The following is a 63,545-nucleotide window of genomic DNA, read 5'->3' on the forward strand; positions in this document are numbered from 1 at the left end:
TAACAGGATTCTATTCTCTGCTGCCATTCCTATTTTGGGATGTAATTAATTACAAACATAGGTGCTCCATTGAACTTCCATGGAGGCAGCTTAAGAAATAAAATATGACCAGCAGAATAGGACCGTGCAATTATAATCTTCATCTCAAAGCACTCTGAGGACGAAGATAAGTGATTTTTGTCTCAGGAACATTTGAAAAGTTACCCAGAAGTCATATATAGCTTTCCACTTTAAGTAATTCTAATGTAAATAATTTGAATAAGTAAATGGTATTCAGAACATACCATTATGTGATTTTAAAAAATATAAGACAGTATTATATAAGGACATAGGTGTAAGTGAGATATGAAAAATAATGCACAAAAGCATGTGTAAATACCAAGCTGAGGTTAAGGGTTACTTCCAGGCAGCTAGAAAATGCCACAGGACAGGTATGTGGGGGTGGCTGGCTCCATCTACAGGTTCTTTACCAAGATAGCTATAATATCCGAAACATACAGATCAAAAACGAATGGTGAATCTTAGACTGTAACAGTCCAAAGTGGTGCCTGTTTTATTACTCTCAATATTTTCTCCATACTTGATAAATGTGGTCAAATGTTTCAAAAGGTAAGTGATTTTTCTATTCATGGTTTTGGGATGAGAGACTACCTCATTGCTTGGAGAGCCAACAAATTGTCGCAAATCCTGCCTTGAACTTGTTATTGACGTGTTCTGACGTCACCTGTTTATCTTTGTTTCCGTGTCTCCATATGTTAGAAAACAATGAACCCTAAAGAAGTAACTATTCAGAATATGTGCTGCTTTAAAGTAAATGGTAAACTTACGATAATGGTAACTGCTAAGGACAAGTCCCAGAGCTTAGCCCTCACCGGTTATGCTAGTGCTGTGTGGGAGGGAGGGCTGGATTCCAGAGCCAACACATTGGTTCTGATTTAGCCTCTTGCAAAAGTAGTGGATGAGTGTAGGAAAATCAAAGAACTTCTATTGCACCTTTTTTCTTTACCTATGAGATCCTCTGTGTTATAATCTGTTTTTCTTTTTTTTTGTGTGCCAGAAATTTAACTCAGGACCTTGCGCTTGGCAGGCAAGCGCTGTGCTGTTGAGCTCTCTCCCCGGCCCTGGTCTGCTTTTGTTTTCCAGGATTTCTTGCTAACTTTGCTTAAGATGCTACTTAGTGTCATCATAAAAACAGCCCAGTAGTATCTTTGCGAATTTGGTTCTAATGTATTAAAAATAAATAATTTTAAGTGGTGTATGACATATATGTGGAAAGCACACAAACTCTGAATGTGTGATTTGATTCCATTTCCATGGTGTGCATAGTTATGTAGCCAGTGCTGGATTCAAGAAGTGAAGGGTTACTGGGATCTGAGGGTCCCCTGGTTACACCCCTGCACACAAGGCTTTCACACCTACCCTAACTTTCAACATTATGGGTTAACTTACCTGTATCGAAAACATACAAGTGAAATAGCTCTGTATGTGTCTGACTCTTTTGCGCATCAGTCTGTTGGAGAATCATCCATATGTTGTCTTAGTTGTAACTGCACTTACTATGTAACAGGGGCTGGCAACTTTATCCAGCACAAGAACATGAGTATCCTTGGCCTTGTGGTCCTGCGGTCGCAGCTTAACGGTTCATACTGCTGCAGCAGTGGGAGAACAGCCAGAGACCACACACAAACACCGTGCCCGGTGACTTCCTGAGAAGCTTTGTGTGCCAAGCACGGTGAGGAACAGGGCTGCTGTTTGTTGATATCAGTCTGACCTCCTCGTCACAATGCACCATAACTTATTTGTCCAGCTATTGTGGATGGACCTTGTTTCCAGCATTAATTATACGGTGCAGTCCTAATGAGAACAATGTGTACCTGTGTCAGAGAACACATTCATACAGCTCTACGTGCTCAGGTTCTAACCACTGTGTTACAGTATGTGCTTTCATTGACACTGTCAGAGAACTTACCGTGTTATGCTCTTGCCAGTCACTGTAGATTATCATTTGATTGACATCGTTAATAATACTTGGTTTCATCTATAATTTTAGTCACTATGGTGGGTATGTAATGATAGCACGTTATAGTTTTAATTTGCATTTTCTGATAACCAGTGACATTAACTACCTTTTTGTTTGTTGAGTATCTCTATTTTCTTTTCTGAGGAGCTAATTCAAATATTTTGCTCATTTTTCTATTGAGCTGTTTGCCCATTCTTATTGATTTTCAAGAGCTCTTCATGTTATCCTTTGACAAACACATGCATTGCAAATATCTTCTCCCATCCATATTTTTCTAAACTCTCCTAAATGTATCTTTGTGCCTTGACTTTAATATGATCCAATGTAGCCTTTATGGTTCACACTTTATATCCTGTTTAAGAACTTTTGCTTACCTTTTATGATGAAGAAGCATTTTATGTAGCTATTAGTTCAATTTCTAGATCTCCTTAATTTTGTTACTGAAAAAGTTACTCAGTGATCTACTACATTTTTCTGTCTCCACACCACGAAGTAAAAGTTACTTTGTAGGAAACCAATGATTGCGCATAAAGTATGAAGACACCTACTATAGTAGGTTTGCTTTTGCCTTTGTTATTTTCAGGAGAGAAAGGCATGAGTAGGCACTTAAAGTTCCTGTACAAAGACTGAAAAGTTGGCCCCTTAGTACCAACTGTCTTCATCGCTATACAAATCCAGCGAGGGTACATAGCATGATGAGTGTTCCTAGAACTTTAGCATAACACCAGGGGCAAAGAGAGTATTTGGAAAGATGCAAAAGGCCACTCAGAAATCCGTGAAGTGAAGTGGAGGTGACACAATATCTTCCACCCTCTCTTTCCCCTTCTGGTAGAAATACTAGATACGGTATTCATTTTTCACTGTAGACAGAAACATTATATTGTGTTATTCAACAAGGTTGCTAGATACAAGAAAAATTTACAAAATATCAACCACATTTCCACTTTTTAGCAGCAGCTAGAAAATGTATAAAACACAATATGTAACTATCATAGCCGTATGTGGAAATTATGAAACTATTAAAAATTCTTGAAGGATTAATTTAATGATGATGTATATTATTTTATAATGAAAAGATTCTGCAATACATTTGAAATTTCTCCTCCTATCATCCTATAAATTGAATACAGTGCCATTCAAAATTGTTGCAAGTTGTATTCAAAATGGAACCTGACAAGATTTTAAAATGGAAGAGCAAAAGATAATAGCTCAGAAAACTTACCATAGAAAAGAAAACCAAGGAGACTTGCCTTTCCATATTGTAAAATTTCAGTAATGAAAATGGTGCGAGGCTGAGATGGTCAGACGAATGGATGAGAGGAAAATAACTGAATCCCCCCCAAATCAGTGCTCACATATGTCAGTAAACAGCTGGGGACACTAGCGTTTTGAGAAACCTCGCTCCTGTCCCAAATCAATCTGAAATAGATGTAAGATTTGCAAGTAAATCTTGGAAGAAAATATTTGAGAATAACTTTTTCTTCTGTATTTATTAAATTAGGAACAAGAGCATAAACAATGGAGGAAAAAGGATTGATACCTTCACTGACATCCAAATCATCACAACTGGGGCTGGGGATTTACCTCAGCCGCACAGCTCCTGCCTAGCAAGTGCAAGGTCATGAGTTCGATTCCTAATACTGGAAGAAAAAAAAAAAGAGAGAAAACAAAAACAAAACAAAAATAAAATCATCACAATTATCTTCTATTCACTGAGAAATACAAGAAGGAAGGAGGCTGCTGTAACTCATGTACCTGACAACCATTTATAGCCAGAATAAAGAATTGCTCTATATCATTTATGAAGAATTTACTTTGAATTAAGAACAGGCAAAACTATAGCATGGTAACACATAGAGGAAGGAAGATGAAATGTGTAACAAACACAAATGTAGACGAATTGTTAAACTCACAGGTAATGAGGAAAGTAGAAGAGATACAACTTAACATAGGAAATTGGCAACCACTGAAATCCTGTAACTCCAAGCAGTGGCAAGATTTGAAGCCATAGGAATCTTTAAATTTAGCAGACTGGAGTATGATTTGGTGCAGTCACATTATTTTTCAACTAGGGAAGGTGAAGGTGGAAATATATTACTATAGAATAGTTCAACTCTGTGGTCAAGGTACAGGTACCAGAACATTCAGAACAACCTTAGGATTGCAGGAAAGTGCAAACCGTGAAATGCTCAACACAGAAATGAAGGAATAGGTGGTGGCAGAGTCACAGGATGGGTTACGAAGAGACAGAGTAAATTAATGCCCTCAAGCTATATGTGTTGACACAACATGGAGTGAAAATAGAGAAATTGAGGACCAGGGATATAGCGCGGTGTTGCAGCACCTGCCTAGCAAGTGCAAGGTCTTGAATTTGATTCCTGGTACACCATCTTCCTCCCAGAAAAGAAAATAGAGGAATTTGGAGGATGCTACAAATGATTTGGTTCTTAGAGCCAGAAGTAGGTAGATGTGCAGGACAGTCACAGTTGCTGTGGAATGTTAAGATCTGTCTCTGTGACATGTGCTCAGTTCATGTTGACTCCTCCCCAGTGGTGCACTGGCTTTCCCCCTGCTGCTTCCTTACCTTGCAAACGATCTGGCAACTTCAGAAATAATGCTTGGAACAGCAAGTTTTACATATGTCACATTGGTTGGCAAAAATTTAGAATATCACTCCTGATAATATTCGTAAGTTTGAAAGTATTCAAACACATATACAGACAGATATATACAGAGTCTGCCAAAGAATGTATATACATTTCAGGTAAAGAAAAATAATATTATGTTTTTTCAACAGATGATGCTACCCTCATCTGAGAGACTGCAGAGGATACCATATATCACAGAAAACCCACCACACTGCTGGCCCTTAGAGAAGAAATTAAAAACGCATGTGCGGCGATCTCAAAGACCAAGGTTACCCAAGCAGCAGCCGGCTGTACTAATAAATGTCTGGAAGCTGATGGCCACCATTCTGAGCACTTCTTGTAATTAGAGGCCAAAGATGACTTGTGTCAATCTCATGGTATCTCAGTAAGTTCAGTATTAAAATATTGATACAAGTTTTTTTCCTGAAATGTGTATACGTTTTTTGGAGGATTCTATATGTGTTTGCATATATATGGAGAAACACTATGAAGGAATGAGAATGGAAAATCCGGTAATTAATCTCAGGAAATCTGAGGGTGAGGGGCGGGGACAGAGTGTGAGAGAGCAAAGCGGCTGACCTGCTGGTGGGAGCAGGGCACCAGTTACACTGTGTGACTGCTGTGCCTTTCTAACGAATGGGTTAATTACACATCTGCATATGTGATACAGCAGAGGGAGAGCAGCTGACGTGCTAAAGCTATAGTCTGTAATGTCCTGAGTCGAAGCAAAAGTTTTCCTCATTTACTTCTTTTGTTATCAGTCAAGACCCAATGAAATGCCAAATCTTTTTCTTTCTTTCTTTCTTTCTTTCTTTCTTTCTTTCTTTCTTTCTTTCTTTCTTTCTTTCTTTCTTCTTTCTTTCTTTCTTTCTTTCTTTCTTTCTTTCTTTCTTTCTTTCTTTCTTTCTTTCTTTCTTACTATTCATCCATCTATCCAGCTGTCTATCCATTCATCAACCATCTAAATGTAAGAGATTGCTTAAAGTCTTTCACTGTGGTACACTAATATATTAGAAATTGATTGCAATTTAATTTAACTCTATACACTTATTTTTATGTGAAAAAATTTGCTGAAAATACGTGTCCTAAAGTTGTTATTTGCAGAATACCACAACATTGGAACATATTAATATAGAGTACTCAGAGAATGCTGATCTCGTGTTAGTACTGGGGACTTGACATGCACTTGTCTCAGAAATAGGTCAAATAGACAATGCATGAGCAAAGGTAAATGAAATTAACACAGGCAACACCTGTGAGATGGGGAAATCCTCAATAATTCTAAGCACTTGCAATCATGCAGATAAAATTCTCAAGTCACAGTATTATAGGTTCAGAAAGAATCAGGGATGTGGGTTCTTTGATAACATGGTCCCCCACCAAAGTCCCCTCAGATCAGAGGTGTCACATATTTCAAAAGCAACCCGGGGGACCCAGTTGTGAGTCCTAAGTTAACAGTGATTGACCTTTTTAAAAAAAACTATTGTTGTTCTCACTTCAGCAATATATATACCAAAAAATTATTATTATCATTGGGTGTGAGACAGAGGGCAGGGACATCTGACCTGGACTATTTACAGTTGAGGTTTTTCCTCTGTTGTGAAAAACTACGTTGGGTAGGGGAGATAAAATCTATTTTAACATTTTATTCTGAAAAGTGTGAGGAACATATTTGTTAATACCATAGTCATTTTGGTAAAGGACTTACGCAGTCATCAATAAGCTAAAAAAAAAGTAAGAAAAACAGCACAATAAAAAGACAGAAGTAATCAATAAATATAGAAACAACAAATAAATTAGAAAATTAAATGATATGAAACTTAATCCATAAAATAAAATACATTCAAAACAATGAACTGTACCTTAAAAGGACAACAAAATAGATTAGTATTGTTAAACAGCTAATCTTTTTCAAGTCTGTTCATAAAAGAGAAAATACACAAGTTCACAAACATAAAATGTAACTTAGGTTTGTAGATTTAAAGTATAACATTGAAGGGAATATCTGGTTTGTGCTTACATTGTTTGATCAATCTTGCATGCCTATATCTTGTAATCTGAGCAACTACTTTGAAGATAGTAAAACACAATATATTAACCATTGTTAATTTCCTATGAACTTGTTTGGAAATTCTGTATCATTGTTTTTACCTTTTTTCTTTAAAATAAAAAAATATATAAATATGAATCAAAATGAAATATAACATTTTGAACAACTTTCTATACAGTCATCACAGTGATAGGTGTATTGTCCTCTGACATTTATCAGTTGCTTGGTATATGTATTGTCATATAATTTTCAGCACTACTCCACATGACAGATTTTTATTATATCTTTTTCATCAAACCTCAAAGAAGTGATGTGATGTAGCTCAGGTGACAAAGTTGCAAAATACGGAAACAAATTGAGGCTAATTCCAAGAGCCCTTGCTTGCTTTGAAACAGTGTCTCCTAATGTGAATAGATTGTAAACTGATGGAAAAATAAGGCCTTTCCTAGCCGTGCTGACCCTTTTCATTTGGAGACTCACTGTCCTGTGGCCATAAGCGCTTGTGAATCAAGTCAATAGGTCCTGATACAAATCGATTCCTGGTCATTATACGTTCCCTTGGGGTGCTGCTCTGTGTTTTTCCTACAAATACTCTGTAGTGTATGGGGAGAGATTTATTTGTTTGTTTCTCAGTATAAGTTTAAAGGTCAAGATGATATTGAATATAAGATTCAGGCTTATTTTCCTTAAGCAGAAAGAAAGATTGGTTCAAATGAAGGTTTATTGACCCATTCCTTTTGCTTTTCTTAGTAATATACTGAAGGGAACCGAGATCATTACATTAATACGCCCTTGTCCTACACAAAAGCAGTCCAAATTAGAACTATCTGGGTTGAAATGAAATGAGTTTATTGTTTTTTGTCCTTTATGTTCTCCTAATATCAAAGTGCCAAAAGGACACCACTGATGAGAGCATATTAGGTACAGTCCTGCTTTATTTTTACTTTATGGGAGACTTCCAAGCTTTGTGCCTCCTCCTGCTCCTGTTTTAATAGAGAAAAGACAGTTTTAAGTACGAGCTCCGCCATGGCACCTTCCACTGATTTTCACATGTGGCTTAGGGAATGGGTTCTCATTCCTCCAGTTTCACGCACATTAACTGTGGCGGTGTCTACAATAACTCAGAAGTCACTCAGTGGCCGTTTTCCCCTCGCTCTGGAGGAGAAGGGAATGGTCTTAGCCGTTACTTACAAGTGGTTTGAGAGAGAGCAAAACACCAGTGATTTTTGTGGTTTTTGTGGTTGTTAAAGGGACTGATATTTTCTCTTTCGGCTGGAGAGACCTATCCATTTTCCACTTAGCAAAGGAGGAATATGTGCTTCACCCACCGCACTTCATGTCCCATCCTGTCAGAAATGCTGGGCAGTGGTCAGAGCTGCCCTCCTGCAGTCAGCACACAGAACCCTTCGTGAGATTCTCTGTTAAGGACATAGACGTTTCTGCCTCGTTGGCTTGCAGTTGAGTGTAATTCCACCGTGAGGAGTGTAGAGTCTGTTCCCTGAGAGAGTGGGGAACATGAGAGCCTGTGTGAGCGTCCATGGTCTTACCTAGGTAAGACTTGTCTTTCGCTTTATTTTTGCACTCTATTTATCAGTGTCCGGCAATTAGTATTTGCTCAATATGTATTTATTGAACACATGTATGAAAGTTCATGGAAAGATAATTGCATCATTATGTTGAAGACTTTAATATACCGTTATTATTTGGTGCACTTTTAAAAGCTGTAATAATTTGTGTCTTGGGTCGTTTGTTACTTTGCAAGCAGTTATCTCTCAGAACCCCCATGGTGTACTTTATAACCATGGAGATGCAAGGGCCAGAAATCTTTCAATTCTCAGATGCTGTTTGAACGCACAGGGTTCACAACACTGTAGTAAAATTCCCTTCAGCTCTCCAACATAAATAACATTTTTTTTCACAATGAAAGTTCTTTGGAAAAAAATTTATTTTGAAAATTTAAAACAGGAAGTGTTTTAAAATTACATGACTTAAAGTGCTAATTCCTATTTTTCATTGAGTTAATACATTGCCACAGTTCAAAAGTCAATAGTACTGAAATGTTAGAACAAAAACTAGCAATCGCTTGTGCCACCCCTGTCTTGTGCCCTCTGGATAACAGGTGTGATTGTTTGCTTTTGGTCAATTGGGTCTTTACTTTTACCACTCTTCTTCTACTTTAGAAATATCTAGAACATTTAAAGAGTTAGAAAGCCTCAGCCCCCCAAAATTCAAAGCCCAATCCAAAAATGGGCATCTGTGATGAATACACACTTCTCAGATGAAGAAATATTAATGGTGAATAAATATATGAAAAAATGGTCAGCATCATTAGTCATTCAAGAAATGCAAATTAAAACAACACTGAGATTTCATCTCATCCCAGAAAGAATGACTATCATTAAGAAATCAACCAATGACAGATACTGGACAGATTGTGGGGAAAAAGGAACTCTTCTCTACTGCTGATGGGAGTGTAGACTCGTAGAACCACTGTGGAAATCAGTGTGGAGATTCCTTACAAAACTAGGATTAGAAGTCCCACTTAACCTAGCTATTCCTCTTCTGGGTATTTTCCCACAAGAATTAAAAATATCATACCACAGTGATATATGTGCACCCATGTTTATAGCAGCACAATTATTCATAGCTAAATCTTGGAAACAACCTAAATGCCTGTCAACCTAGGAATGGATAAAAATATGTGGCATTTTTATACAGTGTAGTATTACTGAGCTATTAAAGAGATAAACTCGAGGCTTTTACAGGTAAATGTATACAACTAGAGACCATATTCATAGGAGAAATAAATTGGACCCACATATGTAAACATCTGTCTCCCTAGTGTAAAAACCTGAAAGAGTAAATTAAACCCAAAATGTACAATAGATATTATGAAAGGGAAAGAAATTGCTCAAAAGAAGGAACAACTGGGATGAAGAAAAGGAGAAAGAGGAAGAAGGATAGGGAAAATTATATATATATATATATATATATATATATATAGCTGGGATAACTGTACTGCTGCTGTCTAATGCTTTTTGGAAAGGCACAGTTAATGCCTAATTTTTTTTCTTTTTGACCAGTTTTGCATGGTTATATCTGGTAATCTGAGCAACTAATTTGAAGACAATGATATGCAATAAAAGAACTGTTGGTGAATTCCTACCATCTTGTCTAGTGAAACACTGTATTATATCTAATGTTTTTATTTTTCATTCTCTTTAATGGTTTGATCAATGTTGCATTCTTACATCTGGTAATCTGAGCAACTCGTTGAACATAACAATATGTAATATAATATAACAACCACTGTTAATTCTACTTTGTTCTGAAACCCTGTATCATTTTTATTGTTTTTGCTTTGTGATTTTGTCTATGTTGTTGGTATTTTGCTACTGTTCTTTTTAAAATTATTCTCTTTAAAATAAAAAATAAGAAATACACATAGAATTGTTGTTTACTGTTTTCTTTCTATGATGAAGATTTAAGTCTCACCCTCACAACTGTTCTCTTCCTGTGCTTAGGACTATATTACATTCTTAAATATAGCCACTATTTTACTGTTCATGGTCAAAGTAGTGGGGTCATGTTCCCTTTTGTTTTTCCTCCACTAAATATTTGCTTCAATTTGCTATACTTTCGTGTTCTCATTGTTTAAAAATACACAAAATTGGGGCATCAATGTATATACTTCTTAGGCCAACTGCCCATAACCATCTAAACAAAACTGAAGTCACCATGATTTCTTAGAAACCCCAAGTTAAACATAAATAAAGCAAATGTAAGCCTTTTATCCTGATCATCATGACTCAATGAAATTAAACCAATCAGTTATAGACAAATCAGCATACAGAGTTCGATTTGTTTTGAAAAAGAATATATAGCAGCCAGGCAGTCCGCGAAGAGCGGGGCATTCTTCCTCCTTTCTTTTGCAAATGGTGCCTGAACTGCGGCACAGCTAAGACTTCCTGCCTAGGTCTTCCTGCTTCCGGACTCTTGTCGGTACAAAGATCTCTTAAAATTCTCATTTGATCTGATTTCACTGTTGACAACATCAGTGACATGTTGGGATGCTGGCAAGGATCAGCTAAAAGCCTCCGGGCATGTTTTCAGGTGTAAAATGTACAAGATGCCTCCCTTCTTGCAAGGACTCCTTCCTAGGGTGCTCTGCCCCCTCTGGCCCCGGCCAGGGAGGGGCAGCGCTCTGCTTCCTGCCTCACCTCTGGCTCTTTGTTGGACACATTCTTGCTCTTTTCCTAGGTGTTTGTTCTTGGTTTACAACCTCATTTTCTGAAACAAATGCTCCAGTGAGTTCTTACAGCAAAGGGGCAAAGGAGGTAAAATTGTATGTCAGTGTTTTAGAAATGGTAGCCTTACTCTTGATGGATGGTCTGGCTGGGTATAGAACTGGGGCGTGTGACATCCTCTCAGTGCTTTTCTGCTCCTCTTGATGTCACTCAGAATTTTGATGTGTACTTTTCTGTGGTCTTATATTTTCTTTTTCTCCGAAGGCCTTTGATTTTCATCATTTTTTATTTCTGCATTTTAAAACTTCACAATGATGTACCTTACTTTGAATCCTTTTTTCTTTTAAGTCGGAGTGAGCACAAAGGGATTTCAATTTGAAAAGCCACATTATTCAGATTGGGATGCTTGTGGAATGTCAATTTTAGATAATTTCATTACTTCTATTTTCTCTGTTGTTTCTGGAAATCTTATATGCTTCTCCTCAAAATTTCCAGTGATTCTTTTTTTAAATCTATTTTCTGCTTTTGTTGTCTTGCTTTTTCCTTCTTAACGTCTCCTGGTATCACTCCTGTCTTCTTTCTTTCCTCCTCCGGGCCCTGTGCTCCTTTAGTTGTCCTTTATTCTGAAACTCTCTGATACCTTTATTGTCAGATTTTCTGTTGGAATTCACCTAAGCTTTCTGTTCTAAACTGCAATGTTTACCTGCTGTATGCTCCTCTACACAGCTGCAAATGCACTGAGAAGTTGGTAAGGTCCAGGTGAGACTCTCTTGAATGCTTGTATTCTCTAAATATAATTTTTTCTTTCTCTGAATCTTCTAATCCTCCACCCTCTTGGACCCACCCTGGCTCCTTTGCTGCCCCAGTGCAAAGGGGTAAAAGTAGGAGAGAAGTGAAAGAAGCAACACCAGTACTGTGACACTGAGACCTTCTCCACACTGGAAACCCTGAATGAAAGGAAAAGAGTGGGCCAAGGACTTCGAGAAATTTCTCTCCTTTTGGTTTGCAGTTTGTGAGCATATGGCCAGAGGCAATCTGTGCAGTTGGCTAAATCACTGTGCTAATGAAGCATTGCTCCCTGAATGAGTTATTTAGCTTCTAGCAGGAAAAGCTCTGTTTTCCTTTAACAGAGGCACTTCTGACATTACAAGCTGCTACCTATACCCTGGGCAGTGTGGTCAGTGCAAGCTGATGGTTCACACAAAGACTGGCTCAACCCTAGGACGCCAGGAGAAGTCCATGCCACCCAGGGTGGGTGGTTGGTATCTCCTCTGAGAAGACTGAATACAGACTCACGGGTCACTGAGAGGACCATCTGTGTCTGACCAGGACCACAGCCCCACCGGAGCACGGCTGGCCTAGGGCAGGCCTTTCTTGGTTCTGGTCCGAGGGTACCCCTTGAGTTTACCTGCAGCATGGACTTGCCACTGGACATGAGCGTCAGTAAAGTTTATCTTTTGTGACTGCTTTTGTGATGTGGCTTAAGTGCTCCCTAAATACTGCAATCTGAAAGTTCTTTCAAGCTTGAAGATATTGGATATAGCTCTAGTCTTTTTATTTGTACTTTACACAGAAATCTTTACAAAGTTTATGATTTTCTTAATTTCTTGTGTGTATCTAGAACAAGTAAAATTTTGTTAGAACAAGTAAAATTTTGTGCATTAAAACAAAGTAAGTGCAGACAAATACTAAGGTTTTGTTCTGAAAGGGAAAACAGATGCTTTCCTTAGCTATTTCACTTTTGCTTTGTTCTTGTTCTCTGTACAAAACCTGTCAAACAGCTGTTTCTTCTTTCCAGGTCTCATCACTGCCATGAAGACCCTGAGAAAGCACGGGGTCCCGAGTGTGATATTCGCAACACTTAGCAGTGGCTTCTGTCGAGCCCGTCCTTCCTTTCTCGAGTGTAAGCTGCTCATCCCCCGATTCTGGGAACTGGGGTCTGATTGCTGATGGTGATTCTGTTAGGAAGACAGGTTGGACTTGTAGAAGCAGGTTTGCTGAAGGTGGCAGAGTTTTTGTTCTGCCTCCTCCAGTTCTCGGGGAGGGTCTGTCCAGGGCCCAGCTGCCATTGCCACAAAAGGAATGGTGCTCATTTTCCAGGCTGTCTGACAGGGCTATTTAGGGACATCAGCAGAGTAAACTGATGTGGCCTGAATACACTAATGAAGAAGTCATTAGGATGAGTCCAGCCAGTAACAGGCAGTAATTCATCTGTGGTGAAGAGGGAGGAAATGTGTGGGTGTCATGCAAATGTGTCCTGGTAGCCGTGTCATTTGAGTAGCGGGTCTGTACCCTGGGCTCCATGCTGGCTCCATGACCTGTCTTCTCAACCTCATCTGCTGCCATCACACAAACCAGCACAGTCCTCCTGCCAAGCCACACACAGTGGAGGTCCAGGGCGCTGCTGATGACTGTCCTGCTCCTCTAGCTGCTGCCCACCCTTCAAAGCCCTCTCAGATGCCAGGTATTCACTAGTCTTCCCAGAACTCCTCCTCTTCCACCCACATGGGTGGGAACACGATGCAGCACAGGTTGTCTGTAATACTTTTGTGGGTCTTGGAACTTCCTCCCTTGCATAGGACTCATTCAAACTTCTCTGTTAGGTCATCTTCTTAAATAAGTTAATTGACAATAGAAAGCATTTACTCAAGTTAGCTCTGTACCAGGAACTGTGCCAACTTTTATACAATACTTGTCTTATCAAGTCCTTCCTTACAGAGATCTTGTGTGTGCGATATTGTCATTATCTCCACTTTACAGATGAATATACTGAGGTGAGTGATCTTACATAATTTGTTCAACCTCACCAAATAATTAAAGGGCAACTCCAAACCCAGGCCGCCGGTCTGCCCAGTCTCTCTCAGTCTAGCTGAGCTGCTATAACAAAATGTCATGGACTACTGCATGGCTCAGACACAAAAGAGTTTTTGTTCTCAGAGTTTTGGAGACTGGAAGATAAAGATGAGGATGGACAGCTGTGCTGTCCAGGGAGGACTGGCCTCCTGGGCCACAGGCGGTGCCTTTCTCTGTCTTCGTATTGGAGGGAAAGAGAGATCTCTGGCTCTTTTATGAAGAACTGAGGCCAGTCATGCTCCTTCTTTGTGACCCAGTCAAGTTCTGAGGGCTCTGCCTCTTGCGAATACAGCAGTGAGGATTAGGCTGCAACATATGGATCTTCAAGTTGGTTGCACTAATACCAAGTTGATGACATAGCCTTACATTTTATGCCCCACAGCCTTCACATACATAATGTTTTCCACTGAGAAATTATTTTGTCTAGGGGCTAAGCATCAATATCCTTGGACAGTCCCTAACGCAAGTAACGATTTAATAAAGGATTTGCCCTTTATGAAGGGGAAATTTATTGACTTCTTAGCTAGTTATAAAACAGTATTTTGCACCTTGAGAATAGATCTATTAAAATCATTTTACTGTCTTCTTTAAACCATCTTAAATTGTTTCATTAAATGATTTTTAAAGTACAGAATTGTATTTTATTTTCTGTTCTTGAATTATTCTATCTATCAATTGTTATGTGGCTTAATCCAGATACAACTGACTTGACTTTGCCTATAAACTTTAGTGTGTTTCCTCAAGACAATTTTACCATCATGTTGGTAACTTTTCCCTTTATTTTCTTGTCCTTAAACAGCTAGCTTCTGTGCTGGGGGTATTTCTGCATCAGGAAGTTATAATTCCTAATACAAATATATTCATTTGAAATGAAAGTAATTCTTTGTATTCACTAGACCAAATTATAGAACTATGCAAAATTTCAAAGAAACTTTGTTGAATTTTATTTCATGAAAATGCATAGGTCTTCACAGGGTCAAAGTGTTGAGGAAGAAATGAATAGGTGTTTAATTTGAGGACTGCCCCTAAAAGCTCTGTGTTGTGGCTTGTATCCAGATGTCCCCCTAAAGCCTTAAGCACTCATGGGTGGGGATTTTCAGAGGTGGCTGGATCTAGGGCATGTGAACGTATATTAAGGGTGTGTGATAACTAAATTCATCCACTGATTGGTTCAGCGTAGTTCTGGGTGTGGATGATGAGAAGGCCCACCCTGGGTGTGAGTGGCACCAACCAATTGGCTTAGTAGCCAGAATGGGATAAAAGGGAAAAGGAGGCTCACTGCTGCTCCTGTTTCCTCTTTTTGCTTCCCCTGCCATGGACTGTTTCTGCTCTCTGACACTCCTCTGCTGTGCCACCCTGCCTTAGAGCTAGCCAACTGTGAACTAAAATAACCCTTTTCTCCTTTAACTTTTGGATGTCAGGTTATTTGTCCCAGCAACAAGGCAAGTAAGTAAGGCACTCTGCTCATCCATACACAGATGGAGTGAGCCCAGTTTTTGAGACACACTGCCTTGTCTGGTTCTTTGTGTACATGCTGTGGCAAACACTTGGGCTGTTCTTGCAGTTTTGGGGTCAGGTTTCTGTGGGGTTCAAGAAAGCAACCACTGTGGTCACCTTGGGTCCCTTGCAGGTCATTCCTAATGGCCTTGAATCCCACTGATATCATGAGCTCCTCATCTCTCTCACTAGAACTTTCTGATGAGTCACAAGACCTGCTTACGCGCTTCATGGGAATTTTCTCCTCACCAACCAGTCCCCGGGTCCTTCAATACCCACCAGACATCCAGCAATTCAGTTTGATTTAACATGAAAGGAGTGCAGTTAGCACAGACTTGACAGTGTAAGGGCTCAGTCCCAGGGCAACACCCTGGTCGTCACTAAGCACAAGTCCCTGGACACTCTTACCTCTGACTGACTATAAATCTGGAGGTTCACACCACCCTCCCCTCATGTTTGCTTGAACAACAGACAAAACTCAGGAAGTGCATGTCTAATACCAGGTGTTTATTATAAAGAACGTAAATCAGGAAGAGGTTCTGTGCCCTTACAGACACACTGCCTCCCAACACCTTGGCGTGTTCACCAGTTGGATATCCTCCATACCCTGCTGTTTAGAAGTTCATTATAGAGGCATGATTCATCAAGTTATTGATACTGTGGTTGAATCAATCTCCAGTTCTTCTCCCCTCCCAGAAGGCTGGGTATGGGGTGAAAATATCAATATTATGATCAAGACTTCATCATTCTCACAAATACTCCTCCTGATGATGATATCTAGAGGCCACTGAAAATTGTGTCCTTGGAACAAAAGATGCTCCAGTCATTGTTATTACTCAGCAAAGCCCAAGGGTTTTAGGAGCACTGTGCTAGGAATTAAGAGAAAGACTGAATACCTTCTATGATACCACTGGCTATGGCGTCCAATGAGCAAACCTGGAATAATGGAGCTCTCTGCAGTGTGGGATGACCTGCAGGTTCATGAGCAGAGGAGGCTATCCTGTCATTTTCTTTTTGCAGATGGCTGGAACAATAATGCCAGAGCTTCACAGCCCCTCTGAAGATGTCTGGTGAGGCTAATGCATCAGTTTACCCAACAGCCATAGCCAGCTTGGCCACGTGGGTCCTTATATCTGTCCCCGTTCACCCTCCCTCACACCCTATCTCTTGGTACTGCTCTCTCAAGTGAGCTTCTAATGTCTCATCTTTGCTGCAAGCTCTGTTTTCTCTGGAACTCGGACTCAGACACTGCAGAACTGCCATGACAATTTTAGTGACTTGCAGAGCTTATAAAATGTTGCCTTTTACCAAGGGAATAATAAACTATGGGGGTGGAAAAGGCTAACTTGGCTTCTTCTTTGAGGTGAGATTCTGAAAATATGGCATCTTGAGCTATGATTTTCTCCTCTCCTGCTTCAAACTTGCCAAGTTCCATCAGTAAAATTCCAGTTTAAATTATATTGATTATGGCTATAAAAATCATACAACTAACTTAATGTGAAGTCTGAAAGCATTCCACACCAAAGCTGGTTCAGAGCCCTCCCACCCTCACCCTTTCACCATGTGTTGAGCTACTTTTATAACCAAAAAGACAGGACTGACAAGCAGAGATCACCTGACCCTGCAGTCTGGAGGCCACTTCATGGATCATCATAGTCTGACAGCAATGGGCCAGGGATTGGCTGGGGGCCAGCTGCTGTGATTGGCTGAGCTACAAGAGTATACTCCTGTGATAAGGTACAACCTGCTGCTCTGTCCTTGCATAAATTAGAAGGAAGAGAAGAATGCTTCTTTTTGAGGCAGATGGGGCTATCTCTCTATAGGTTATTTCTGTTTTTCTGTGTACTCCTGAGGTCTTGAAAAATAAGCATGTTGGGGAACACTCCTAAGATTTCCATACCTTATCCAATTTACAGGGGCGTGTGTGGGGTATTGGGAGAGGGATCTGGGTCTCCACATTGACTAAAGTCCTTTTCTCTGGTGAGCTGGCTGATGTCTGTTTAAGCCAGTATGTTACACAGCAGAGCTCAATCAACTGTGCTTATCCAAGTCTTTTCCTACATCAACTCCTCTGGGGGGCTGGTCCTGCCATTCTATTTGGATACCAGTGCCTGGGGTCTAGAAGCACAGATTCTGATATTTTGACTCCTTGGCATTCAGCTTCTAGGGAACAATGGATATTGGGATTTTATTACCAGAGCCCAGGTTAGAGGGCTAGGAACCACCATGCAGGACAAGACCTGTGTCTGTTTCTGAAGACCAAGAGTGCACATGAGAGAGCCTAGGTTGTGGAATGGGCTGAAAAAACTGGAGACTTAGAACTACATTCATGGAGGAGGCTCTTTGTCTCTCATTTCACAATGAGATAGAATTTCAGACCCCATGCTTGTCTCAACACTCCTGTCCAATTATGATGGGAAACACTTCCACACACGAGAAGGCCCTTCCATGTCTCTCCCCCTCATCACCTAGACTTCCTGCAATATTAATTGCATTTTTTACTTCTATCACTGTAGGATAGTCTTGCCTGTTCTAAATCACAAGTAGTGGCAGTTTACACATACCCTCTTTTGTGCCTTAGTAAAGCCAGAGTATCCTTGTATACAAACATATGTCCACAAATGTACAATAACATCTTAATTTTTTACTCAGTTCAACCATGTATCTTTCCATTTTTATTGGCACTGAGCTCTGGCTACTGTGGGTCAGTTGAAGGCTATGTACTCTGGAGGGTGATGGGCTAGACTCCGGCACATTGTGAGAATGGTGATCTTAGCATGTGTGGGACCACGCTGTCTTGACTGCTCATGAAGGGGAGGAGGTGGAACAGGTAAATTTATCCCAGGGCCTGTAACTGTACTCCACAAATTATTCCTGAGCGTCTAGTAAAGCCTTTGTGTAAGATGCCCCTTGACTTTTCCTGTTCTGAATACAACTAAGGGAGTGCTTCTGTCTTCTAGATAATGTTAATGGAGCAGGGAAAAAACTGCGTAGGAAAAGGAGGCAGGAGGAAAGTCATACTTAGTGCAGCCAGTAGTGGACCTAGGAAGAGAACTAAAACATGCAGGAGACAGAATGCAAGGTGTAGTGGTAATTGACATTTAATGGAGTTTTGGGGTTCATATCCCAGAGAAGGGCTACTTGGAAGTTCATCATAAGGCAAGATTGTCCACAGCCGTGTGTTTATAACAACAAAAAACAACTGTGTAATCAAAGCAACAGCAAAATAGAAAAGCAAATATAGAAACCAAAGCAAAAATCCATGAACAGAGTAATAAGTAGATAAAATTGGGGCACATTCATAAAATTGAGTCATATAGCAATAAACATAAATGAACCAGAGCTACATGTTTAAAAACAATGACTGCTTAAGAATGTATGAAGTTGCAAAAGTTTATGTACTATAGGATTACATATATTATTTGGGATGTAGATAGGTACTTATGCATTACACACATATTTAAGATTTAAAACTATGGGCAAACGCACATACATAATAAATGCTAGTTCAGGATGATATCCTTTCTTCACTTCTGGGAAATAAAGAAAAAGAATAGGATCAGGGAAAATACATAAAAGAGAATATTAAAGACCCTCATTTATTTTAGCCCTTTAAAACTTTCTCAAGTTTGACAAGGTTTTACCTCTTAGGGAGTAGAAAAGCTTATTAAATTTGTGACATACTTTTGTATATTTTAAACATTATATTATTACATATTATCTTAAAATGTAACCTGAGCCCAATATACCACTAGGTAGACCTTGGTGTCCTGGGACCAATGACTGCCACGAGGAAAGGGGGTGTGTGCGACCTGCGCTGGCTCATAAAATAACACCGCAAAGACAGTCTCCCAGAGTGGGGGCCCTGGTCTTACAGACTTGTCCTTGGTAATCACAGTCAGGTAAGATAAGACTCTGTCCTCAGGGGGTCTCAGTTCAGTAGCTACTCCAGAGGTGATACCCTGAGGAAGAGGAGCTGACAGGTTTAGAATCCTACATACATATATGGGAAACAACAGTGGTGTTTTGCCAAAATAAATGTAGCTCCACACTTGATTCCGAATAAAAGTTGTACAACACGGGAAGGGGAGACTTGAGTGTTGGTAGAAGCAGGAGGAAGCCCCCAGGGTGCCGCAGGACGTAGGTCAGACTCGGAAGGGCAGTTGCGGGTGTAGAGGATGGACTTCCTGGGAAGTGCCGCAGGAGGCGCTAGGGTCAGAAGTTCTATGACAGGAAGCTCAGTAGTGGAGAAGGAGTAGGGGTGACGGGGTTGAGAGGGGTGGTGGGGTGGGGAGAGCTCCCTGACGCCCTATTGGGTCAGCTTATTTCCATCATATGCAGTGATTTGCCGGCACCCTAAGAGAGTCCAGCGTGGGCCCTTCTCTGCTAAAGTATCTTCATTCTACCCTGAAGCTAGGTGAGGAGGAAGAGAGTCCGTTTTCAGGCGTGGAGCGCAGAAGAGCATCTCTTTGCCTCACATGGTGACAGTGAAGAGGCTTGTAACCACCAAGGAGGAGCTGTTGGGTGGTTATTCACAATAGGACTGCACTGGTAAAAATGAGTGAATGAATAAAAGAACTAACATTTTAAAAGTAGGAAAATTTGTTGGGCAAAGTGTTTTCTTTACTTTTGTTAAGGTAATGCATGAAGGGATATGGGGAATTAAGAATATTAGGAAAATATATTGACTGTGAAACTTAAAATTTTGTTAAAGCTTTGACTCATTTAGAGAGCCAAGAAAGATCCAGAAGAGTACTTCTCATTTTAATAAAGGCCTGGAAATTACTATTATTTCTATCATTTGTTTTATATCAACAGACAAGTTCAAGATGGATTAGAATATATTCCAAGACAGGACAGTAATTACTTTTCCTAAAACCTTTTCACCTAGTGTATATGCAGGTGTGCATCCTTTATTTTTAAATTTTATTTTCATTGACAAATAATTGTAAGTTCTTATGGGGTACCACATGATGGCTTGATACATGATTACAATGCAGTGCTTCTTAGGGTGCTCACAAAGACTTCAGTGATCACTTCTCCTTAATTTCAGAACATTTACATGAACTCCAAAGGGAACCTTGTACTCACTAGCGTGGTAATTGTTAATCTACTTTTACTCTGTATGGATATGCTTACTGTAGGCATTTCAAACAAGTGGGGCGACATAATACAGGTCCTCTGTGTGTGGGTTATTTCACCTGGCTATAATGTTTTAAGGTCTCATTCAGGATTTGACACTCATTTTTAATAGTTGATCATAAATGTAAGGGTTTTTTCTAGAGCCATGTTGTTTAGTGAGTGGTTGCATATATGTTTATAATTTTTATTTCTTTTTGATGAGTTGAATGTTTTACCTTAATAAAGTACTACTTTCAGTCTTTCTTTCTATCTTTTAGCAAGTCTTGATAGCCACTGTGGCCCTCTTTTGGTTATTGATTTTATGTACATATTTTCTGAACTTTTTACTCTTCCATCTATTTCTGCCTTCGAATGGTTTCTCTTATGGAAAGCAGCTAGTTGTACTGTGTATTGTCAAATCAAGTTTCCAGCTTAATCTTTTGATTGAAATGTCGTCTCTTTACACTGATGTAATTAATGATATGGCAAAATTTACATCTGCCTTTTTGCTATGTTTTTCTACACGATGGATGTCTTTTTTATCTACTATTTCTCCTTTATTGCCTTCTTTTGTGTTATATAAATATACTAATGTATCATTTTAATTCCATGTCCTTTCTCCTGCTCTACTGTTTTGTAAGAAATGATCTTAATGGTTTCCCTTGGGAGTATAATTAGCATACTAATTTATGACAATCTGTTGAATTAGTAACAACCTAATTCAATATTATACTAAGTTTTGCTACGTAGATCTCCATTTCCTTGCTCTTTGTCTGTGGTATTATTGTTCTATATCCCTACACTTCATGCCTATGAATATAGTTATGTAAATACTGATTTACGCAGTTGTCTTCAGTCAGACAGGAGAGTGGAAGTGTTAGAAACAAAACAATGCCTTTGTACTGTCTTTTACACTGACCCATATATTTACTTTTACAGGTGCTTTTAATTTCTTCATGTGTCTGTTAGGCAAATTTCTCTTAGGGAAATTCTTCTGGTAGAAAATGATCTGTTATGCTTTTCTGGGAATGTCATGGTTTTTCCATTTCTGAAGGGAAATTTTACTGGATATAGTACCTTAGGGTTGCCCTGTGCCTCCTCTGTACCCTTAGCGCATTGAACATGTCTCACCCTGTCTGATTTCCTCTAGGGATTCTCATGAGGACAAGCTGCTCTTGATTTTGAGGCTCTCTTACGTCTGATGAGTCAGTTTCCTAGCTATTCTCTCTTCAACTTTGAGCAGCTTGACTCTTACATATTCATTGTGTGGGTCCCTTCAAATCCTGCACATGTAGATTAATGTTTTTTATCAAGTTCAAAGAAGATTTGGGTATTATTTTTTAAATATTCCTTCTGCCTCCATTTTTTTCTTGGACATCTTTAGCAAAGTCTCAGTATGCCTTTACTGCATGCTTAACAGTGCCCCACAAGTCTCTAGGATTTATCATTTTGCTTCAATATTTCTATCCACAGATTGACCAATGTCAATTTATCTTCAGGTTCATTGACACTTTTGCTTGATTGTTTTTAAATACTTTCTGTCTGCTTATTGATATCCTTTGTTTGGTGGTATAGCATTGCCTTACATTGCTTTAGATCATTAGACCAGGTCTTCCTATGTTCATTGAATATATTTTTAATAGTGCATATAGTCTCTGATATGGTAAATCTAATATCAGATTTCTTCTTGGTCAATTTCTAATTTGACCTTATTCAAGGGTGTTTTCTATTGAGTATCATTTTAGTCTTCTCCAGGTGCCAAACTTCTGGTTTCATTGCTTGTTTCACTGTGTTTTGTGAAACACTGGACGTTTAAATGATAGTTCAACTCTGTAACTCAGATTCGCCCCTTTTCCTTGGTTTATTGTAGATGTGCTGGCTCTTTGTTTGCTCAGTGGCTTCCTACATTAATTCTGTAAAGTTTGTTGCTGCAGTTTGGTTCTGGGACACTGCCTGAAACTATCATGCCCCCAGAGATGGGGCATTTGGAAGGTGGCTTGATCATGGGGATGCTGTACTCAGGGGTGGCTCGTGGGACCTGGGTGGACATGGTCAGTGGGGGCGTGACCTGGAAGGGCCTCTCTCCCTCCCAGCTCCTCCCTCCTCTCTCTGCCTCTTGGTTGCTGAAACTGGAGTGAGAAGTCTTCTGTACCTTCCACCGTATTTCTGCATGTGCACTGCTGGCAGTGGACCATGAACTCCTAAAATTGTGAGCCAAAACAAATCCTTCCCCCATAAGCTGTGGATGTCAAGGTGCTTCGTCAGGCAGCAAAGAAGGTGACTAAGAGATTTGTATTCTTTGTCAAGTGTGGCCCCCAAATTCTAGGAAGAGTTAGTTTAATGGTCAAAAATGACGAAGGAGTTATTTCCTAGATGCTGGAATCCCTAAGTCTGTCCATCTTTGCCAAGGAGCTCCGTGTACTTACATCTGTACCTGCCTCCGATGATCCTCTGTGAATTTCACAGCTCTGTCTTAGCTCTCACCTCCCGCGTGTTCAGATCTTCACATCCATCAAGGACTGAGACCATGGTGCTTCTCATCTCTGGCCTCAGCATGTACATCTTGGCATCCATTCACATAGCTTCTTAGATCCAGGAGTATATTATGTCATTTCAAAGCTTCCTGTGTTCGTCACATCCCACAGCTTTTCCTTTATGTCTTTGGTTAGCTTCTTGTTCTCCTTAACCCATATCACCTCAGACAATTGCCTGTGACTGTTTTCTTCAACAACCAGCTGTGGGTAAAGGGCTGCACTGAGAAGCTCTGGCCTATGGGAAATGGTTTATGAATGGAGTCCGGGGGACTTTCAGACATCAAGTAATGACAAATCTTTAAGAATATGGATTTGGAAGAGCTCTATTCTTGATCTTAACTTCCAATGACTTTATGCTACTGATTCTCACCATGATGGTAGGCTGTTCTTTTCCTTGGTTATCATGTGCTAAAAAAGGACAATAGTTTAGGTTGAGTAAAAATGACACCAAAATGCCCCCTTCTTATAGAGATGGTGGCAGTTTTCTGTAGTAAATGCTCATTGTTTCAAGCCTCTGGTTAATTTCCTGTGCTATGATGAAGTTGAGCTTGATGATTACACTGGTACCCCCATTGCTACTAACGGGAATAAGAGTTTTGAAGACTGTCAGTAGTCCATATTCCCACAGATGTCTGTTTTTCTCTATCTTCTCTCCTTTTCTCTCTTCTTTCTTTCCTTTCTTTGCCCAAGTTTCCATCTAATTTAACTCATCCGAGAGAACAGTAGGTCATTTTCTGATCTCTTCTAAGTAACAAGTGAGTTGCCATTTGGCCAGTGCACCCTGGAGGGGTTGACTTCAACTGAAAGGTCTGCCCCAGCCCTCCTCTGAGAAAAAGTTAGGTGTTTACTCTGGGTATTGAGAAACTTTTACCTCACATGATCTGTTTTATTTTATATTCCCTAGTTTTATTTCAGCACCTGCCTGGCAAGCACGAGGTCTTGAGTTTGATTCCCAGTACAAAAAAAAAAAAAAATTTGAACATTACTTATTATAATTATATATGAAGATTCCACTATATATTGTGCTATATGTGCGCCATTATATATGCATACAACTGTATGTGTTAAGCATATTCATATATAAAATTTCTTTTAAAACATAGTGCATTTTAGATAGAAATGCAAAAGTATTGTACTTGGTTTCTTAATTTATCTTCAAGTCAGTTTTAAAAGGGAGGGTAATCTGTAAATGAAATACACTTTAATTCAAATAAGCATTTCACTTTTATTTTTTTATTTTATTTTTATTTATTTATTTATTTATTTATTTATTGGTTTTTCTCCGGTACCGGGAACCGAACTCACGACCTTGCGCTTGCCAGGCAGGTGCTTTGCCGCTGAGCTAAATCCCCAGCCCCTAAGCATTTCACTTTTAAAGCCAGCATTTTCCTTTTAAAAAGTACCTTCTCATATGGAGAAAGTTTTCTAGTTCAAGGTAATAAGCAGTTATAATTTACATATATAATTAGTAAAGTTAATGTACATAAGCATACTATATTAATAGTATAGTAATGTCAACATTCACAGCTCTGTGCATACACAGTCCTGTACAATCACCACTATCCATCTCCAAAACTATTTATCTTCTGAAACTGAAATTCTGTATTTATTGAACAACAGCCCCATTCACTTCTCCCTGCAGTCCCTGGGAAGGAGTGAACCCCACCACACTAGAAACCTCCTGTGAAGAGAACCAGGTAGTGTTTGCTTTTTTATGCCTGGCTTACTCATGTCACATGGTGTCTTTCAGATTCATCCCCACTGGGGCTGGGTCTGAATCTCACTCAGTAATTGCTTATTTATATATGTCATTCCACTAAGCAGTGAGTTCCTTGAGGGCAAGAATCAAATTTTAATTTCCCTGTGTTTCTAGTACAAATAAAAGATTGATAAATGAATAACTTTGCACTCCTCAGTTTAGTTCAATTTTTGGTGACCATTTTTGTCAGCACCCACAGGTTTTTAAACAAATTCGTGTTTCCTGAATTACAGAAAGATAAATTGTTTCTTAATTCTCCATCTTAAAACACTTGTGTCATCATGTTTCAAACACCAATTACTAGCTGTTTAAGGTTTTATAATTTTAGGCAAAAGAGCTATGGCCCATTAGAGTAGAATTATGTTCCTGAATTGACGGGATCTCACACAGGACAGAGCCATCGAGCTCACATCCATGCAGCAAATCAGCAGATGTCAACAGTTCTTTTGTGTCTTAGATAGATTTGCTTATTATTTTCTTGCAGATACATAATTCATGTGGTAAACAATTTCAAAACCATACCCAATTGTATTAGAGATAATTTATAAAGTCTTCCTTAAATTCATCATAAACTGACAGCTAAGATGCTGTTTTTCCTATTTAGAAAGTATGATTTGCCTCACCAAGTTATTTTCTCTAAATATTGATTTTTATGAGTCCTTCACTTTTGTTCTCTGCAAGAGGCAGCAGACGATTCCAGATGATGTGACCCAGCCACATTTTTCTATTTCAACAAATCTGGTTGTGCCCCTTGACAAGGTTGAAAGTAACGTATCATTTCTCAGACGTGTGCTGAGCAGATACAGAGTCAATTTAATATCTCTTCAGTGATTGAGCAGGATTGCAGGTATTCCTCATGGCTTAATTTAATTTTTTCATTTTTTAATAATGGGTTCTAAATTCTGTTCTGTACAGTTATTACAGAAGCAATGTCTTCCTTTTTATTTTCAGATCTTACCAATTTGATTCCAAACCGTGGAAGGACCGTGACTATTGTTTCAGAAAACTTCCTTTTGATTCTCCTTGCACATTCTGTTAGTGTCTCCTCCCCTGCGCAGAAATGTTCCCTTTTCACCTTCTTCTCATTCACCCTGAAAACGTGTCGTCTTCCTGCATACTCTTCACTCCCCTATTTCCATGCTCCTGATCACTTGTTTTCTGGCTGATATTGCTAACAGCTGTGTGGTTCTGGTTATGTTTCCTGAGCTTTCTGAATCTCTAAACCAAATGGATGGTCTCTCATGAGAATTTTAAGAGACAAAGGATTTAAGAAAATGTGCTCAATAAGTGAGTTAACTTCTAATTCCGATAGATTTTGAAGCGCTGAAACCAGACTTATCATTTTCCATCTTATTTAATACATAATGTTTTATGTCTGCCTCTTCACAAAGACAAATTGCCTGAGGCTCCCTGAATGTAATCTTCTGCAGTTCTATGCTTTAAGCTAAGGAGAGTATTGATTTCTGGAACAATTACTTAGTAAATCTTAATTATTTAGTAACAATTATGAAGGAATTGGGAAGGAAGTCATCAGCATTCAGCTTTCTAGTCATGAAACATTAGTTCTTGTGGAGGACGAGTGCATTATGGACCTTATAGATTTATCTTTTTACAGTAATGGGTTTTTAGTTGTCATAGTCACATTACGAGATATTTTTCTATTTGTTTATGATGCACTTCTATTTGTTTTCAAGAGGGTTCAGGCAAACACTCTATTTCTCAGAAATGCATGTCTAACAGTGCCTAAAAGAATAGTCACCTAGACACAAAAAGAAAGGTTATTTGTGCAGCAATGATCTGCTTTTGTCAGTGCAGCACAGCCTTTAACCAGCAAACATGGACTTTTTTCCCCTTGGATGGTCATTTCTTTTCACCAAAATATCACACACAAATAAACAAGCCCAGTCTTTTCATATGCTGAAATGACTCATTCTTTGGCAATTTCCCTGTAGATATGTGATAACGTTATAACTCCATACCCATTTTACTTTGACATAGCACCTCCTAGTTTTAAATATACATTTGCATATTTTAAGCACTGAAAATAATTTCTCTAATTTGAATCGATAGCTTGAAAGTTGCAATGGATGCCTATCAGTGGGTGTACTGTTACTGAAGGATACTTGTAGATACATACTTTGTGTGCTACGTAAATTCTAATTTCTCCTGCATATTCTAGCTTCAGAGTATTCCGGTGATCTTTCAAGCACGTGTTTCTTGGAAACAAAAGTGCAGCGGCCATGTAGGTCAGTCTTTGTGTGCAGGGCTCTCTCAAACTTGTTCACTCTCAATATGCTCTTTATTTTGTTTATTTTAAAAAACTGTGGTAAGGACACTTCATGAGCCTCACTCTCTCCACACTCCGGGAAGTGCACAGAACAGCACTGTTCTCTGTGGCACGTGGTCACACAGCGCGTGTCGAAAAGTGCTCATTTTATGTAACTGGTTTTGTAGTTGTCCCTTTTCCCCCAGCCCCTGGCAGTTACCATTCTGCTCTGTCTTTGTGAGTTTGACCATCTCACATTTCTCATATCAGTAAAATGAGGAACTATTTGTCTTTCTCTAATTTTTTCACTTAGCCTGGAGTCTTCTATAATGTACCAGAAAGACTGAAATCAAATTCGCAAACATATATCTGCACTCACATGGTCATTATAGCAAAATTCACAAGCTAAGATTTGGTACACAACTAAATAACCATCCATAGGTATCACACAGAATGTATGTATCGTAGACTATCATTCAGCCATAAAAGAAGAAAAAATTCAGATCTCCAAATGTTCATGGATATACTATAGCTACACATACAGATTTTCATCCTCAAAAATATTTTGAGATAATTTGCAAGAATATTTATGGTATAACATATGTCAGAGAAGACTGTCAAAGTAGATTCATGGATGTTAGAAGAAATCTTGAATGTTTCTTTTGATCTAAAAATATTACATTACTTGTAGATGCCACATTGTCTTTACCCATTTGTCCTTTAATAAGTATTTAGGAGACAGTTTAACAGAATACCTATGGTATCATGTATGTATCAATTTTGATAGGTGTGTTGATTTTAGACTGAGAGAAGGTATTAGAAAGGACAAAACTAAACAGTAGGAGATGGCATAAGAAAAAGTAAGAAATCAGCAATAAAAGACTTTCTATGTATATGCAATTGACAACTAGCTTCTCAATGGTGCCATTTCCTATGATATAAAACAATAACATTAACACATTCACAACACAGCAAGTTTTAAATTAACTCCTTAATCATTTATAATTGGACTTACTACTACCTATAGTGGATGTTTAGCTTTTAGACAGTTAATATTCAGTCACGGTAAAAAATGAAAGAGTTACAAAATAAATGCAAAGTAATTTTCTATTTACTGCCATTTCCTTCTCAACTGCCAACCCAAGTTAGCTGTTTCTTGGTACCCTGTTTTCCATCCCACCTACTTCTGGAGATATTCTCTGGTAAGAAGAGGACACACTTACTTTTCATTTTTCGCTAAGGCTTTGAGAGCTTTCATCTGTCAATATGCTTTACAGGTTATGCAATATTCCATGCAGTCAAATTCTTCCACTCTTTTTAGTCCTCCCTTATTGGAATATACTTAAGTAGTTTCTAATCTTTTGATACTACAAACAATGCTACCATTAATATTCTTCTACATTCATCCTTTCCCATACTGTGAAACAGTGGCTCCTCTCCACAGGGATAGCTTCAATTTATGCATCTGCTATAGAGGTGCCTGCTCTCACACACATCAGCTGTCTTGTCTGATCCTTGCAAGGCTAATGGGAAAAATTGTATTTTCAGGAAAGTGCCAATTTCTATTCTCCTTTGATGAATGGTTGGTGTCCTCCTCTTTTTGTGTTTTTTAAAACCAAATCCCATTTCTCCATTAGCTCATAATTGCTAAGGCAGCCTGCGGGGAGGAAGCAGAAAGATTAGGAGAAAAGGAGAAATCTTGAATTTCCACACTTCCTCTGACACCACTTGCAGAGTCCTGGGGAACTCATTTGCATCCGTTTTGGATCTAAATTTCTTGACTTGCAAAATACAAATACATCAATAAAGAAAGTCAGAACTAGGCCATTCATTTTGGAAGAGATTTGAGGAGGTCTCAGAGTCCACTTTCTTGCCGCTACCTAGAACCACAGGTACCTCACAACGATCTTAGCATGAAGCAGAGTGAGGCACACCAGCTGCAGGGTAGTTGCATGCTCAGTGGTGATCAGGCAAGGGCTCAAGCTGCTCCTGGGCCAATAGCAGGCAAGACCTTCCAGTGCTGCTCGGAGCCCTCTTGAGTGCCCCTTGTGAGTGAAGCACTGTGCTGAAAATTACAGTAAGTGTGAGTGAGTGCACACCTCTACAGAAATTACACAGAAGTGTAGATCGCCAAAAAAGCTTATGTGCATGTGTGGACACAAGTGAAGAACACACACCGAAGTACTTAAGTGTAGCCAACCAACACAATACCAAAAGTAACAAAGAGACACACAAGACCACTGGGGTTTTCACAGGTGGAATGAGTAGACTAATGAGGTGACAGAGACTGTGTCCAACCTGTGTGGGCGGCCGGAAGTGTCCCATGGACCACAGCAAAGGAGGAGATGGAGGAAGCCAAAGATGTCCGTGTCACAAATATTCTCAGATTCGAATGGGGATTTCAGCAGTTAAAATTCACCAAATGCCGAGTGTGAGAAGTGGGGGAAGTTTGTAGCAAGATGCATATAAAGTAACTCCAACTTGAGGATTGGTGAATAAAAATTTAAAAGGTGGTTGTTTTGAACAAGAGACTCCAAACAAGAGATGTTTTAAGCAAGAAATAGAAGAAAATTAAAAGGAAATGCAAAGGTCACTGGAAAGTGATACCGTCCCTGAGGAAGGCCCTGTGGCCTTGCTTCCTGAAATCAATGGGGTGGGTGTTTGGGGTTCTGACTCCACCCCCAACACCAGATATAAACAGACATAGGCATTACAAAAGTATATGATTGGTAGCTTGCTTCTTGAGCCTCATAGAAACAGGCTAAGAAAGCAGAGGAGGGGAGCTGAGTCTTGCTCTGAATGATGTGTCCTTAGGAAATGTCTGCTTGGTATTTGTTGCTTTGGTTATCTTATGAACTGATAACTGTGTAGTTATCAAGGGTGGGTTTTCTGACCCAGGGGTACAGCATACTCAGCTCCTGACACAGGGGGGTGCACACCTCCTGCCAAGAGGCGAGCTCTTCCTGGAAATCAAGTCCCTCGCTTTCCATCCTCAACCGTGCAGAAAGCAATGACTGGTGGTGGCTTCCTCCCAGGCAATTGGTTTGCGTACCTGAAACAGCTCCGTATTCACACACTTCCCTGGGCTGTAGATGGATGTGAATTTTTCTCCACGTTTTCTCCTCATGAAGGCTGACTCCTCCCCGGAGAGCTATTGCAAACCAGCGCTTTTGCCTTTCTGGGGAAGACCGGCCAAGCTGCAGAGGAAGCAAAAGACATCTTGGACTTCTGAGCCCCGCACGGACCGGGGGTGGGGGTGGGGGGATTCTGGTGGAACTGGTGGGGAGCCTGAAGGCGGTTGCCAGTTGGCCAGTCCTGGTCTGAAACTTTGTCAGGGAGCTGGGGAGTAAACGGCAAATCTGTTTTCCTAAAAATCCACAGTACAGTTATTATTGCTCCAGATTGTATCTTTGTCTCTCTGCAGCTGGAATCTTAATTGGCTGTGCTATTTTTGTAGCAGCTGCTGAAAACTCTGCCCTTTCTCAAGCTGCTCTGCCTCCTCCGTGTCCACCGCACATCAGATGCATTTAGGTTTTGTCATCGGCACAGAATTGTTGATCGGTGCGCGTTTCATTGATGATGAAATCTGCCTGCAGGGGCCACTCAGGAGACCTGGGGAAAATGAGCTGCTGGAGGGATGAGGCTTCAAATAAGAGTTGAACAAAACTGCTCTGGAAGCCTGAGGGAGTCTTTAAAGAGGCGGTTGAAGGCAGGGCTTGCCTAATCGGACGCGAGTCTCACAGGAGCTCATTATTAGGAGACAGTGAGAAGGGTTGGTGGCAGGTGACTGGGCTTCTGTGAAGTCAAGTGAACCACCTCAGCCCTGCCTGAGACAGGAGGGCGGGTGCAAAGCCCCGGTGACTTTAATTGCCTCCTTTGTGATTCTGCCAGAGCCTGGGTGTAGGGCTCATTTCCTGAACTCAAATTGTTATAGTCTCAGCTCTCCTTGTGAGGAGCACCAGGCCAGGGAGACAGGGCCACTGCTCTGGATGTGGGAAGCTCTCAGTGCTGCTGTGCGGTGGTTTTCTGGGGTGGCTGAAGGTCCTCCTCGTGAGCAGAGGGGGATTCATGCACTGGGCTTCCCATGTGGCTTTTGGGAGCTCAGTTTCTGGTTGGATTAGAGCTCCTGGAGTATGTGCTGGGTGAGATTTTTCTTCAGGATCCCTCCAGTCTTACATCTTTCCCTCTTTTGATGCCCTAGGGTTTGCCCCCACTAGCTTGTGGGTTCAGGGTGCTGTTGTGTTGATTTGGAGCCATGCTCTCAGCGCAGAGGGAGTGAGCCAGTGTGCTTCCAAATCCAAGGGGGGCAATCTGGTTTCACTTGTACTGGATGACAGATGGACAAAACCCCACCAGAAGATGCTTTTGAGAACCCGCTATGTTGTAGATGCAGAGAAAAATAAGAATTATGTTCTTTAGTTCAAACTAACTTTGATTGTCAAGAATTTAGTCAAAATTGATGTTTTAGTTCAAATCTTCCTTACAGCTTTTTCAGATGTTTACCAAAACCTTCACATGTTATAGAAGTTTGAATTAATTTCCTATCTTTACTAGTTGATTGCTTACTTTTATTGAATATGCTTCTTTTTCTCCTTTTGGTCTCTGCAAAGTGCGTTTTTCTTAACATATTTTAAGATAGATTTTTTTTTCCATTTTTAAAAGATGTCTCTATACTTTGATCTATAATTGAATAAAAAATCTAGGGCTTATTATTAAAACAAATTATGCAAGATAACTTTGATGATATTTTCAGTGAACATTTCATCATTTGCAAAGAGGAACCCAGCAAATTTATATAAAAGCATATAAAGTAAAGAATAGGGTATATGACTTCTGAAATAAGGGGGAAAAAGCATAGTTCTGGACACTGTTGTGGGAATTAGGTGTGATAATTTCAGTAATGTTCCTAGGAATTTGTCTAGAATATAATAAATAGCCAACAAATGTTATTACCTATTTGGATTTTTTTTCCAGTCTTTTTGAAATAAGGTTTCACTATGTCATTCAGGCTGGCCTTGAACTCACTTTGTAGCCCAGGCTGGTCTTAAACTCACAGCGATCCTCCTGCCTCAGCCTCCTGGGAGCTGGTCATGCACCATCATGCCTGACATATTTGAACTTTTAAGACATTGCTTAATCTGTGTTACTTGGAAAGTGAATTCACAGCTACATGGTAGTTTTTGGGCACGTGGAAGAAGAATTGGCCAGAATACTACAAAGGTAAGTGGCAGCTCCTCCATGTATAAGGCAAGAAGCAAGTTGGTATAACATGGTGGTCCAGCTGAAGGACTCCTGAGGCGAGAGTCCCTATCTACCTGGCTCTGCGTGTCATGGTTCGGATCAAGAATGTCCCTGAAGGCTTTACGTGCTCACAGGCATTCTTGGGGAGGGGACGACCATGAGACACCTTAGCTGACTTGGGGCAGGAGGCAGGGCCTGCTCCTGGGTGTGAGCGGATGGGTGCTGTCCCGTCCCGCTCTGCCCCTGACCCTGCTTCTTGGGTGCTATGACCTCAGCGCTCTCCTCCTCCAGGCCCTTCCCTGTGCTGCTTACGCCTGCTGAACACGACTGAAACTTCTAAACAGGGACCCAACGTGACCTTCTCCTTCCGTAAATTGTGAGTGTGGGGTATTGTGTCTGGGCGAGGGAAAGGCGTCAAAGACAGTGTGCCGTACTAGAAGACTTATTTGACTTCTCCATCCCTTGGTGTTCTCAGTTATAAAAAGGGGATGGTAATCGTAATATTTCTTGTGAATATTAAACAAACTGTTAGAAAAATACTTAAATCAGTATCCATCATCTGTTAAACACCCAATAAGCTATTGCTGAAATTTGGGCAGGAAAGGATACTGAATATTTTCTAAATTAGCAAAGTCTTGGATTCTAAGGTAAAATGGTAGACCAATGAGTTCCCTCCTGACTTTATAGGAACAGTCCTTAGGAGCCCCTGGTGGGTGTGAGACAGTGTTTCACTGAGAGGTCAGCTTCTGTCTGGGTTGCACGCACAGGATGTCGTCACTCACCTGGGTGCATGTGGAGTCCCTGAGATCCCAGAAAGCAGCAGTCCCTCCGTGATCCTCTTCTCACAGAAGGTCAAGGAGCTGCACAAAGGCCCTGTCCTCCCAGTTATCTACAGGCGACAGTGTCTGTGAGGCCACTCATATGCTGGGGATATGCTGTGAAGTCACTGTCTCTTAGTGAGGGTGGAATGGAAGAGGGGAAGAGGGATGTGTGATCCTTTCCTACAATGGCAGCACAAGCAGGTGCTTTAGGAAAGAACACTGTGGGAGGCGCCACTGTCCTAGATCCCTACAGCGTTGGTGTCCTGAAAATCCAAGAGGAGCACCAGAGGGTCACAGGTCCACCTGGCTCATTCAGCGGGGCTGAGGGTGTGGGCAGTTAATAGAAACTCAAATTTCAGTACTGGTGGGCATGAGGACTTGTGGTCAGGGTTTAGGCTGAAAACGACACAGCGTGACTGACGTTTGGGGAAAGTTATCCTGGCAATGGGTGGAGATGGGTCTGAAAACAAGGTGACTCAGGGCACCAGGTCTGTCACAAAGCTGCTTTTGAGATTATTTCACTGAAGCCTGACATTCAGTGCAGTTTGTTGCAGACACCAACGGCTGCTGGGGATGGATACTGAACACTGGAGTGCTGCCGAGGACAGGACAGAGTGACAGGTCAGGTAGGAAACCCTCTGGGCTCACAGCCTTCCACACTGTGCTTCTAACACCAACAAGGGGGTTTTCCTTTGTAAACACCAGCGGCTTTCCTGGGTGCCCAGCTAGGCTTCTCTAGTTCCATTCCCTTCCGACACTGCCTCCTACCTGGAGGTTACATCAACTGCCAAGGTTGAAGCTCTGTCCCCAACTTCAGATTCCAGCCACACAATCTAAGTTGTCACCCACTTTTCTGATTGATGAGCTATCAACTGGGGGTCTCCAGGATGGCCTGCTTGGGTTAAGTTCATTTGTCTGAGAGGTTCACAGAACTCAGAGAAATGTTTTATAGCCCTCTGTTAGCATTCACAGGGGTTTATTTCAGGACCTCCCGTGGATTTCAAAATCTGCAAAAGCTCAAGTCCCTCATATAAAGTGATGTAGAATTTGCATATGACCTGCGCTCCTCCTCTCATAAGCTTTAAATCATCTCTAGATTTCTTATAATACCTAACAACACCAAAGCTATATAAACAATCAGTATATTGAACTGTTAAGGGAATAATAGCAAAAATAAAGTCTGCTTATTTTCAGTACAGATGTATTTTTTTTTCAAATATTTTCAATGTGCAGCTGGTTGAATCAAAGGAGGAAACTGTGGACCCTGAGAGCTGACCTTGCTGACTTCTGCTCCTCAGTTATAGAGGATTTTCAGTGGACGCAGAGGAACAACAGCCAGATGGAGAGATGCTGGGGACTTTAGTGCCTTCTTCCAGATGCAAATATTCATGTACCTGGAAGCCCTTTGAGTCCCCTTTCTTGGGGGAACCTGGAAGTTGCAGAAGGGATGAATGTTCTGCCTTGGTCCTGCCAGGTGGCCAGGTCCTTGCCTGAGTCATCCCAACAACCCCAGGCCCGGACAACACAGTCTGCTTGTTTCACTCCTGTGCAAAATATGCGATTCTTGCTGTGGAGGGCCCTAGGGTTTTAGAAGCCATGTGACTGGAAATGGGTGGAGATCAAGTATCTATTTCACAATGTCATCCTTGGAGTATGTCTCAGCTCTCATACTCCTTTGTATGTGCTGGGTTGGTACCTTTAGGGGAGGTGATGGGTGCTTCTATGTGCAGAGGGCGTGCTGCTCTTTGAGATGACTGAATGTTCCGTCAAAGTTGCATTTTGTTGTAGATAAGCCCTCCAGAGGAATTTACAAGGAATCTGTCAGAAATGCTGAGTCAGCCTGACTCATTCCTGGAATATTCTAGAACAGACTTTATTCATTATAATACTAAATTCTCCACCTCAGAGCAGGCCTTCTTATCCTCTTCTTGTGAACAGGCAATGTGTATGGAGTCATGACCTCCCTCTGAGCAGCTTAGGAATGAGCCTGTTTCTTCTACTGTGGTGCTGGGTGAGTCTTTCCTAAACGAATGGGTCAGTTTACCCCGTGCTTGCTTTTACCCCAGTGTGCTCCTTACTTGAGTAAAAAAATGAACTCTTCTTCCTTCTCTTATGGTCCTGGCTGTGTTTATGGTCTCTGCAGTCAGCAGGGCATAGAATTGTCAGTTTCAGTTATACCCTGAGAGCGTGCACACGTCTGTCCCTTCAGGTATATTCAGTCTTACACATGGTTTGGGAACCCTCCATCATGTTTTTCAGATGAAAATTCCCCAGTGACCAAGGTTTTTTAAAGTATACAATGCCTAATTATGGGATATATGTGGTACACAAAAGTCATTCTATAAGTGTTGTACTAAAGTAATGTCTTTCTCGGGCATGAAATCAAGAAGGAGATTAAGGTTGGAAATAACCATTAGTGATCTGACTAAAAAATTTAATACGCACAAGGAGAAAATAAGTATAAGTGTGGGTGATTTTTATGCAATCAGGTAGCCCTGCTTGGTTACATGAGGATTGGTCTGTGACCAGGGTGGCATTCATTTGAAATGCCAGATGGGTAACTGCACAGTGGCCCAGGATGGTATAGTTCTGGAGCTCTGTCCCTGGGTGTCACTTTGGTCCCTCCATGGTGATCAATGCAGACAGAAAGAAGTGGGAAAACCGTTGTCTTGATTTAGAGTGATAAACAAGTGAATTTGAGGCAAAAATGTAAGTGGCCAGAGAATTGTTAGTCATTTCAAACCACAGAAGGCCAGTTACTCTAAAACCATAATGAAATGCACCAGAAAATGAGATTCACACTTGTGGATTTTACCAAAGCTTTGAATTCCGTTTTCCCGCTTTGTCCTCTCTTCTCCTGCTTGGCTTTGCATCCTGGATCATTTTGAAATCTGATGAGAGAGATGGAATTCAGGGGAAAACACAGGTGCACACACCCTTTTGATGAGGATTCAGGAGATCATCTTCAGAACCCCCACCTCATAAATCCCCAGAATGACAGCTTGGGGCTTGCAGTAGGCTGCAAAACTTGCCCTTGCTTCTTTAGATGCAAGTTCTGGGCTTTCTTCCAAGTTTTCATGGTGTTTCCTGGCCTCTGGCCAACAGCGTTCACACTGCTCTGCACACTTCCTTATCAAGAAAAGCAGCTCACAAATGCGGCAGTGCTTAGGCAGAGCTAAGTTCCATTTATTTTCTTTCCACAGGATTTTTCAGGATCCTCAGGAAGCAACATCACATCTCTGAGCATTGTTTGGCTGCCTTGGCTATGGGTTCTGTGGGAACCTGTCAGCACTTTGGCACTTACACCTACAACTCACCCCTCTGAGCCATTTTTATGATGGGAGCAAAGAGCCTGCTTCTTGCCAAAGTCTGGGTTGGTTTACTTACTAATGAGGCAGCACCAGTACTTTGCTTCCAAGAGCCAACTCGATGGGAACTCGGTTTAATCCTAAGATCTTAAGTAAAGTCCAGAGGGAAGAGTCAATCACTGAGCACTCCAAGTTCAGCGTTCTTAGTGGACCTCACTGACAAACTGAACGGGGGAGGTATGGGAAGGTGCATTTAGTGAGCACCCACTGCATGCTGTTGGGCTGTGTAGTAGGCGACTACAGGACTCTCAAGGGCTGTGAAGAAGGCACAGGGATTCTTGTTTGCAGATGAGAAGCCTTTTGAGCACAAGCTGTCATATCCAGAAAACACTGTTTCCTCGGTGTTTGTAGGTTTGGAGCTGTTGCCTGGGATGGTGCAGTTCGGGTGCAGGAGTTAGAGAGGTGCTCTTGCGAATTTCACTTCTGAGGTCAGAGGGGCAGCTGGAAGCAATCATATTTTCTTTCTTTTTCTTAGTGATGTTAGAGACTGAGCCTCAAGCCCCACTCACACTCTACAGTTTTACAGGAGGGATCTGAGGGTGAGCTACAGCCAGGTGGCAGACAACTCATTTTAATATCAGTGCTCAGGGAGGTTTAGGTGTAGCCATTTATCTTTGCCTCTTGGGCTAGGTCAGCTCTGCTCCCTCTCACATAGCGCAAGGGCTCACAGCTGCTCTGGTGTATCACAGCTACCATACACACTGTAATTTAGGGCTCCTTGGAAATCCTTAAGTCTTTCTGAGGACCTGTCCTATGGCTACTACCATGCAAACACTTCATCTAGTGATTATGAAAGAACTGGTCTGTGAGGGTAAAAGGAATGCTGTGAACCGTGATCATCCAGATCCTCCTCCTCCTGCCCCACATGCTGCAGTGTCCGTTTATGTCTTGGGGGTCTCCTCAGGGATTTGTGAGAGGCTCCAGTGGCTACACTTATAAATTTTCTGTGGTCTCCTTTCTCTCCAGACAATTGAGAAGATCATAAAGGATTTTCTGATCTATGATTGTTAGGGATGGTTATGGGCCCCTCAGCCAACCCAAGGTGGGTAATCCATGTGAGTGAGAAATATTTGTGGTTTCAGCTCCAGAGATTTAGGGATGCTTGTTACTGCCTTGCAATCAAGCTCACGTTAGCTGATACCTCCTCCAATGCTGGCCTTAGACTCCAAGTCTTCCAGCTTGTAACTACACCATTTTGTACTGACGCCACTTTGTGTATTTTGTACTGACGCCATTACTTTTCTCTTCCTGTGCCATTTTGAGGAATACTAGCCTGACTCATCTTTAAACCCTGCATGTAATACAATACATCTCTAGTATTCTGCCCCACATTAGGAGCAGCAGCCTCTTTGCAGGACAGAAACTTGCATCTCTCCTGGCTCCATTGTCTTCAGAACATGACGGCTGGTGTGCAAGGGGAAACAGGATTTTCTTTACTTTTGAGGCCATCTCCCTGAGGTGAGAGCACTCTGGGTGGGCTGAGCTGACAGCAGTCATGGCACTGCAGAGTCCTCAGTTTCTCCTCTGGATCATGGATGAGGCCTTTTTACAGTGCCTTCTTCACATGGAGGAAGAGGCTGTCATAAGCAGCTGTCACTTGCTGACATCCTCGCCCTCTGTTGTCTCACACTAGTGCTGAGGGCACTGGCAGTGCAGATACATAGGATCCTGCTTCCTCCCCAGGAGATGCCGCTCCACCTTGGTAAATCAGAAGAGGGAAACCGGCCGTGGGAGGGAGCAGCAGCATCCCTCACTGCCATGTGCCAGTGGTTCCTGAGCCCTTCACGCTGCCACTTGGCTGTCTGAGGATTCATTCGTCTGAGGAGGAGCAGTTGGCTCCAAACAGGGGGTTAATGTGTGTCGGATCAAAGGTTAATGACCATTAATCATCACGAATGAACAGACTGTGCCCTCCTGTGGAACGGTGACTTTCCTTAAGCACAGAGGACTGACTCGTCATCACCCAGGGAGCACTGAATTTCAGACGTGGTGGTGTATCATTTAGGGCAGGGTAGACGTCTGGACGAGGAGCAGGTGGGGGCCGGGGTAGAAGATGGGCAGGAAGGGGCCCTGGGCACCATAGGCTCCCTCCAGCTGTCAGTGTCTCATCACCCTGTAAGCATTCTCAGCCTAATACCCACACTTCTTTAGCTGTTGGCACAGGGAAGAGAAGTTGGGCTAAGAATTGCTATTAATAATAAACAATAATAAAAACTTTAACAAAATTATAACAATAATTCAGTGAGGACTCAGTCAGCATGTAAGTTACCTGAGACGTGATACAGCTTTTCTTTATAGGATTGTAATGACAGTAAACTTGGAAAGAAGTAATGTTAAACCGTATTTTACAAGTAAGGTAATAGAACGTCAAAGTTTTAAAAAAATTGGCAAAGGTCACATCATCAGTGTCTAAGTCTGCGTACCCAGGTACATAGTTTTCAGTCTCACATTTACTAAAAGATTAATGTGCACTCCTCTTCAAATAATGATTGCTTCATTATTTTGGGTTCAGTAAAGCACAACGCCAGTGCCTTGGTTTGGTTCGCTGTGGTTATATCTATTCACATTATTATTACTGAATTGTCCTTCTGTGGGTAATTTTGAGTTTCTTTCTATGACTTGACCTCACCCTTACCACTCAAAATAATTGCACGGTATTAAGTTCCTCAACAAACTTGCACCTGATTTCCCTGTACCCTCTTACCCAGGAACCAGAGCTGGTGGCTGAGGCTCTTGTCTTCCCATGTCCCCTAGGCCATGCTCAGCACATCTTCCTTCCTCCACTTGGCATTCCTCCAGATGCCCACTCCTAGGACACAACCATACACCTTCAATCCTGGTTAATTCTTTCTCTCCTTCTGTAAAGAGGCAGAACATGGATTCGTTCAAGGTCTGGAGGATCCTTAGTGGAGGAATCCGAGCTGGGAAATGAATTGAGCCTCTTGCTTCTAGGCTCCACAGGCAGCCTCAGTGCCCAGCTTTGCACAGTACCCACACTCCCACCCACCTGCGCCACAGAGGGTGCTCTCCCCATGCTTAGGGTCTTCCAGCGCATGAAGCCATCATGCTTTACAGATTTCTTCTCCTCCTCCTTTCCAGAACAACTATTTTTGTCCATTAGTTTTGGATGAGTAGCATCAGCAACACCAGCTCTTGCTCACCTGTGGCTTAACAAGCTTCCCAGGCAAGGCATGTTGGTTCCTCTGCTCTGGGCTCTCAGTGTCACAGGCAGGCATTCTTCCCTGGGAATCTCACCTGCTTTGTTTATGCTTCAAAGCCTATGTCCCTTTACTGCCATAAAGTGATGTATTAGTGTTATCTTAGAGTTTCTTGTGTTCTTTTCTTTTAGATTTTCTCCTGACTCTGACATTTTCCCTGTCTCTTCTGTAAGTACCTGTATCCTCTTTTGCTCTATTTCTGCATTTCTCCTTCTAAGCCTCTGTCCTTGCTCCTATTATCCCTTCTTTCTATCCCTACTGTCAACTACTTTGATCACTTTGTCTACGGTGTGATTTACACCTTAGCATCTCTGATCTTACCCTCACAATTTCACTTTTGCAAATGCTGATTTCACCTCATATTTTCTTAATATACAGGTATTAATATATTATTTGAAAGAATATATTTTTACATTTTAATAAGATTGGCTTCTGCCATATGAATAAAATTGAGGGAAATTCCTAGATATAGAAAACAGATCAAATGAGATAGATACATGTAGTGACGCCACAGCTCAGAACACAATCTGAAAACCTCCACTAACCTAGGAGCAAGTTAGAGAAATACAGCATGAGAGAGCAAAAAAACAAAAAGCCCAGGAAAAGGGCTTCAAGATGATTGTTTAGAAAGCAAATTGAATAACTGAACTGGAGACGGTGCAGCCCGATGCCATCCCCTCCCCCCACGCACAGGTGCAGCACACAGACGCACAAATACAGCAGTCACATCCCCTCCAGATCAGCACATCCACAGCCACAGGGAACCCTGGGCTTCGTGCTGGGAATAAGAGCCTGAGGGGAGCAGGCCGGGAACTGAGCTGATTCAAGGCCTTTACCACATGTATGGAAAGGGGGGTCTGGATGTTGATTCTACTAAGGAGTATAGTTGTTGCTTTTTGGTTTTTTTAGGGTCTGTGTCAACACATGGTTGACTGAATTTTAAATTAATTAATTGATTAATTAAAATTTTATTTGTTTAGTACATGTCTGCCACACATGCACTTTGCAGTCGTCTTGGGGTGCTGGCACAATGGGTAATGCAGCGTAGTTTTTGATCCCCTTCCTTTCCCGCCCTCCCTCTCTCCTCCTCTGGTTCTCCTTTCTCCCATTTCGTCTTTGTTGATACTGTCAATCTCACTTCATGCTGATGGCACATAGTGTCCACATCCATTGAGGTTATTAAGACCCTTGGCCTGGCATACCTTCACTCTGTTTCCTCCCCCGTCCCCCAAAGGAGTAAAATTTGCACTAAGCCCCACAGCTGAGAACACAGGCTTTGGCTTCTGCACAGTGTGCTGCTGCTTTCCTGCCCCTGTGCACCGGGGCAGCTGCCAGTCAGCAGCCAGCACTCAGAAGACATCAGCTGAGCAGCGGACAACAAGGATCACCAAGTCATTCAAAAAAAACAAATGCACCCCATCACAGGATCAAAATGAAGCCAAAGAGCAGATACAATAGGAAGAATTCAGGGAACAGAAATGAAAACTACTCTAAATAGTGCCTCTGAGAGAGTTTCACCTCCATGAAGTGAAGAGGGTGCCATTAAGAAGTGTTAGCCTTCTCCTGCCAAGGTTGGTCATAGAAATAACACATGCTCCTTCTTAAAATCAGTATACTATTGGCAAAGTGGACGTGTCTGACAAAACAGAGCACTTCAGAAGATACTGGGAAATTGCTGCACAAAGTAGAGCAATGGGAAAAAGAAAGATAAAAGATACAACCTCAGGTATGAACCTAGACATCCTTGATGTGTTGTCTCCTAGAGGTTTCGTGTGGAGACAACAGACGTTCAGGAAACAAGGTCACACAGTGACCAAACACATTAAAGTGAATTAAAACCCACAGCAAAAGGAAGGGACCAATGAAGCAAATTCAGCTAGCGTATGAAAACTGTATCTGCAATCAGTGTTGGAGAACCTTTGAAAATAAATCAACGGGAGCGAAGTGTTTTTACTAAGACAAATTCAAATCAAAAGTAAAACTAGTATGACAATACAGAAAAAGAGACCAAAACACTTAACATAATAACATATTTCATGTTGATAAAATTATCAGCATACCTCAAAAGGATGAGGCATAAAACTTTACCAAAGTATACAGCTTTCAAATGCATATAGCAAAACTATTAGAGTGCAAATCAAAATGAAATAGTCACATTAGTATAAAAGGTGAATGTATTACACTCAAAATTGATAGAACAAGCATACAGTGGCATACTTAATAATATGAACGTTTCAATAAAACATTAGTAATTGTGATAGGTGATCTATTCAAGATGCCATATATGGTCATTTTCTACATCATCATCAAAACTAGTACCATATTAAGGCAGGAAAACAAGCTCAGATTTTAAAAGGGAAAAAATCATATATATAATATTCACTTTAAAATAATGCCATGAACTTACTAATTATAACTAAGTGCAGAGACAAACATACACAAACATGAACTGTCATCTCCCTACCACATCAGTCTTTCTGGAATCAATAAACAAAAAAGCAAACATACTTAAATACATCTAAATTTAAAAAGTAAAAAATTGATTGAATAACTTTTGAGAAATTTGTATTAGAGTTCTCTCGAGGAACAGAATCAGTAATATATATTAACACATGTTTAGCTGTGTCACGGTATTCATTTTGTACACTTACAGGAGCAGAGGTTATAGGTCCCTCACTGCTGTTTGCACTCTGGACAGCCAGAGGTTCCGCTTCCTTCTCAATCCAGGAAGCTGGAAGCCTCGGGACAGCAGGGAACAGGATGCAGCACCAGTCTGAGATCATAGGCCTGGGAACTCCCTTCCCTGGAGAGTCGCTGGTGTTCGTTCTCATTGACAGGCTCGGAAGCTGGGGTCAGGTTTTCCCAGGCGATGGCATAGCAAAAAGCAACCTGCTCCAGCAGAATGGAGCTTTTCAAGGTGCAAGTGATTTTCTTCTTTTCCCCTTTCTTCCATATGGGCTTCAGGGCTGTCAGATGGTGCTACCCATAATTAGGGTGGGGCCCTCCTCTCAGTTTGCTGACCTACATGCCAATCACTTCAGGAAACACCCCTGTAGACACACCAGAAGTGCGTTTTGCTAACCTGCCAAGTGTCTCTTAATCCAGTCAAACTGACACTCACCAAGAAGAGTCACGGTAACCAAAGCAATTCTATATAAAAATATGCGGCACATAGCTAAGGAAGTATGAGGAAGCAGAAAGCTCTGTGCTGCACACGTGACCCTGAAGGCAAGCAGCCAGCTCTTGCATCCCAGTCTATTACTTACCTGCCATTCATTTTCAAGGATGAGCTTGGGCAAGTTGCATAACCCTTAAGTTCTGTCATTAATAAAATTGGAGCAGTGCTAGCACACACAAGATTCAATGGTCACATTGCATAAATACATTTAGGATATGTGGATCATGTATTCGTAGCTACCTGAAATCATTCCCATAAGAGACAGCTGTGTGTTAGAGCTAAGTGCTCAACTGGAGACTGTAGACAAGACTAGTTAAACAAAGCTGAGAAAGTTACTATGAGGAAGTCTTGAAGAGAAAAGTCAAAGTTAACCAAACACAAAAACAATCATAAAATGGCAAAAAGTGATCAATAAAACAGAAGCTGGCACTTTGGAATATCAACCTCTACAGATAAACCTATGTCAAATATGTTAGAGAGAAATGTAACGTCACAACATTAGAAATGTCTGTTGTTGTTTTATTACTGTTTTTTATTCTCCTTATAATAAAAACGTGGGTCCAGTAGTATAAACACTGTTTTTAGAAATCTACAAATTCATACTACCATTTACTTTTGTAGCTAGGATTATATCCATTTTATATATGAGAAAATTGTGGTGCAGAGACGAGAGGTAAGTTGCAAAGGTCACAGCATGACGCAGGAGAGCTGTGGTGACTACGTACACTCATAGGCTGAAATAAATCTAATAAATTAAGTGCACAGATGCATGAGTAGTAAAAGGTGTATCATGATCACAAGTAGAATATTCTGGGGATTTTAATTTTTCAAAATTAACTCATAAACTCAACCTGGTGAAATAATAATTCAACTGAATTTTTATGAGCCCTAGCAATCCAATTTTAAAATTGAGGAATAAGTAAACAAAACAATAGGAAAAAAGAATTTAAAGGACAATCACAGTTTACATAATGATAGCACTCAGACAAGGTTGCATTGGCAGAGGGACAAATACTTAGAAGAATCAGAGAAGACAGTATCTAAGAAAACTGTTATTCTGCTTTGTAGGAAAAGGACCTATTTATAATCATTGCATCATATCTCAAGGGTAAAAATAACACCCATCATGGATGTGGCTGTATTGATATTATGTATATAAATTAGGTCACTGTTTCTAAAGAGCAGTTGGCAATATAAATAATTAGGGTGGAGTAATAATTTTGTTTTATCAAAACAAAATCCATGTATAATTCTACTTCTCTTCGTGATTTTTTGTTTTGTTTTGTTTTTGTTTTTTTTCTGGTGCCAGAAATCGAACTCATGACCTTGTGCTTGCCAGGCAGGCGCTGTGCCACTGAGCTAAATCCCCAGCCCCTTAATTCCACTTCTGGATGTCTGTTTTGCAAAAGTTGTTCACAGAATGAACGGTGTTCACTGTACCCTAATTTGCAGTGGAGTGATATCAGAGGGAAGGTTAATGTGTACCAATAGGGAAGAGTTAAGTGACAATGGCTAATGCTTCAAAAACTATGACGCATTTATCCTATAGAATAATTTCCAATGGTAAAAAGGTTGATATACCAACACAACTCTGGAGGAATTTATATGGACTGGTAACAGAATTTTCCTCTGTGGAGGTAATGCCATTAGACTGAGGGGTGCCGAATGGAGATTTGTACTTTTCATGAGGACAAGTGTGAAGTATTTAGGACCATGTTAGTGTTTTCTTTCTCATTAGTGTATGCTCGCGATGCATACAGGGCTTTGGTGCATACACTTACTGCGTCTTGATCCTTTCTGCCTGCCTTTCCTCCCTGCCCTCCTCTTTCTGTCCTTCCCACAACCGCTTCTCATCTCCTGAGTCTACCTCCCCGTTCCTTTCCATTTCTCCTGCATTTTACTCTTTAATTACTTACAGAACGGGTTTCTCACATAAAGGAAGCCAAGTGGTGTTTAACCTTCTGCATCTGATTTATTTCACTTGGCGTTATGAAGATCATATTCGTAGATTCTCAGAGAATAGTTGCTAAAACCCCAGGCATTATGATCCTCTACTGAACTGGTAAAATTAAATTTCTCAGTGTTAATCAGCACGGTCCCCAGGATTATGCGTTGGAGGTGTGCTGTGACTGTGTATCAGCACCAGCCTGCCCGCTGAGGTCTCCCACAGGTGGACACAGAGGCCAGCGAGGCATGAGGCTGAGTTCTGGGGGACTGAGGTTGGGGATTTGGGGAATTCATTAGGAAATGAAATGAAAAACGTGACATTATCCCCAATGCATTAAAGGACTGGAACTACATCTTGGTGACAGTTTCCTCCGAGTATAGCAGAGCTGAGCTCTACGATGTCCCAAAAATAGCATGAGGACACAAAATCCTCTAACGACACAAGACACAAATGATGTAAATCCAGTGAAATAATGGGTCGAGATGATCTGGTTTGAAATCTGCTATCACTGCATTTTCCCAGTGGTGGACCTTAAACTACCATTTGGGATGAGGTTTTCTTAATGCCAGTGAACAAACCAAGCTTGCAGTCTCTGTGCAGCATGCCCCGACGGCACGCCAGGAAAAGTGGTGAAGCAGTGCCAAGAATTCTCTTTGTGTAAATACCTGTCGACTGCGGGTAGAACACGGAGAAAAGGAGAGGGAGATTTTGACCGAGGCAGCGCCAACAACAAAGCCGTGTACTCAGCAGTGTGCTGGGCTCCTGATGGGGTGAAGGGGAGAGCGTAGGCCTGCTGTGTGTTTTGAAGCTCAGGTTTTAATAAGAAGCCTCCGCAACAGAGAGCAGAGGCTGCCTCCTCTCCTCGCTGTACGGCAGTGTCACTGTACACCAGCTTCTGCAACCTGAGCACTAACTCGGGTGGCTCTTCTGCAAGCATTTCCTATGCTATTTGGCACTTAGGGGGATTTGTTGGCAGCGGCTTACCTAAGAATAGCCTGTAGCGCACTGGACAGTGGGTTACGGCATGTTCCTTCTGAGATCACAGAACCAAGTTGTGAATGGCTTGGCTAGAAAAGTGTTTTTTAAAACAAATTTTGCACTGAATAAAAAAGACAGTCTAATCCAAGGTGAACCTTTTCCTCAAACCAATTCTTGAACCACTGGAGAAGGTGAATGTAGCCACGTACCACCACACAGCACGTGGTTCCAAGTCCTGCGGCATCTATGTTCCTTGGAAACTTGTGAAAGGTGAAATTTCTTGGGGCCCTTTCCGATCCACTGGGCCCCATCACTGCAGATGGCCCTGCAGTCTGCCTGGTCCCTCTCCAGGAGCCCTGCTTCCTGTGAGTCTGAGAGGCACAGTGTGTGCCCGTGGCCACAGGCAGGACGTCACAAGTTTATTGGTGGGCCACTGCAAACTATTAGGCATTGTTCGGCTCTCTTTGTCTTGTAGAAATATAACACAAGCCATATGTGCTATTTAAAATTGCCTAGTAGCCACATTTTTTAAGAAAGCAAAGAAAAAATCTAATATATGCTTTACATGTTATACTCAAAATATCAATATTTCAATATGTAATCAGTATAACATACTGATAGATTGTCTTTGAAGTCCAGTACTTTTCACTTGTACAGTTTTCAGCCCACACCGGCCCCATGTCACGTGCTCAGCAGCCAGCTGATGGTCCTTGCAGAGGTGACGGATGGTCATGGGGCAGCAGAGCCTGTATCTGGAGGGAATCAAGGCTTCAACTGTATATTGACTTTAAGCACCAATGCTGACTGCAGGCAGAACCACTTACAACCTCCTCCTGGGAGCAGACAGACCTCAGGGCTCAGGGCCTGGGTTCCTGTGTGCATCCTTCCTGTTTTAGGACACCTGGCCCATGACACACAGTGGCAGAGGACAGTGATTCCACCCTGCAAGACAGTGCAGGAAGTCTCTCCTCAGCCATGAGGGGTGGTCGTTGGGGTGGCCGTGGGGGGTGGCCAGGGATGTACACAGGTTCCTTTCAGGCAGAGGTCTGGAAGGACAGTGGGAATGAGCAGGGATGCTTGTGGAACCAGGTTTCTGGAGTCAGGAAGGTGTGGCAGTCACTTCATGTGAGGTCTGAGTCAAGAGCATGTATCAAAAGCCTTGTGCAAAATCCGCACCCAAAAGTAGCCTCTGGAGCCCATACGCATCAGCTTTGTTCAGGTCATGTTCCGTGAGGGCTGCTCATGACTTACCTGGCTGGAACCCACAGGTCCTGGCATCCTGGTGAGGGGCCTCTGATGACCGTGAGGTCCTTTTCAGGAGTCTCAGCATTGTCTCCCCAAGGCCTAGGCGGAAATACTTAATTCTACAGGCCAACACCAGCTATACAGGCTTTAGGACTATTTATTACAAGACTGTTGCCTAGACTGTCTACCTCCTTGTCTGTCTGATCACCATCTGTGCAGTTTGTCATCTGTCTCACATTCTTTTGTGTAGAAATTCATTTTTTTTGTTTTCATTACTGGGGCTTGAACCCAGGACTTTCACAGTGAGCTAATCCCCAGCCTTTGTTTTTTTTTTTTTTTTTTTTTTGGTACTAGGAATTGAACTCAGGACCTTGCACTTGCCAGGCAGGCACTTATGCCACTGAGCTATACTCCCAGCCCTTTCTTTTTCCTTTTTCTTTTTTTTTGAAAGGTTTTTTTTTTGTTTGTTTGTTTGTTTGCTTTTTTTCCGGTACTGGGAATTGAACTCATGACCTTGCGCTTGCCAGGCAGGTATTGCACCCCTGAGCTAAATCCCCAGCACCCCCAACCTTTGTTCTTCTGCTGCTTTTTATTTTTATTTTGAGGCGGCGTCTCTCTAAGTTGCTAAACTGCAACTTAGCAGCTTAGCTTAGTTGGAGACTGGGCTCCAACTTTTGTGAACTGCTCCTGCCTCAGCCTCCCAGAGTGCTGCGTTTACAGGTGTGCGCCCCCACGCCCAGCCAAACAAGAGATTCAGCACTGGCTTTATTCGCAGGTTTGAAGTGGGCCTTTTCCCCATCAGTCTGAAAGAAAAGATCCTATATTTGTTTTATCACTGCTTACGGCTAATTGTACTCATTAGTAACCTTCCCCCTGCTTAGCTTTATCTACTTGTGGTTTCTCTCAGGAACAGACCACCCACATTCATGGTAGCTCCACTTTTCCAAATGGTGTAGCTGGACTTGCTCTTCACTGTAAATAAGGTTCCCAGCAGCCCTCCCAGCACCGTTCCTCACGGTGTCTCTCTCCACCTGCGTCCCCTGGCACTGTGGACCCCACGGGCCCCACTCCACAGATCTCCAGGGAAGCCCAGAGGAAGGTTTGCGGGTGTCAGCCTGTGGCCCTGCCAACCAATATACGGGGGACACTTCAATTCCTGCTGGTTCTGCATCACAAGCTCTTATCTGAAGCACTTCTATGCAATCAAAACCTGGTATTCTGATATTAAATTTGGTAACAAAGAAACCCAAAGTTCAAAAATAAATTCTTTTTTCTGTGAGTACCCGGAATCAGGCCTTCGCACTTGCCAGGCAGGTGCTGTGCCGCTGAGCTATATCCCTGAGCCTTTAAAAAATAAATTCTCCTTCACTTCTTTCTTATCTCTTCCCATGTGTGCATGTTTCAAAGGGCACACTACTTTTTATTATTAGGATTGAAGGATTTTTATCAATATTTGTCTTGACATTGATATATATTTGCTGAATTTTACTTGAGGGATGGCGAGCTATTTAACTTCCAGACTTTTCAATTTTGAAATCTAATTTTCCATTTTACTCTTCATTATCACTTATGTGTTGTTTGTTCAGACTTCAGGTTCATGAGCCGCTGTTATTACTGTTTCTAATCCTGTTCTCCTTTGGTTTCCATGCACTGTGTGAATATGTCCATGTCTTCCTTTTTACTTGTCATAAAAATAGTGCACCAGGAAATTACAAAAATGTAAAATTAAGGAGAGAAAAGTCGCCCAAAGAGTCACGCTATCCTAAAACTGCTACTATAAATATTTTGAGATGTATCTTTCTACTTTTTATTCATCTTAGAAATTTTCTTTACACAGAATTATATCATATATGAATTTTTGCATTATTATTTTCCTTGAACATCACATTGCAATATACTTTAGCCAAAGCATTAATTTCATCTCACATTAGAGTTTAATATTTAGAAAATTTTTTCTGGTTGACACATGGTATTCATACGTACTTATGAGGTACAATGTAATGTTTTCACTCATGTATAGATTGGAGGACAATTAGAGTGATTAGCATATCTATCACCTTCAGCCTTTATCATTTATTACAGGTAAGTATATTCAAATACTTCTTTTCTAACTACAGCATTTTAAGATACATAATGCATTATTTTAATTGTAATCACCCTGCTGTGCCATAAAACACCAGAACTTATTTCTCCTACCAGAAAATGACATGGTCCCTGCTGACTGAGCTTCACCGCTTCCCCGTAGCCTCTGGTAGGGACCACTGTCCAATTCCATGAGATCCACTTTTAGATTCTACCTACCACATTAGAGGTCCTGATAGCTAGATGATATGCCCTCATAGAGACATTACCCAAGTCTGGTCATTGATATTTTTGTCCAGATTTAACTGTTGATGATAATAGTGTGGGTGCAGACATTTGTGAGTGCTGGCTGTTAAAAAGATTTTATTGTTATAGATTCCAAGAAGATTAAAAAAGCTGTTATGTACTTAATTCTATGATTCTCCCCTCTTAGCTTATACTTATCTAAACAAATAGCTTGCAGATTTGCATATGTGGATTATTTTTGGTGGTCTCATTGTACATATGAAATTTTTCTTTTCTTGTTTTCACGTATAAAAGATCGCTTGGCCGTGTGGAGAATTTATGGACCACATCTATTACCCACCAAATCCCTTCAGATGTCCCTTGGTTGTCTTCTTACATTTACAGCTCGGGAGAAGTCAGGATTTTTTCCCTTTGTAGGTAATCTCGTCTTCTTCTTTTTGGTTGCTGCCTGGATACTTTCAGAACTTCTTTCCCTATGTCTTTGAAATTCAAACATTTCTCAGGATGCTGTTGGCTTGGATTAAACTTTTGACTGCTCCTTTTTCTGGTACCCAGGGGTACTGTTTAATCTGCTTCTTTAGATCATTTTCCAAGCCTGTAAGTCTTGCTGAGTTGCTCAGAGGTGGTGAGGGTCGGGGTTGGTGTCTTCAAAGATATCTTTGAAGTCCCTGCACCTCTGTCACTCGGGCTGACATCTTGGCGTCCTCCTGAGGCTTCTGCGCACTCCTCCACGCTCACCCAGCAGCAACTGTTTCTTCTCCTGTCAGTGTGTCCTGTCTCTGCTCCACTCTTGCCCCACTGTGGTGGCCATGCTGTGCTCTAAGCTGCGGTCGCTTCTACTGGGATGCTTGTCGCTTCCTCACTGGTCGGCTTCAACTCTGCCTAAGACTCTGTGGCACCCAAAGTCACCGTGGTAAAGCCCACACCCAGTTTTCCTCCTGTTCTGCTCCCGTCCCCATGTTCTGTGTCTGGCTTGGAGAAATCTCTACACCCTCATCTGGCCTGGCTGTTCCTGGCCACCTCTCCCACTCTGCCACTGGCTCCCTCTCTTCTCCCCAGCGCGTTGCCAACACTCCCAGCGTTTCACTGGCTGTGTCTTCCTCCAAGAGTCTTTGCGCCCCGGTAATGCTTCCTTCGATGTCACTTTCTGAGGGAGGTCATCCCTCAGTACTGGGTTTAAAATCACGGCCTGCTGCCTGGAATTCCTTAACTTCCTTTCCTGTTTTATTTTTCTCATAGGACTTTTCAGCTTCTAACACATTGTCCTTAGTTATATTGTTGCCCTATGCCTCTGCCAAAGAGTGTAAGCTCCGTGAGGAGGGTCTTTCGACTATGTTGTTGAACAGACCCTTCTTCCCAGGCCTGGTTGGCCAGATAGCGATTGTTTCTGTCTAAATATGCACTGACTTTTAGGTCACGGCACAGTCACACCAGCTTCCCATTCACAGGCCAACAAAGATGCACTGAGTGTCCCCCTTGCGCACGGGTGTGACCAGGCCACTGGCCAAGAGTTAGGTATACATGTAGACAGAAACTGGCCCAGCACGTGCTATTAAGCCCTTGTATTTTAAATAGGGTATTCTAGCCTAGCTTCTAATTTCTTTTTTGATAACAGATAGTTCATTCTGTTTTGTCACTAAGTGAGCCTCCCTACCTCCTGGTAATGTAGGTGGGTGACCTCTGGCAGTAGAGCACATTTTGTGATTGCTTGAGGTTCCAGTTATCTCATGAGCCAACGTCACAATTGTAGTTGGAGTTTCAAAGTCAGTGGAACTTTTACCCGTGATTTACCCGCCTCCCCAGGGAACCCTCCTGTCTGGGAAGCAGAAAGCACAGAGTGGCAGGTGGCTCAGGGCAGTGGTGGCGAGGGGGCTGACCTTGTTCTACTTCCTGATTGCTGGGTGTGTGCATTCCAGCTTCTGGGAACACGAGTAGCCGTTCCCTCGGGAGGCATCTTGTTTTTATTTTTTTATGTTAAAGAGAATACAAAAACAATAAAAATGATATAGAATATCAAGACAAGATGATAGGAAATTAACAATGATTATGATATTGCCTATTGTTATCTTCCTGAAAGTAGTTGTTCAGATTGCCAGATATAAGCATGTAAGATTGATCAAACAATATAAATACTAATTATTCCTTTCAATGAACTAATAGAAATTAGTAGTACAATTATCTTAGCGCGCACACACACACACACACACACACACACACATATATATGTATATCTTCCTTCTTTTCTCCTTTCCCCCATGCCTGTTGTTTTTTCCCTTTTGAGCCATCTTTCCCTTTCACAATGTCTATTTTACCTTTTGGATCTTATTTACTCTTTCAGTTTCTTACACTAGGAGACAATACAGTGTTTACACATGTGAGTCTGATTTACTTCACTTATGAGAATAGGTCTGTAGTTGCATCCATGTACCCATAAAAGCCCTGAGTCTATCTTTCTTTATAGCTGAGTAATACTCCACTGTATAAAATACTATGTCTTTTTTATCTGTTCCTCAGGTGATGGACATCGGGGCTGTTTCCAGGATTTAGCTGTGACAAATTGTGCAGCTGTAAACATGAGTGCACATATATTGCTGTGGTATGACATTTTTAATTCTTCTGGGAAAATACCCAGAAGGGAATGGCTGAGTTGAATGGGACCTCTGATCCTAGGTTTTCGAGGAATCTCTGCACTGATTTCCACAGTGGTTGTATCAGTCTACATTGCCACCAACAGTGGAAAAGGGTCCCTTTTTCCCCACAGCCCAGCCAGCATCTGTTGTTGGTTGACTTCTTGATGATAACCATTCTTTCTGGAGTGAGATGGAATCTCAGTGTTGTTTTAATTTGCATGTCTTGAATGACCAATGATGTTGAACATTTTTTCATAGTTATTTGCCATTTGCATTTCATCATCTAAGAAGTGTGTATTCATCTCAGATGCCCACTTTCAGATTGGGTCTTTGAATTTTGGGGGTGTGATTTTTTAAAATTCTCTATATGTTCTAGATACATGTCCTTTGAGGGACAGTTGGCTAAAATTTTTTCCCAGTTTGTGTGTTTTCTTTTCACTCTGTTAGTGATTTCTTTGATGTGCAAAAACTTTTTAATAAAATGAGATCTCAAGTTGTTGCTTCTTTGAAGTATTTCCCATGCAGGTTCCCATGCAGGTTTTTGTTCATGAACTCTCTGCCTACCCCTGTGTCTTCAAGATTTTTACCTACTTTTTCTTCTAGTAGATTTAGTGTTTCTGTTTGAATACTTAGAACTTTGACCCATTTTGACTTTAGTTTAGTGCATGGTGATAGACATTCATCTAGTTTTAGTGTTCGGCATGTGGAAGGCCTGTTTTTCCAGCACTATTTATTAAAGAAGCTATCTTTCTTCCAGTGAACATGTTTTGCCTGTTTGTCAAAGATAAGGTGGCTGAGTATGTTTGTCATTGTGTCTGTATCTTCTGACCTGTTTCATTGATTCTTAGGTCTGTTTTATTGCCAGCACCATGCTGATTTTATCACAGTAGCTTTTTAGTATAATTTCAAGTCAGGGATTGTAATGCCTCCTGCCTTGCTTTTGTTGGCCAGGATTGCCTTTGTATTCTAGGTCTCTTCTGATTCCAAATGAATATTAGGAATGTTTTTTCTAGATCTATGAGGTAGGTGAATGGCATTTTGATCTGGATTGCATTAAATCTGTGTAACAATTTTGGGAGTATGGCCATTTTCACAATGTTGGTTCTTCCTATCCATGAGCAAGGAATATCTTTCAATTTTCTGAAATCCTCCTCAATCTCTTTTTTTCAGAGTATTGTTATTTTCCATATATAGATCTTTTACATCCTTTGTTAGATTGATTCCTAAGTATTTCATTCTTTTGGATGCTAATTTGCACGGTGTGACTTCCCTGATTTTGTTGTTTGTGTGCAATAATGCTATTGACTTCTGAGTATTAATTTTGTGTCTTGCTACCTATTGAATTTGGTTATTAAATCTAAAAGTCTTTTGGTGGCATTTTGGGGTTTTCTATGTAGAGTATCACACCTTCTGTAATAATGATGATTTCACTTCTTCCTTTCCTATCCTTACTTTTATTTCTCTATCTTTTCTAATTGCTCTGGCTGTTTCCAGAGCTATATCGAATAGGAGCAGGGACTGTGGTCATTCTTGTCTTGCTCCTGATTTTAAAGTGAAAGCTTTCAGTTTTTGCCCACTCAGTATGATGTTGGCTGTTGGTTTGTCACACAATGGCATCATATCTGAGCGGTTATTAGGTTATGAAGCTGGACCACAGGGCAGGCTACACGGAAATCTCCATAGTTTTACCATAAAATGTGTTCCTCTGTCTGAGACCATATGTTTATAGAAGCTTTGTTCATAATTTCTGAAAATTAGAAGCCACCAAGATGTTTGCCAACCTCTCCCAAGTTGATATATAGGTACAATGCAAATGTATAAGTATCTCTGAAGATTTTTAAATCCAATGTAACAGTATTACTTTAAAATTATATGGAAGAAAAATGGTCAAGAACATGTAGGGCACTTGAGACAGTTAGAAAATTTCTCAGTGGAAAAAGGAAATGTGCTTCAAGAGAAGCCATGGAGGAAACTTCTCAGAGAAAGCCATCCATGAGAAGATATTTATTGTGTGACTCCAGCCAACAGTATCTTGGGAAATGCAAGGTGAAGGAGACAGTGAGGGGTCAGTGGTTGCCGGGTGTGCTGGGGGAGGGATGCGTAGGTGGAATATGGGGCCATTTAGAGTACTGAGTCTACTCTGCATGATACTGCAGTGCTGGACACGTCATTATTCATCTGTCAGCTACAGTATACTGAACAACACCAAGAGTGAACTCTAATGTGAATTACAGACTAGGTCACAGCAGTGTGCCAATGTGGGATCACTAATTATGTATCTGTCCTGTAGGAATGTTGACAATAGGGAAAGAGGTGAGGAAGACGGGATGTAGGGCAACCTTTCCTTTGATTCTGTGTAATTTCTCTCTATGTCTAAAACTGCTCTGAAAATAAAGTCTATTTTAAAAAATCCAAAAAGTCCCACCACACACCATACTTTTTTAGTATGAGTTGAGAGATGAAGCAACTTGCTTTGTATCTTAGAGAGGACCCTCTGATATGTCATAGACCACTGAACTCTTAAAATATTGTCCATAAATTCAGTGCCTGGATCTCAATGGCACCTTCTGGCTCCAAGATCCTTACCACTTTCAGTAACCGGGCCCATACACAGTGATTTAATCAACATATTGGGTCAAAGTGATGTCCAGAAGAATCTTAAGAGAAATATGGCTCTTGAGAAAAAAAGAAGAAGGACTTGGCATAGATGGACTGCACAGCAGTGAGTAAACCACTGCTGTTGTGTAGAAGCTCACATGCTTGCTTTTGCTTTTTTTAGTACAGAAAATCATTGCTTACCGTGCATCAGCTGCACTTCAAGGGCCAGGGCAGGCGCTGGTCTCTTCTGGTGCTCATGCAGCATCCGGTTCAGAGGTTGCTGTTGGGCTACAGTTAGCTATGGCTATGACTTTCCACTATTGTTTACCACACTCTACCTGATTTTTGCAAGAATCAGACAAGCACACTGAATGGGGATCTAATAGGGGATCCTGGAATCATTCAAGGCTGTGATGACACAGAACTCAGAAATTGCTCCTGAAGTACAGTGTGCTTACTGTGCACTGTCTTGTCCAGGGGAGAGAACCAGGGTCCAGGTGGTACTAAGGTGGATACTCTGATGTTCAGGAGGAGGTGCTTGCTGTTCTCCAGCTGCTGGGGCTCTCCCCTGATGAGGACCAATGGTGTCATCTCCCAAAGTTGTAGTCATTCCTCACAGGTGCCCACCTCCTAACGGCTGCACAGAAAATCGCAGAATAAAAACCTCTGGAGAATTTGTTAGTTCTGCACACATTAGATTATGCAGTTATGGGGAAGATGTTTATAATAGTACCAAAAGCTATCGTGCTAGAACAGAACTACACAGGAGATGGGCAGGACCCCTAAGAAAAAGGCACAAAAGTCTACAAAGGATCTGAAGTAAGATACATGCAAGTTGTTGTGCAGTAAGGTTTTTCTTTTTTTTTTGCATAGCATGGATACTAATTTTTATCATATGAATGTGTAATAAGACTTAATGTTGTGAAGACTCCTGTTCTTCCATAATTACTGTGTAGAGGCAACACAAATCTAATGAAAATCTTGATGGATTTTTTTTTTTTGTGAAACTCAGTAAAATAATTCTAAACTTATATGGAAGAAAAATGATGCAGAATGGGCCAGACATCTGTGAAGGAAAAGAGCAGAAAGAGAAATTTTCCTCTCTGCACCTTATTGTGAAATTATTTAAATTTTAAAAGTGTGGGATTTGCTCAGGGTCAGGCAACGGACCAAGAGAACATAGTGGGGAGTAAAAGATGGTGTGTGAAATATCAGCATACTGGTCAGTCAGGAGACATGGTGAGACCAGGAGAGGGACACAGCTATCCTTGTGAAGAAGGGGAAATTGGCTAGCCTTCTTACGCGGTGCACAAAAGTTATTATCACAATTTAAGCACATAATATTTATTACCAGGAATGTATGTACAAATTACAAAACATTAAGAAAAGCAATCCAAGTTTAAAACTTCCAAAAGTAAACAGGTTGCATTGAATAGGAATCACTTGGGACACAGTTAGCCTAAAAGACATTTGTTGTATTAAGGATCAAGGAAAGGCATTTGCAGACCTCAGTAAAACTCTTTTACATTTAATTAATAAACATTTTCTGGATGATGCTGTCAGATTTGTAGCAGATGTGGATTTGCAGGATCCATCAGACACTGCGATGGTCTCCATCAATACATTTGAAGAGAACAGACTGATGCCATCTCCTGCAGCTGGGTACCTCTGTACCCCATGACCCATCCATTCCACTCCCAGAGCACATCCACGAGGAATGCTTGCAGATGTGCTACAGGATAGAAGAGTGAGATCTTCCCGCTAACTCTTTTCACCAAAGGGAAAGTCTACATGCCACCTGCAGGAGCCTGAGGAAATTAGCTGCAACAGACTACAGAGCAGAATGGTATTGATCTCAGACCATTAGGCCACAAGACACACAGAGTGACACAGATGTGGCTAGCAGTGTTGAGTGCAGGAGGATTATTCACAGTGTTAGAGTTCATGTAGATGGCACAGATGGATAAATTCCACAAAATAATAATAAAGAAATTAGGAAGATGACTTCAGGATGATGATTAACTTGGGTAAGGACAAGAAGGTGGGAGGTAGGTGGCATAAGATTATTATCAAAGTTGTTGCTTTTATGTTGGGCATAGAGTTTGTAAATGCTGATTGTATTGTGAGAGGGAGTTAACTGAAGGGTGATTTTGGAACAGTGATGAAAGTCAGTCATGATTAAGGTCTGAGTCTGTGCTTCAGGAGCAAAAGGGAGGAAAACACACTATCTTTGTGCGTATGTTATTTCATACTGTGCAAGCAAATTTGACAATGTCCTTGAAAGTACAGCTCTTGTTCAAAAGGTGTTAGAATTTTAAATGTTGATAGATAACTGCCTAATACTCTATACAGGCAGAACTTACACTCTTTCTGCAGTATGCGAATGTGCTAATTAACTCAAACTATTGTCGATACAGAGTCCTCATCCATTCGACATCCCAGTCTGACAGATGAAATAGGCACCATAAATTGTTACTGGGCATTTCTATTACGGTTGCTGAGAGTTATTACCTTTTACTTAAGATCTGTTTGTATTTCACAATGTCTTTTCAGCTCATTCCTTTTGAGTTGTTTATTTCTTATTGATTCTTAGATCTTTATATATGAAGAAAATGTTCCTTATATGGAAATATTGGCAATGCTTTTCTTAGTTACTCTCTTGTCTTTTTACCTTGAATTGTTTTAAGTCATGCAGAAATTATTAGTTTTTGTAGTGTGTTAGCCTTTACTCTGTGGTAGCTGGATTTTTTGCTTTGTTAACCAGTGACTTTTCTCAGAGACTATCAAAAATTATGTGACTCAGAGATTATCAAAAAATAAATACGCACATTTATTTTACTTCTCCAATTTAAAAAGCTGTCTCAGTTATTATTTCCTGGCCAGTAGTACTGAAATAGATACTCATTTTCTGTCAAGTATCTAACTGGTTATGAGAACATTATTGGAATTTTCACCCAGTGTTCTAAGATGTCATCTTCATTGTTTATTAAAATTCTGTCTATGTATATGCATGTGTTTTTGGATTTTCTTATCTTATCTCATTGATCTGTTTGGTTATTGGTTGGCAGTGCCACAATTTTTTATATACTATGTTATTGTACTCTCTGGTAAAGAATAGGTCTTATTCATATGTTAGTTGCATAGATGCTATGGATTTTCTGTAATAGTTTTTATTGTTTCCACACTCATTTCCCTTTAAGGGTCACATCATTTCTATTCCTGTTGCCCTTGAAATCAGTGGTGTGACTTGCCTTGGCCCACAGAACACGAGTGGGTGTGAGGTCTACCCGCCCACTGTTTTTCAGGTACCTAGTGCTCTGCAGTCTTGCTCTGGTCTCTGGGTATGGGAAGGGTTTGCTTGCAACAGGGAGAGAAATCTTCAAAACTTTTGTCCATGGCAACGCTTGAAAATATAGTGTAGCCTACCCTATTGCTTTTATTTCTAATAACTAGCAATTCCTTTTTGCCTGCTTTTCCAAATATATTTTTTCTAATGCACTTCTGAAATATATGGTTTACCATTAACCTGCCTATTTTTACATATATTTTCACTGTGTGTCTTTATCCCTTTCTCTGCCATGTCAGTGTTTAATCTTGGAATTCTTTCCGAGGCCTGAGATGAGCCTGTGTCCTGCCCCCAGTTCTTCTGACACACTGTGCTAAGTAGCTAGCTCTTGCAGTTGGCCCTTCTTCTGGATAGGACAGGTGCATGAGGAGGCTCCTGGGGTTTCCACCCGCCTCCTCCAGGGGGCGCCCATGCTAACGAGCACTACCATAGAGACTACTGGCATGAGGGGCTCAGCTTAGTGATTTCTGCAACTGAAATTGAGGTTTCCTTGCTCATGCGCATGGGAAGTTGACCTGACATTGTGAAAGAGACAGAGAGCTGTATGTCCCACTGGCTTCCAGCCCTGCTCCGTAGGAAGGCCTCCAGCCAGGTCTCCCAGAGTCTCTCCAGCTGGCCTGCATGAGGCTCAGGGCTCACCTCTGCGTGGCTCTGGATGTGTAAGTCGATGCCTGTCAGGGGACACTGCGTGCTGCTCTCTGTGTACTCCCTCCAGGGCACAGACCACAGCGCCTTGCTCCCTGGGCCACTGCCCCCATGTGCTGCTGCCCAGCCTCCAGCCTCCCACCTGCTTCTGTCCTGCTGTCCTGCTTCCCAGCAGGCAGAGAGCTCCACTTTGATTTTTCTCCACTTACTTTGTTTCCGCTTCTTCCTCCCAGGTCGCCACATAAGGCAGGGGCTCACCCTGGGGACCTGCAGAGTGACAGCGCCCTTATCATCAGAGTCAGGGTTCCGCCCCTTAGTCCATCTGTCTCCCAGGCCCAGGGCTTTGCAGCTCTCTTCAGCTACACAGACCTGCTCAGCCAAGGAGGGCACAGGGCTTTCTTTCAGCTTCATCACCGTGGAAAGTTTTTTTAGAATGATGCAGACAGCACAAAACTGGGTAGGAATTCTATAGCTCATTGTAAGAAGCAAATGTGAGTACGACCGAAATTTTAGAAGACTGCCCTGGCTAGCGTGAACGATCACTGGTGTGCTGGCCTTTCTCACTGTTACGCATTTCTGGCAGTTTTGCCCCGCATCTGACGTGGAATTAGTATATAGATCTCCTACCTGGAAGTGCCTAGTCATTGTCAAAACTACCTGCCGCTTTCTCTGCACAGCGATTTCCGGTAGTGCTATGCTCCTTTTTAGATCTTCAGGGCTGGAGGGGCTCCATAAGGTCTCACGCGTGTGGGCATTGGAGCTCTGACAGCAACCCCTGCCTCCTTGACTAAACCATAGTCCATGTGTGACAGGTCTTGAGAATAATGGGAATGACAGGGCCGACACTGAGGACAGCACAGAACCCAACCTGTGTTGTGCAGTCCACAGAGACCGGGATGCAGTGGGGTGCCTGTGCGCATGTGCACACGTGTGTGCATGTGTGTGAAGGGGCGGTGTGTAAGCATGTGCATGTTATTGGCCTCTGTTACCATTTTGGCTGTATTCAAAAAAGTTGGACTCTTGACTATGCAAGACATGTCTTCCTATTATCATTTGCATTCCTTAAATTCATACTTTTGGTGTTTTCTTTTTTATCTACACAATATTTCTTGCCTCCTGAAAGTTTGTTGGCAGGGATTTGGCTTTATATAAGGACACTCATGACTCCTTTCAGAGACACTCAGCTTTTCGCATGTGCTCGGGGTCCTGGGCTGGTTCTGATTACACTGGCTTTGACAGAAGGCCAGGACACTGCCCCTGAGGGTCCCGTGGGACTGACAAGCTTTTCCTCCAACTACGGGCACTGTGGCTCTGTGTTGGGCCTGCAGACCTACTCAGGAGACTTCTTGCCTTTTCATGGTACCTTTGAAGAGTTGAACAAGCTTTAATGTCCCCAGCTCTTTGGTGGGAGGATAAATTTAGACTGAATCAAAGCTGAAGCTGGCACGGTCATGCCAGATCCACAAGCCACAGAGCAGCGCTCCATGTGTTCCCGCAGCCTGGAGTTTTACCCGGTGATGCTGTGTAGCTGGTAGTGGTTTCCCTGTCAATAGACCTTCAGGCCCGTGGCCCCGTGGCCACGAATGAATCCTTGGCACTCATTTGTCATGATGTCACTTTCTGCTTTGCGCTTCTTCAGCTCTGTGCCCCGTGTGTGGGCACAGACCTCCCCTTTCCTCTCGGATTCTCCCAGGATTCTTCAGACTCGAAGCCTCTTGAGAGGGCAGTGATGGTCAGTGATTACCTCCGCATCATGAAGAGTGGGTTTCCCTTGAGTTAAGAGTGTGGTTTGGGGTATCATTTTTCTCTATTGTTTACTTATTTATCTTGACTTTTATTAGTCCATGCTTGCAGTGCATAACAATCACTTACTGTAGGGTGCTGGTACATAGACATCACACATTTCAGTTCTTTTTCCCCTTCCCCCATGCCCTTTTGAATAACCAAGCAACAAAACCAATTCGCTAACCTAAAAAAACCTAAGAAAGTAAATAACAACGAAAAAAAACGAAAAACCAGACTAATAGGCCAAAAACCACATAAAACACAAAAGACAGCTGTCCTAAGTCAAGGTACACTTCTAGACACATTGTCCACACTGGATTACAATAACCTTTTCTTTCTCTCTTTTTCCCTATTTTCTGTCTTTTATCTTGCAGTTTACTTATAAACTACCTAAATACCTAGTGGGAGATCTGACAGTGATGGAAGATTTTAAAGTTCTTGGGTGCAGAATGTTCTGGAGTATGTGGTATTTGTATATTTTTGTGATCTAATTTATATTTTCTGCCACACAAAAGAAAGAACTAATGATGAATGAAAATTTGATTATTGCTTCTGTCACAGCCTGATGCAGGGGTGCATGTGTGTTCGTTGGGGAGATTTTCTTCCCAGCAGCTCTCCAGCAATCCATGTGTCGTGTGGTTTGTGATGTTGCTACTTGAACACAGTCCCCAAAGTCATGGTGGACTGGAGAGGAAGAGCTGCACAGTCCAGTGTGTCTTGTGCCAGGGCCTGGATGGACCTGTGTTCTTTCTGCTCCTGCTGGAGCAGAATACGAAACCGCCACGGGTGAGGCTGTTCATAGTTGTGGTGCGGAGGACCGGTGATTACTTTGTCAGTTCCTGCTACACCCTGGCCGTGGGCTGCATTGCACCTTCCCCAGGATTCGTGTTGGAAGTCTTCCTCATGAACAGAACTATCTGTGAGTAGGGGCATTAAGGAGGGGATTACGTTAAAATGGGGCCCTAGGGCTGGCCTACTCCAGTCTGACCAGTGGTTTTAGAGAAAGACATTAAGACACAAAAGAAAGACACAACGGCTCAGAGGGACACCAGGTGAAGACACAGGCAGAAGACGCCATCCGTAAGCCCAGGAGAGAGGCCCAGGGTGATATTGATCTACCAAGCTTGGCCTCAGACTTCCAGGCTCCAGAACTGGCAGAAAACAGATTTCTGTTGTTTGAGTCACCTGATCAGCAGCACCTTGGGCTTCTATATCCAAGGATTTCACATCCCGGGATATCGACCAATGGCAGATAAAAAATATTTGAGAGGGGCATTGTGTTTGCACTGAACATGTGCAGACTTTTTTCTTGTCATTCTCTAAATGCTGCGGTTTGATGACTGCTGCATAGCAGTTCAGGCATTCTAAATAATTAGATGTTACTAAGGGCATAAGGGGCACTGTGTCTAAGTGATGCCCAATTTCTGTGCCATTTTGTGAGAGGGATTTAAGCATCTGCAGATGCTGGTATCCAGGAGAGCTGAGGTGTGAGGTGCTGGAACCAGTTCCTGTGACACTGAAGTATGCCTGTGCTTTGCTAAGGTAGCCCTAGCAAAGAAAGACAGTTCTGTAAACCTAATACTTTCATTAAAACTGATAGTTTCACCATATTGATTTCCTGCCATCTAGGAACTTTCCATTTATTAAGCCATCTTCTAGGACATTTTACACAGAGCCTAGTGGCTCTAGTTCTTTTCATACAGTTACACAGTATATTTTAAAGTTTATTTTTGACACTGTTTTTAAGCAATTTCTGTAAACAGGATATAGATCATTATGTTTTCCTGATTGTTATTTCTGGTATGAAGAGAGGGTATCGATTTTTGTGTAATATTTTGCAACTCACCTATGGCACTGAGGTCTCTTATTAATTCAAATATGCTTTCATTGGTTTCTCCTGGATGTGGGAATCCCAATACTCTCCTCTTGGGCCGGGTAACCTGATCAATGCAGCCAGCACAAGTGTTCTCCTTTGACTGCTTGAAATGAGGAAGAGCAAGCAAATGCAGGGAGCTTTTATGCCTAACAATTTCTCCTTTTCTGAAGAAACATTTTGCATCATATATTCTATCAAATGTAGTTTTGGAAGTATGCAAGTTTCTGTTAAATCTTCTGGTGGATTATTATAAGTCTTTTTAACTTTATTTTGATTTTGAATTCTATGGTGTATTGTTATTAATACTCTGATGCTAGTCTTCTTTTGGTTATTGTTGTTTGACATATTTTGGGAATGTTTGATTTTAACTTTTCCAGGTTTCTGCGCTTTGTTAGTGTTGATAGCTTATTTTGGAAACCATAAAGTCCAGTCGGAAAGTTTTGCCTTTGGACGAGAAACTTCTCCCATTTTGCCCACAGTCTTTACTGAGTTACTGCTGTCATCTTCCCAGACTTCCTTACTCTATTTTCTTTATCACAGATACACTTCCCTGCCCCTTTTCTCTGTCCGTAGTATATAGAATCATTTGTGCTGTTTGCCTTGTGTCTCACCCAAACTCAGACACTGCGGGCTTAACCACCACCTAAAGTGTTTGGAGGAAGGAAGTGATAAATGTCAGCCGAGGCCGTGCACGTGATGTGGTAGGATTACTGTCCTGGAAGGAGAGCGATCCAGGCACTCCTGTGTCGCCTCTCCATCTCCTCCTCTCTGCCTAGGGTGGAACTAGGAACAGCCGAACTTCAGGAAAAGAAAGCCCAGGTTTGAGGGCTTCTGGGAGTGTGTGACCAGGATCTAGTCGGGAGCAGTGAGAATACACCGAGAAAGCTGCAGCCTGGGAGGCAGGAAGGGAGCCTTTGGAGCAAGCACAGAGGGCCAGACCTTCGCCTTGGACATCCAGTTTTTAAGCTGTGAACCATCTCATCAGTAAAATTTTGTTATGTCCAAGCCGACTAATATGCTTTACAAGATCATCAGCTGTGGTGGACTGACAACTGGTGGTCAACTTTTAAGGCCCAGTTGGACTGAATCAGTGTGGTGCTGGCTGTGGAAGGCCCACCTGAGGGTTGTTGACAACAAAACAAAAAGGAGAATTGGAGAAGAAGAAGAGGTGCTGTTAGGGAGCTGTTGGTTCTCTTGGACCTGTTGGTTCTCCTGGAGCAGCTTGTCATGCTGGCTTTCCTGGTACGAACTCAGCTGTTCTCATCATTGGAGGAGCTCGGGACTTTGAGAATGGCTGTGGTTCACCTTAGGGGAGCTCTGGTCCTTTGAGCATTGCTTCCTGGCT

At 41.6% G+C, this 63,545-nt stretch overlaps 1 long non-coding RNA gene across 2 annotated transcripts; it reads left to right on the forward strand.

Moving 5' to 3' along the window:
- The first annotated feature begins 32,050 nt into the window (after positions 1-32,050).
- On the forward strand, positions 32,051-36,614 carry LOC102011940. 2 transcript variants are annotated; one of them, XR_001234183.1, is made up of 5 exons: positions 32,051-32,215; positions 32,528-32,612; positions 33,602-33,683; positions 34,291-35,068; positions 36,261-36,614. It is a non-coding gene; the product is annotated as an uncharacterized LOC102011940 (long non-coding RNA). The 2 variants fall into 2 exon arrangements; XR_001234182.1 differs by lacking the exon at positions 36,261-36,614 and having other exon boundaries at positions 33,602-33,678; positions 34,291-35,147.
- Positions 36,615-63,545: the final 26,931 nt, after the last annotated feature.

Source organism: Chinchilla lanigera, unplaced genomic scaffold (genome assembly GCF_000276665.1).
Source record: "Chinchilla lanigera isolate Chin_1 unplaced genomic scaffold, ChiLan1.0 scaffold00002, whole genome shotgun sequence".
Classification (NCBI taxonomy): domain Eukaryota; kingdom Metazoa; phylum Chordata; class Mammalia; order Rodentia; family Chinchillidae; genus Chinchilla; species Chinchilla lanigera.